Source organism: Oryctolagus cuniculus, chromosome 4 (assembly GCF_051225735.1).
Source record: "Oryctolagus cuniculus isolate XC-2025 breed Fujian yellow rabbit chromosome 4, ASM5122573v1, whole genome shotgun sequence".
Taxonomy (NCBI): Eukaryota; Metazoa; Chordata; class Mammalia; order Lagomorpha; family Leporidae; genus Oryctolagus; species Oryctolagus cuniculus.
Genome location: NC_142870.1, coordinates 42,459,159 through 42,531,247, shown reverse-complemented (window position 1 = coordinate 42,531,247; position 72,089 = coordinate 42,459,159).

The window sequence follows — 72,089 nt, the reverse complement described above, 5'->3', positions numbered from 1 at the left end:
CTCTAGCATATCTTGGCATGAGTGTTTTTCAATCAAAAGTTCACCTTGTGTTCCTTTGTTTTTTTTTTTTTTTTTCAAAAATATTCTGTATATCAATTGTTCACACTGAAGTGTTAAAATCAAGGACAGTTCCCATTTTTTTATTTCTTAATATAATTAGTTTCTGCTATGATTTGAATGTGTCCCCAGAAACTTCATGAATTGGAATATTAATTCCTCAATGCAATGATACTGAGATGTAGTGGTCTCAGTGGAGTGACTTTTGAGAGTAGATAGGTTACTATAATATCAGAATGTTATAAATATAGGCTGCTCCTTGTTTTTTGATTCTCTCTCTCTCTAATTTGATTTTTTAATGTTTTTGGCTTACATTTTTAAAATTTATTTTAAAAAACTTAAAAGTAAAAAAAAAATATGTATTTCACACATAAAGATTCAGGTAGATACCTTAACCTCCCTCCTGCCCATGATCCCACGCTTCCTCCTCCTTCCTCTCTTACTCCCTCTCTTAACTTATTTTTTTTTATTTTTTTTATTTTTTTATTTTTTTTTCTCTTAACTTTTACAATGATCTACTTTCAGTTTAATTTATACTCATAAAATTAACCCTACACTAAGTAAAGAGTTCAGCAAATATTAAGAAGAAAAAAAAATCACTGTTCCTCAACGAGTAGAGACAAGGGTTGTACACAATCATCGAATCTCAAAATGTGAATTTCACTTTTATACATTACATTTTTGGTACTCTATTAGTTACCATAGATAAAGAAAAACACATGGTATCTGTATTTTTGGGAATGACTTATTTTGCTAAATATAATGGTTTATAGTTGCATCCATTTTGTTTCAAAAGACAGAATTTCATTCTTGTTTCCTGATATTAACCTGATATTTATTTATCAAATATTTACTAACTCCACCATTTAGAAAACACAGGATTAGCATAAGAGATGTAGAGAGAAAAATCAATAATATTCCATAGTGTATATATATATATCATAATTTCTTTATTTAGTTATCAGTCAATAAACATCTGGATTGCTTCCATAGCAGTCATTGTGAATTGAGCTGCAATGAATTTGGGGTACAAATAACTCTTTTATATGCTTATTTCATTTTGTTTGGGTATTGATGGATCATATGGTATATCTATTTTCAGCTTTCTGAGGTGTTTCCTTACTCTCTTCCACAATGATTTTACTATGTTATGTTCCCACCAACAGTGGATTATAGTACCTTTTTCTCCACATCCTTACCAGCATTTGTTGTTTGTTGATTTCTATATGAGAGCCATTCTAACTGGGTAAATTGAAACTGCTACCTTATACCTTATAGAAAGATCAACTCAAAATAGATGGAGCATCTAAATCTGTGACCTGATATCATCAAATTACTAGAGGAGAACTTTGGGAACATTTTGCAAGACATTGGCGTAGGCAAAGGCCTCTTGGAAAAGACTCTAGAAGCACAGGCAATCAAAGCTAAGATAGACAAATGGGGTTGGATCAAGCTGAGAAGTTTCTGCACTGCAAAGGAAACACTCAGCAAAGTGAAGAGGCAACTGACAGAATGAGAGAAAAGTTTTGCAAACTATGCAACTGATAAAGGATTAATATCTACAATCAATAAAGAGCTGAATAAACTCAACAACAACAAAAATCCAGTTAAGAAATGGGAAACAGACTTGAAGAGGTTTTTTTTTTTTTATTTTCTCTTTTAAAACAAGATTTATTTATTTTAAAGCCAGTATCAGAGAGATATGGAAAGTATGAGAGAGGTCTACAGCCAGGGATGATGAACCAGTCTGGAGCCAGGAACCAGGAACCAGGGACTCCATCCCATCCTGGACTCCCACAACAGTGGCATTCTTCCATCATCATCCTCTACCTTCCCAGTTGCATCAATATGAAGTTGAAGAGCTGGGACTCAACAAATTGCAGTGTAATCTGCTGTATCACAACAGCAGCCCCTGTCCTTTGATTCTTTTCCAAGTACATACTTGTCTTTCTGCTTTGTATCCTGAGTGGAAGTAATACAGTTCTCCCACCAGAAGCTGAGCAGATGTTGGCACCATGCTCTTGGACTTCCAAACTTCAGAATCGTGAGCCAAAATAAATCTCTTTTCTTCGTAAATATATTGTTTGGGGTATTGTGTTATAGAAACAGAAACTAGCAACCTATCAGAGTTTCCCAAACCTATCAATTTTTCTTTTCTTTTTTTAATTTTTGACAGGCAGAGTGGATAGTGAGAGAGAGAGACAGAGAGAAAGGTCTTCCTTTGCCGTTGGTTCACCCTCCAATGGCCGCAGAGGCCTGCGCCCTGCAGCCGGCGCACCGCGCTGATCCAATAGCAGGAGCCAGGTGCTTTTCCTGGTCTCCCATGGGGTGCAGGGCCCAAGCACCTGGGCCATCCTCCACTACACTCCTGGGCCACAGCAGAGAGCTGGCTTGGAAGAGGGGCAACTGGGACAGAATCTGGCGCCCCGACCGGGACTAGAATCCAGTGTGCTGGCGCCACAGGCGGAGGATTAGCCTAGTGAGCTGCGGCGCCAGCCCTATCAATTTTTCTATTTTGTATCTGGTGCTCACTTACTGTCTCAACAGTTTATACATTATTTAAGGATTGCAACAAATATGGCCACACTAAGACAATTGGAGTATTGCCTTTCCTACTTTACTGCACTGCTATATGTTCTGCAATTCGTGGTAGGTAGTTCTTGAGTGGATTCTGAAATTCTTGCTGGTGCTGCTAAACCTGGGATACCTGTTAAAAATAAATGTTAGGGGTCTTAATATCTACCACTGCCATCAACATGTGATTATGAATTTTTAAAAGCATGGAGGATCAGATTTTTGACTAAACAGTTAACACCACCATTGGGATGGCTAATACTGTATTGAAGTGCCTGGGTTTGATTCACAATCTGTTACCAATTCCAGTTTCCTGCTAGTGTGTACAATTACTTGAGTAACTGGATCCCTACTACCTATATAAACATCGAGATTGAATCTGGGCTCCTAACTTTGGCTAAGCCCAGCCCCAGCTGTTAAAGATATTTGGAGAGTGAACTGGCAGATGGCAGAACTCTCTCTTTCTCTGTGTTTCTCTACCTTTGAAATAAATAAATAAGTAAACAAAAGCTTTACAAATATATAAAAAATGCAAAAATCAAATCATGATGGAAGTGTGAGAATACAGGATACCGTTCTAATTTTTCTCCTAGTTATTAGCATGAATTTTCTTAGAAGCTGCAGAATCCAAATGCTAATACATGAATGTCTACAGCCATACTACCCCAAATGCATCTAATCCCGTCTACCACATGCTTATTATTTGCTTATTGAGTAATTCAACTCATTAATTACTCCATGTTTGTCTCTTTGTAAGAGAACTCTATTTTATGTTCAGGATTTACCCCTTCTCACAAAACTTCTAAAAGCAATATGATCTGTATCATTCAAATGGCCATGAATCAAGAGCTGAAATAAACACACAAAAAATCCCAAAAACCTTTTTCTGCCAAATAATTTATTAGACTGATAATTAAGGGTCTTCAGGGTTGGCGCTGCGGCTCACTAGGCTAACCCTCCACCTAGCGGCGCCGGCACACCGGGTTCTAGTCCCGGTCGGGGCACCGGATTCTGTCCCGGTTGCCCCTCTTCCAGGCCAGCTCTCTGCTGTGGCCCAGGAGTGCAGTGGAGGATGGCCCCGGTGCTTGGGCCCTGCACCCCATGGGAGACCAGGAGAATCACCTGGCTCCTGGCTCCTACCTTCAGATAGGCATGGTGTGCCGGCTGCAGAGCGCCGTCCGCGGCGGCCATTGGAGGGTGAACCAACGAAAGGAAGACCTTTCTCTCTGTCTCTCTCTCTCTCACTGTCCACTCTGCCTGAAAAAAAAAAGGGGGGGGAGTCTTCAGCAACCAATTCCATCCAATGTAATTGATACAATCATATATTATTATTTTTTTTTTATTTTTGACAGGCAGAGTGGACAGTGAGAGAGAGAGACAGAGAGAGAAAGGTCTTCCTTTGCCGTTGGTTCACCCTCCAATGGCCGCCGCTGCAGCCGGCGCACCGCGCTGATCCGATGGCAGGAGCCAGGATCCAGGTGCTTTTCCTGGTCTCCCATGGGGTGCAGGGCCCAAGCACCTGGGCCATCCTCCACTGCACTCCCTGGCCATAGCAGAGAGCTGGCCTGGAAGAGGGTCAACGGGGACAGAATCCGGCGCCCCAACCGGGACTAGAACCCGGTGTGCCGGTGCCGCAAGGTGGAGGATTAGCCTATTGAGCCACGGCGCCGGCTCCATATATTATTTTTAACTTAAACACATTTTGGGAAAATCTAAGTCTTCAAACTACTTTTGAAAATATTAAAGCTACTGCATGTTTATTCACTCATTCACATGTGAGCCATATACATTGACTATTTATATTGGTAGATATTATTTAAGGACCTGGACAATGTTGGTGTAAAAGACATGCAGTTCCTAATCCCTTGGGGTTTGCACAGTTCAGTAGGAGAACTGAAATATTTAAAATGATTATACAGACGTGTAAGTCATTATGAGTTTGTTTTTCAGAATGTGGTGGGATTTTAAATGTGTGGAAGTTACTGTCTTTGGGATTGCTGTCTGTTTCATGAAAGGCTTTTCTGAAGAAGAGACATGAAGTTAAATTCTGAAGAATGAGTAGAATTTAAACAGGTGAGCGGTGAGGAGCATGTGTATGACAGTCTTGAGGTGGGATGAATTTGAGCCTGTTTAATGGAACGAGTGCCAAAGCAGTTAAGTTACAGTGAATGAGCTGAAGTGGCTTAAAAGGACTTGGGGGGAGGTAAGCAGCTACTAGACCACACAGAGTGATCAAGGAGATATAAAGACTACTTTCATTCTAAGTCTATTTATTTATTTATTTATTTGACAGGCAGAGTGGACAGTGAGAGAGAGAGACAGAGAGAAAGGTCTTCCTTTGCCATTGGTTCACCCTCCAATGGCCGCCGCGGCTGGCACAGTGCAGCCGGTGCACCGCGCTGATCCGATGGCAGGAGCCAGGTACTTATCCTGGTCTCCCATGGGGTGCAGGGCCCAAGCACCTGGGCCATCCTCCACTGCACTCCCTGGCCACAGCAGAGAGCTGGCCTGGAAGAGGGGCAACTGGGACAGAATCCAGCGCCCCAACCGGGACTAGAACCCGGTGTGCCGGCGCCGCAGGCGGAGGGTTAGCCTAATGAGCCGCGGCGCCGGCTCATTCTAAGTCTTGATCATACTCTGCTGCCTGGAATGCTCTCTCTGCTCCTCCCTCTGAACTAATTCTTCCCATCTTCCAAGTTCCAACACATGGAAACTAATCATAGTGGTTAATGTATTTAGTGCTTATCATTCACCAACCTTTGTATGAAATGCTTAACATACAGCATCTAACTTATTTTTCACCTCAATTATACTTAGTAGCTTTATTGTTCATTTTCACAAGAAAGTAATAAATAGAGAAATCCAATAAATTATCCAGGATTGTAGGTGGCTAAACCAGGTTGTGAATCCAGGGTATTTTATCAAAAAGAATGTTTAACCACTAGGCAATACCGACTCTTTTAAAAGAAATGCCACTCCATTAACCTCTGCTCCAATTCTTTTTAAAAATTCAACTGAAACAGTGTTATTCTTAGTTTTGCAGACGTTTGTTGATATAAATGACCACTCTACAAGCCACAAACTGGCATTCATTTCTGCTATGGAGACATTATGAAAAGAATATTGAGACAAGGGCCATAGAAGGCATTCCATTAATCTCTTGGGATAAATGTCTCACTGACCACATTTCAGATTAATCTGTAGTTCAGCTTTGTTATAGTCTTTCAGAAGCAGCGTCCCTGCATCATTTCAGACTAGCGAGCCCCATAATAAAGATGGCAAGTAAGTGTTCCCAGTTACTCCAGTACATTGCCTAGTGAAAAAAGAGATACAAGAGTGAGGAAGATTTCAGTTAATACAAATATCTGTGACTGCTCAATTTTAAACCAGTAAGGAAAAGAAGCTTAAGAATCGATAGAACTCGGAATTCTCATAACCTTGATCTCTTTCCAGCATGCCCAAAAGCTTAATAATGATGCCAGTTAATTTTATACATATTTATGCATTAGGGTAATTGTATGTAGGTGAAAGCTTGCTAAAAAAAAAAAAAAATGTAGTTTTGGTCCAATTCTCTATGCCCTAGTACGGATATCAGTATCAAGGGGAAAATCTCTTGTATGTGTAAACCATTACTTAAATAAAAGTGCTCTTGCAAATTTAAAATCATATTTATGAGAGTAATATAAATGATTTAACTATGAGTTAATAATATCTGGAGACTTCTGAATTGAAATTTTGCTTCGATTCTTGAAATGGCTTGCAAGCATGGAAGCTTAATTAACAGAAACACATGGCATAAATTTTCTTGCCTACTATCATTGGTATTCAGTGAACATAAGGAAGAAAATCTATAGTTTGTTCAAAAGCACAATTCTCTGAACTAAGATGGTGATAATTTACATCAGGTGAGGAATAGTTAGGAAAATATATTTTAACTCTGTATTCCAAGAACATGTCAAGGGAAAGAGAATATTGTACTGTGATCTGACTTCTTGAACTGACACATAATGATGTAAAAATCGCTTTATTTTTCCTATGTGTATTCATGGACATATAACACATCATTTGAATTTCTTTCACCTTTTTATTAGTGTTTGCTTATATTTCCACTTACAATTCCCACAGTATAGAGTCTTTTGATTTAAATATTAGAGTAATGGTATCATAGCCTTCTTTAGTGAAAAAAAATTTGAAAATAAAACAAATATTCAGAATTTGTTATTGTTCAATTAGTAACATCCCTGAAATCTATTTTCCTGGAAGGTATTAGGGTCAAAGTATCTTAAGTTGTCAGTTCTCAATTACCTCTGTATTTGTACAGTAGGATGGACCTTACCTGGGGTTTTTTTTGGCTTGACTCTGGGAATGCCTATGGTATGGTCATTGTATCATCCATTCTTTCTTGAAAAGTTGCCTTCTAAATTTAGCTTGGCTTGGTTAATTTTCCTTCTGTCCTTTTTGTGTTGTACTCTTTTCCCCTCTACACTGAAAAACAAGGTCAAGGCATGTTCTCCACGCCTGTTCATTAACAGCTCTGCAGGCGATGCTCCTGGAGAGGTCTGGTGTGTTGTGTGAAGTTCTCACACAAACTATGCTAATTTTTGATCAGTGATTATGAGTTTTAATTGTGTTTAGGTAGCTGGAGGTTTGTTAAATAGACCTCACTTTGAAATGCTAAATTGAGACAGTGAATCTTAAAACCAAGGAATTCCCCAACATATTGAGCTTTACTTTTTGCATATTAATTCTTGAAGAGGAAAAATTGGTGGTTTGATGAAGTGTTTCCCCAAGGTTGCTAAGATGAATGTGACCATGACCTTGTGATTTAATTTTATTGTCCTGATATTTGCTGTCATCTATACACATAAATCATCAAATGTAATATATACATTTTCTTGTATATGTATGTAACTACACATATATATGTATATATGTATAGGAATATACATAAAATATATAATATGCACAATAAATATGTATGTAAGGTGCACATATATAATTATACATATACAAAATTATGTATATAATCTTGGAAATTCAACACTTAATAAAGAGTCCCATGGGATATGGAGAGGCATTTACTTAGCTAATAGGAAGAAGAACCTGCATAACAAAGAGCCTGATAACAAAGTATGACTGCTGTTAAAACTGAGTCTTCTCTTTGACATAAACACAGGTCATTGCCGTAGAAATAAATGTATACTTCTATTTCCTAACAAATATTCTCATTTGGTTTTCAACACTGAGGCTTTTCTACATTGCAGTTCTTAGTAGCTGCATGTCATTCTTTGCATAATATATATTGGGTTTTGTTTTGTTTTATATACCTTTTTTTAAAAAAAAGATTTATTTATTTTATTTGAGAGGTAGAATTACAGACAGTGAGAGGGAAAGACAGAGAGATTTTCCTTCCATTGTTTCACTCCCCAGATGGCCGCAACGGTCAGAGCTGTGCAATCCAAAACCAGGAGCCAAGATCTTCTTCTGGGTCTCCCATGTGGGTGTAGGGGCCCAAGGACTTGGGCCATCTTCTACTGCTTTCCCAGGCCACAGCAGAGAGCTGGATTGGAAGAGGAGCAGCCGGGACTAGAACCGGGGCCCATATGGGATGCAGGCGCCACAGGCAGAGGATTAACCTACTGTGCCACTGTGCCGGCCCCTGTATGCCTTCTTCTGTTTCTTTCATTGGTAATGAAATCCCTCAGGCTGTGCAATCAGACTACTCACAACAAAGCACCAGTGTGCCTCTTCCATACCTGTTACTGCAGAGGCTGCTTCTACATACTTTTGGAATAAGTGATAGAGACACTGATTTTTCTTGTGCTAAAATGATGTTGTCTTTCTTCATTTCTCCCTTACTCCATCCTATTACCTTTCTTAGGAAGAATTGCTCAGTCCAACGACATGCAATTGTCAGTCAACTCTTTAACCTCTGTTGCTATTTAAAATGGTTTAAGCATAATATCTTAATTTAGCCAAGAAAAATCTTTAGTAGCACCGTTCTATTATTTCTCTATACTTAAGCTGATGTTATTGCTAATTCTAAATTTATCTCTGAACACTTAAATACTTTAATGTTTTATTTGGTGTTTTTAAATTATGGTGTGCATTCCTAAGGTACAACTATCAAAGTTATAATAGGATATATAGTGAAAACTAAGTGACCTTCCAATACCTGTCTCACAGTGAACCATGTTTTCATAATAATCACCCTTAAAAATGTTTCTTCTTTCCACAAACAGGAATAGATACTGCTTTTGTGACAAACGTGCCTCCAAATAGATTATAGTTTGATCAGAATAAAATTCCATCAGATCTCAGGCAAACTCCTTTGGAAGATCACTTTTCTTTAAATTCAAATACACTGAAATTGTCAAACAGTAATGGTTAAGTTTAATCATTTGAACCAATGTTTCACTTTCTTTGAGGTAATCTGTACTGAGATATTAGGGCTTATTTCTAATTTCAGAATTGTTCTCAGCAGGAAATAACTAAATTAGTATAAAGGACTGATGGATGTTAGGAGGTCAGGATCAGACAAGGTGTTAATTTGTCCACAGATTTTTATCAGCCAGGTTGCTAATATTCAAGTCTGTTAGGCAGGTCTGGCACCACAAGGGACTCTGTGGGGCCACAATGTGAAACAGCTGAGTATTAGAAAGGACAAGGTTTTAGAAACCTTTCCTTCTAATCTCATGTGCTCCTAGGAATTTAATAGATTTAAGAGGAATGAGGTAGTGGGGCTGACACAGTAGGTTAATCCTCCGCCCACAGGGCTGGCATCCCATATGGGCAACAGTTCGAGTCCTGGCTGCTCCTCTTCCTATCTAGCTCCCTGCTGTGGCCTGAGGAAAGCAGTAGAAGATGGTCCAAGTGCTTGGACCCCTGCACTCGAGTAGGAGACCCAGAGATCCTGGCTCCTGGCTTTAGATCAGCTCAGCTCTGTCATTTGCAGCCATTTGAGGAGTGAACCAGCGGATGGAAGACCTTTCTGTCTCTTCCCCCTCTGTAACCCTGTCTTTCAAATAAATAAATCAATCTTTTTTTTAAAAAAGAGGAATGATTTGGTCAAAAAATGATATCACATTACAAGTAGGGCATAAAGTCTCTTACTACATTACACTTGTGTAATATCAATTGGAGAACCTCCTAAAAATTTACAATATGCAGAGAGAGCATAATTCAAGAATTACCTTCCCTCTAAAGGGCAAAATTTGTTATGCTCAATATTCATTCTATCTGTGTTGTTCCCTAAGCCTAATATATTCTCATCACAGCAGATTTTTTATCTTAGTGCAAGATGAGGAGGGACCTTACGGAACTGCCCCAGTTTCATAAACCAATTCTGGTTTTTGTTTCTGTAGGCTTTTAAAATGACTCCTTGAGAAAGTTGTGACTTCACATGTGATGATCGGGCACTGTTCAGAATGCCTGAAATTAGAAATTCAGGCAGAAGTTCACAGACACTGTGAAAACTAAACAACAATAAAAGAGCCTTAAGGAAAATGAGATGCAAGCTTGTGCAAACATTTTTTTGTCAATATTTCTATGCATAGCTGTTCTGAAAATAAGCTCAAGTCAGCATTTATTAATGTCCTTGCATTCACAAAGCATACAGCTAGATATCGAAGACATAAGAAAGAAGTCAGTTGCCAGTGTTGTGGTGTGGTGGCTTAAGTCTCCACTTAGAATGTTGGTTATCTCAGATTGGAGCACTGTTTCCAGTACCACCAGCTCAACTTCCAGTCCAATTCCCTGTTATTTCTCCTGGGATAGTAACAGAAAATTGCCCAACTGCTTGGACCCTGCTATCTGCATGAGAGACCAGGATGGAATTCCTGACACCTGACTTTAGCCTGGCCAAGCCCTGGCCCTTGTAGCCACTTGGGGAATGATCCACCAGATGTAAGATCTCTGTATCTCTCAATTTCAAATCAATCATTCAATCAATTAGTCTTTAAAAAAATGGCAGGTTTTTTTGTACCCAGGTTTTCAAGAAGTGGAGCTTTTCTTGTTCTGGATAATTTATTAATTGTATTTTAATGGTAAATTTATTATTCTGTTCAAGAAAGTACAAAAAATGAAGAAAGGGAAGGAAAGAAGGAGAAACGAAGAAAGAAATGAAAGATTAAATAAATATGTCTTCTGCAGATTGAAAGTTGTCTATGGCTGTAGAAAAAAACAGTTGATATGTTCTACCCCAGGTCACATCAGTTTAATTTTTAGTATATAATAAAAAGAACATGGGGCCAGCGCTGTGGTGCAGTGGGTTAAAGCCCTGGCCTGAAGAGCCAACATCCCATATGGCCACAGGTTTGAAACCCAGCCGCTCCACTTCTGATCCAGCTCTCTGCTATGGCCTAGGAAAGCAGTAGAAGATGACCCAAGTCCCTGAGCCCTTGTACCTGCTTGGGGACCTGGAAGAAGCTTCTGGCTCCTGGCTTTGGATCAGCACAGCTCCAGCTGTTGCGGCCATAGGGGAGTGAACCACTGCATGGGAGACCTCTCTCTCTCTTTGCCTCTCCTCTCTCTGTGAAACTCATTCTTTCTTTTTTTATTGTGTAACATTGTTGCTTTATTACTTTTTTATTTGTTTATTTTATTTCTTTATTTTTTAATTTTTTTATTTAGTAAATATAAATTTCCAAAGTACAGTTTATGGATTACAATGGCTTCCCCCCCTCCGATAATTTCCCTCCCACTCACAGCCCTCCCATCTCCTGCTCTCTCTCCCATTCCCTTCACATCAAGATTCATTTTCAATTATCTTTATATACAGAAGATCAATTTAGTATATATTAAGTAAAGCTTTCAACAGTTTGCACCCACACAGAAACACAAAGTGTAAAATACTGTTTCAGTACTAGTTATAGCATTACTTCACATCGGATAACACATTAAGGACAGATCCCACATGAGAAGTAAGTACACAGTGACTCCTGTTGTTGACTTAACAATTTGACACTCTTGTTTATGGCATCAGTAATCTCCCTAGGCTCTTGTCATGAGTTGCCAAGGCTATGGAAGCCTTTTGAGTTCGCCGACTTCAAACTTATTCCAACAGGGTCATAGTCAAAGTGGAAGTTCTCTCCTCCCTTCAGAGAAAGGTACCTCCTTCTTTGATGACCCGTTCTTTACACTGGGATCTCACTCGCAGAGATCTTTCATTTAGGTTTTTTTTTTTTTTTTCCATGCCTAAAATACTCTAATTAAATTCTCCATGCCTAAAATACTCTCTTGGGCTTTTCAGCAATATCCGAATGCTTTAAGGGCCGATTCTGAGGCCAGAGTGCTATTTAGGACATCTGCCATTCTATGAGTCTGCTCTGTGTCCCACTTCCCATGTTGGATCGTTCTCTCACTTTTTGATTCTATCAGTTAGTGTTAGCAGGCACTAGTCTTGTTTGTGTGATCCCTTTGACTCTTAGACCTATGAGTGTGATCAATTGTGAACTGAAATAGATCACTTGGACTAGTGAGATGGCACTGGTACATGCCACCTTGATGGGATTGTATTGGAATCCCCTGGCACGTTTCTAACTCCACCATTTGGGGCAAGTCCGATTGAGCATGTCCCAAATTGCACATCTCCTCCCTCTCTTATTTCCACTGTTATATTTAACAGGGATCACTTTTCAGTTAAAATTTAAACACCTAAGAATAATTGTGTATTAATTACAGAGTTCAACCAATAGTACTAGAACAAAACAAAGAAAAAATACTAAAATGGATAAAGTATTACAATGTACATCAACAGTCACGACAAGAGCTGATCAAGTCACTGTTTCTCATAGTGTCCCTTTCACTTCAACAGGTTTCCCCTTTGGTGCTCAGTTACTTGTCACCAATCAGGGAGAACATACGATATTTGTCCCTTTGGGACTGGCTTAATTCACTCAGCATAATGTTTTCCAGATTCCTCCATCTTGTTGCAAATTACCAGATTTCATTGTTGTATAGTATTCTATACTATACAACATATATGTCTGCTGTATAGTATTCTATAGAGTACATGTCCCAAAGCTTATTTTGTCAAAGCACATTCCCCAGAATCCCTGTCAAGTTTAGTCCTGTTCAGATAGTAACTGTTTTGGCAAAATACATTTTAATAATGTAGGAGAGTAATTAGTAATTTAGAGAAGTAGCAACTGACATTAAAATCTGCTTTAATAGAATTATTATGCTTGAAATATGATAGATCACCATCTCCACTAGTATTATCTTAAGTAAGAATTATATACAACCGAAATACCAGTGAAACTAATTCTCTGAGACCATAGGAAAAGCAAGTCAATATCCCCATAGCTGCATCGTATTGATCATTCATTTGATTTAGGGAGAAAGAAGACAAATATGTTAGTGAAAGAGAGACAAATGGGTAGTGTGCCTGGCCAAATCCTGACTCATTTACAGAGGAAGTTAATGCAACTCTCTTACTCATTTTATGGGAAATATGATAGATCTGGTTATATAATTTATGTGTCCTTATAGACTTCCTGCACCTGCTAATTGTTTTGTCCTTTCTCTTTTCTACATTTTGCTCTGGTATTTGGCAGTTCTTGTGCTCTTTGGAAGGTTTTAAGGCTGTTACTATCAATCTTTCACCTAAATCTGAAAAGTAAACGTATGAAGGAGATTCCATTTATAGCGTTAATATTTGCAAATTACTCGAGAGGTAATATGAGGGCAAAAATTAAGCATTCACCCACATATGTCACTGCAGCTTTAACATTTTACTTAAAATTGCATAATCGAAGTCTATCACTATATTTTGCTGCAGTCTTAAAAATAGCAAATCAATTGCTTTAAATGGATTTTCCTTTATCTTGGAGCTTTGGCGCAAGAAATTAGGTAATGTGAATTTTGACTGGAATTTTAGATCATAGTTTTATAAGTTAAATACTTTTTAAAACTTTAGTTTTAAATTTTAAGATCCATGGGTAACAATCCGAAATTTCTGCTATCATTGAAGGCAACACATACAGTGCTCTTGAAATGGAACAGACATCAAAGTGTTCTTTAAAAAATTTAAGTGTATTTTAGTTCAAAATATATGGACTAAATTCCTTTGAAATATATTTGTGTTTAAAATTTAATGTGAATAATGCTTAGTTTGAGTGTGCCTTGGGTTTTTCTCAGTACAAATATTTGCATTATCTTATTGGACTGAACTCAATGTTCTTAACTGGGAGCAAGTATCCTAAACCCATTGAAATAAATTGCACAGTTAACACATATTTCTAAGAAACTCAAATGCAATATCATTGATTTGTATTCTGAAATTTTAAAAAAGGTATTTGTAGCTGGGCCAGGCCAAAACCAGGAGCTTAGGAACTTAGTTCAAATCTGTCAGTGGCTGGGGAAAGACTCAAGTCCTTGAGCCATCATCTGTTACCACACAGGGCGCACATTAGCAAAAAGCTAGATTGAAAGCAGAATTGGACCTTGAATTTGGCAATGTGAATTGGATGCAGTTATTCCAGGTGGCAGGGTAACTACTAGACAACACACTCACCAAAATACAGTACAATTTATATAGTTGATGAAGGCAGTCTAGAATAAGGTTTCTCAAAGTTTGTTGAAAGCCTATGAATTGTTTGGGTATCTTTATGAAAGTTCAATCTAAATAAAGTGTGTGCGTGATAGGAACTGACTCTGCACTTTTTTTTTTTTAAGATTTATTTATTTATTTGAAAGTCAGAGTTACATAGAGAGAAGGAGGGCCAGAAAGAGAAAGAGAGAGAGAGAGAAAGAGAGAGAGAGAGAGAAGTTTTCATCTGCTGGTTTATTCCTCAGATGGCCACAATGGCCAGAGCTGTGCTGATGCTGAGCCCGGAGTCCGGAGCTTCTTCCAGGTCTGCCACACGGGTGCAGGGGCCCAAGGACTTGGGCCATCTTCTACTGCTTCCCCAGGCCATAGCAGAGAGCTGGATCAGAAGTGGAGCAGCTGGGACTCGAACCGGTGCCCAGATGAGATGCCGGTGCTTCAGACCAGTGTGTTAACCTGCTGGGCTGTAACGCCAGCCCCACTCTGCATTTCTAAAAGCTTCCAGGTGATGTTGTCCCTGATGCTCCGTGAATTGTGCTTTAACTAAAAAAGAATCTAGTTCACAGACCATGTGGGAAAGGTATATTTGATTCGCAGGCTTGGAAAGTCCGCAAATATTCTTCTTTTGAAGAATTTAATATACAGATCACACATTTAAAATATCCCCTTCACGCTCCCACTCAGACATCTTTAGAGGTGGCTCCCTGAGGGATTAGATCAACATTCACACCTGGAAATACCTAATGAGTCTCTGCCTCTAGTTACTGACCTTGTTTTGTGTATTGAAAAATATACGGTCAATCTTATGTTGGGTTTTGAACTTCAAAGGCAGTTAACTAATACAACTGAGTTACTCTTCACTATGAACACAAACTTCAACTTCAACTAACTATACTAAGCAAGTGTAAACATTGGGAGTCACGATAGTGGTCCCAGCCAAATTAGAAATAGAGTTTAACAGTTACTATCTGAACAGGACTAAACTTGACAGGGATTCTGGGGAATGTGCTTTGACAAAACAAGCTTTGGAACTTTATGTTTGTGGTTTATCAGATTCATAATTATTTTTACACCACACAAAGAAAGTCATTTTAATAAGTATGCTCAGTATGAATTTATAATTACCATGTAGGTGTTTTGCATCCCTTCCCTGGTCATGTGATTTCCTAAAGAGATAAAACACACAGAAATCTTCAAAAAACAGATTTCTTGGTAAGAATAGTGACAATTTCCCTCTATGAAATCAAACAAAAAGAAAATGTGTTCAGGAGATTTCATTTAGCTATTGTGATAGGCTTTCATTTGTTGTGTAGTCCAACTAATCAAAGCACATGTGAGCTGTTTGTAGTAATTCATGAACCTGCACTATGAATTACAGAGTGCAGAACCAATTTGCTCAATTTGACAGTTAAAGTGATTGATTTTATTCCAATATGACAGAATTCAAATAAGGATAATAAATATAACTGCTAATAACTAGCAAATAACTACTAAATAAGGACTAATAAAAGGAAGTTTTGGGGGTGAGAGATATTTTGTATATGAAATATAATTATGGTTACCTGGGGACTAGTAAAAGATCCTCTCCCCAAAAAAGAACTTGGACACAAGTGAATTATAGCATAATTTTGAGAAAGAGGCTAAAATTATCACAGCATAGAAGTGAAGAATTATTCAGGCCATTAGAAAGAGCAAAATATAGCTGAGACACGTGTGATTTCATTGTTACTAGGGTAAGTGGATCAACATACTGGAGAAAGGAAGGAAGGCTCATGAGGGAAATTGGTCAGATGTAAAAATCTTGAAGAAGAGTAACTGGGGTACACATTGACAGCATCAATCCTGGCACATTTGTTGGGTAGAATTAACAAATAATATGAACAGCCTGCACACATAAGTTCTTTCTCCCAGTGCTAATCCTGATGCCCTTACACTCTTTACCTTTTGGTCTGTAAGGCACTATTCAAAATGAGTTGGATGATGACAGGCTCTCTTAGCTTGATGTATACTAAACATTTGATACCCCCAATATTTTGTTATTTCTTGTTCTGAATTCTTGAAAAACAAGTAAAATTTTATCCAGCTTTACCATGTAGGCCTCATTAAAACAGAAATTCCCATGGGAATTTCGGGCTAATTCAGGACTTCTGATTAATTTTTATTATGAAGTAACAAATCGCCATTACAATGTAATGTATGGAAAGCTTAGATTAGGCACTAGACTTTCACTACATGGGTAAGACTGAGCAAATGAAGTGATTTCCTTCTTTGAATTGGGCAATGTATGAGTAATGTAATTAAAGCTACTCTTGGAAGCCAGTGCTGTGACACAGTAGGTTAAGCTGCTGGCTACAATGCCAGCATCCCATATGGGTGCTCGTTTGAGTCCTGGCTGATGCACTTCTGATCCAGCTCCCTGCTAATGTGCCTGGGAAGGCAGTGGGGGTTGGACCAAGTCTTTCAGTGCCTGCACCCATGTAGGAGACCTAGAAGATATTGTTGGCTCTTGCCTTCAACCTGGCCTAGCCCCGACCATTGCAGCCATTTGGGGAGTGAACAAGAGGATGGAAGATCTCTCTCTCTTTCTCCTTCCCTCTCTCAGAAACTCTACCTTTTAAACAAATAAGTAAAATATTAAAAGGAAACCATTCTTTTTCATAAAATGTTATTATGTTTCCTCCTTTTTAAATGTTTTCAATACTTTATAAAATTAATGGAAAACATTAGATAGCTCTTGATCAGGTGCAAATTGCCATTGTTGGGTTAGTTTAAACCCAGAAATGGCAATTGACGAAGAAGTAAGACAAGTTTACAGATCCCATATTTAAACTTTCAGTTCTCAAGGATCAGCATGATTTTCTCTTTTCTGATTCTCGATTTCAAGTCTTAGAATAAATGGGACAGATGGGCCAGACGTAAAGATTTTTTGCTTCAACACACACTTTTAATTTGTTATTTGTTTTATCTTTCCCTGATCAGAGATGGAGCAACAAATGCATAGAAGATCAGAACAATGTTTTTTGTACAAAGTCAGAGTGGGAGGAGCCCAGTATTGGGCCTATTCTTTGGCACGTTGTTTTTTCCTCTCATTTACTTAGAACTGAATGTGTTTTTTAGGTGTAGAATTAAAATTAAAAAACAATCAAAAGTAATTATAATTAATGACACAAAACCCCTATGTTTATTGCATGTATTATAAAGTTTTTATATACTCAACTAATACTAAAGTGTGCATGTGTGGTACAGTGATAGTTACCAGTGACTTACAGTTAAATTTGCCAATTTTTGCTTTCATGGAGTTTATAGTTTAGTGAGGTACAAATGCATATACAGGGGTCGTAGCTATATGTAATATATATTAATAGATATGACAAGGTGTATTGCACAATAGAAGTGAATAGATGTGAGGACTAATGTACTAACTTATTGAAATTGAGGAAGATTTCTTAAATGATCATTGAGTAGAGATCTGAAGAATGCATTAGCAGGACTAGTCATAAAGGAAGGGAGCAGACATTATGTAAGCAAGTGATCATGTAGAGTGTGAAATGGTTTAAAAGTAATCATCATAAAGCCCATATCACTGGAGGCAAATGTGCAAAAGTGAAAGATGTATGATATCTAAAGAAGCAAACTTGGAATTGACTTTTCAAAGCATGTTTAATCCTATTAAGAGCCTTATTCATTGTCCTAACTAAATGGAAATACATTGAAGGGAAGAGGCAGGTTGGATAATTAAGAAGATTGCTCTCCATAGCTGAGAGCCTGGGATTCATAGTTTCATCATCTGTAAGATATTCAAATGATGGTATCTAAATTAGGAGAAATAGTAAATTTTTCTTTAAAAAATTTTTGTGTGACTTTTTTTGAAATCTTTGCTGGTAATGGAGTTATCCTTGTATTGATTTGTGACTTTTAGTATCTGAATTAACTGTTTCTCTTTTCCCATTGTCTAAAGCTATGCCACACATTTGCCCATAGAAAAGCTGGTGTGAATTACTGTAGTCATAGATGAAAATTTTTCAGTCAATCCCTTTGTTTTTTCAGATATCATGGGAAATGGAGTTTGGATATCAGGGCTCATAGTGGAAATATCTATTATTAAGCCTCTGATCTCCTGACTCTTATCAGAGTAATTGATGGTTAGTGAGCCCTCTAAAAAGTCCATTTGGGGTCAAGTTCAGGAATGTGGCAAGACAGTTATTTGGAAAATATTTTGCTCAATGACACAAGAAAGCAGAGGTCATATGTTCTTTGGAGAGGATAGATTCAGTGAAGATTTAGACATCATTAAACTTTCAGAAGTGGTACAATTTTAAGGGAGCTGTTTGCTTTATTTCTCTGCCTTTCAAATTTCTATTTGTGTTACTTTTGTATATGTATTTTAATTTAGAAGGTTAGTTTCCTTTCTAAGAAATTGGTCATATGGAAAAGAATCTATAGAGAAAATCTGCTAACAAACTCTGAAAGCATTCAAACTAGACATGGGTAATAAAGTTGGGGGTTATCTGATTCCATTTGCTATTTCGTAACAGCAAGTACACTGGTATGAAAGAAATTGCAGTTGTAGTAAGACAGGGCCATTTGATTAAAGGTGGAAAACAAACAACAAAGAGTAATAGCCAAAAGGAGGGTTAAGAACCCATTGCACTCTATCCACAGAACAATTGACTTTCTGCTTTTATACATCAGTCACGTGAGCTTAGTCAATATCTTGTCCTGAGAGATGGATACTCTGTGTATGTGCTGACAAAATCAGGTTTATGTATCCGCAGTACTGAAGGGCAGACATTTGACCACAGCAAATTTGCTAAAGTAATGAATGCCACTCTGCAGGTCTTCTGGTGGCATCCTGCTAACTTAACATGGGAAACAACCTCTATGCAATAGTGCATTATTTTAATTCCTACTGAAAATGTAGATATTTGATTTTGGAAGGTGCTGTTGACCTGAAAAGAGATTATATTTACTTATGGATGACACTGAATATTACTAAATGCAGATGAAGCAAATTAAGAGATAGAAATTGACTTATTTCACTCAACATAATGTTTTCCAAATTCCTAACAGGGATCACTTTTCAGTTAAAATTTAAACACCTAAGAATAATTGTGTGTTAATTACAGAGTCCAACCAATGGTACTAGAACAAAAAAAAAATACTAAAATGGATAAAGTATTGCATTGTACATCAACCGTCAGGACAAGAGCTGATCAAGTCACTGTTTCTCACAGTGTCCATTTCACTTCAACAAGTTTCCCCTTTGGTGCTCAGTTAGTTGTCGCCAATCAGGGAGAACATATGATATTTGTCCCTTTGGGACTGGCTCAATTCACTCAGCATGATGTTTTCCAAATTCCTCCATCTTGTTGCAAATGACTGGGTTTCGTTGTTTTTGACTGCTGTATAGTATTCGATAGAGTACATGTCCCATAATTTCTTTATCCAGTCTACTGTTGATGGGCATTTGGGTTGGTTCCAGGTCTTAGCTATTGTGAATTGAGCTGCAATAAACATTAATGTGCAGACTGCTTTTTTGTTTGCCAATTTAATTTCCTTTGGGTAAATTCCAAGGAGTGCAATGGCTGGGTTGAATGGTAGGGTTATCTTCAGGTTTCTGAGGAATCTCCTGACTGACTCCTGACTGCATTCCCACCAACAGTGGGTTAGTGTCCCTTTTTCCCCACATCCTCGCCAGCATCTGTTGTTGGTAGATTTCTGAATGTGAGCCATTCTAACTGGGGTGAGGTGAAACCTCATTGTGGTTTTGATTTGCATTTCCCTGATTGCTAGTGATCTGGAACATTTTTTCATGTGTCTGTTGGCCATTTGGATTTCCTCTTTTGAAAAAGGTCTATTGAGGTCCTTGGCCCATCTCTTAAGGGGGTTGTTTGTTTTGATCTTGTGCAGTTTCTTGATTTCTTTGTAGATTTTGGTTATCAACCATTTATCAGTTGCATAGTTTACAAATATATTTTCCCATTCTGTCGGTTGTCTCTTCACTCTCCTGACTGTTTCTTTTGCAGTACAGAAACTTCTCAATTTGATGCAATTTGGAATTTGGAAAACATTATGTTGAGTGAAATAAGCCAATCCCAAAGGGACAAATACCACTTGTTCTCCTTGATAGGTGACAACTAACTGAGCACCAAAAAGGAAACCTGCTAAAGTGAAATGAACACTATGAGAAACGGTGACTTGATCAGCCCTCACCCTGACTGTTGATGAGCAGCTTAATATGTTATCCCTCTTAGTATTTTTTTTTGTTCTACTTAACTCTTTTGGTTGAATACTGTAATCAATACACAATTCTTCTTAAGTGCTGAAACTTAACTGAAAAGTGATTGCTGTTAAATATAAGAGTGGGAATAAGAGAGGGAAGAGATGTGCAATTCGGGACATGCTCAAGCTGACTTACCTCAAACAGTAGAGTTAGAAACATACCAGGGGATTCGAATTCAATCCCATCGAGGTGGCATGTACCAATGCCATCTCACTAGTCCCAGTGATCAATTTCTGTTCACAACTGATCGTAATGATAGGACTAAGAACCAAAGGGATCACATAAACAAGAATAGTGTCTGCAAATACTAGCTGATAGAATAAAAAAGGGAGACAATGGTCCAACATGGGAAGTGAGATACACAGCAGACCCATAGAGTGGCAGATGTCCTCAACAGCACTCTGGCCTCATAATCAGCCCTTAAGGCATGCGGATCCGGCTGAAATGCCCATGAGAGTATTTCAGGCATGGAAAGCCAAGACACTCTGGGGGAAAAAAAAACAAAAAAAAAACAAAACCTAAATGAAAGATCTCCACGAGTGAGATCCCAGTGGAAAGAACGGGTCATCAAAGAAGGAGGTACTTTTCTCTGAAGGGAGGAGAGAACTTCCACTTTGACCATGGCCTTGTCTAAAAATGATCAGAGTCGGTGAACTCAGGGGGCTTCCATAGCCTTGGCAGCTCATGACAAGAGCCTAGGGTGATTACTGAGGCCATACACAAGAGTGTCAATTTGTTAAGTCAACAACAGGAGTCACAGTGCATTTACTCCTCACGTAGGATCTTTGTCCTTAGTGTGCTGTACATTGAGATCTAATGCTATAACTAGTACTCAAACAGTATTTTTCACTTTATGTTTCTGTGTGGGAGCAAACTGTTGAAATCTTTACTTAATGTATGCTAAATTGATCTTCTGTATATAAAGAGAATCGAAAATGAATCTTGACATGAATGGAAGGGGAGAGGGAGTGGATAAGGGGAGGGTTGCAGGTTGGAGGGACGTTATGGGGGGGAAGTCATTGTAATCAATATTCTGTACTTTGGAAATTTATATTCATTAAATAAAAGTTAAAAAATAAAAAAAAGAAATAGAAATTGATTTACAGGTGAAGCATTTTAAATATTGAAACAAATTGATAACTCATATTTGAAAGAATGCAGTGACTTTCAAAACCTATGAGGGCATTTGTGAGTGTTTACTTTGTGGAATTAGGGGAGTTGCAGTAATGATAAGTGTAATTAATAGGACCATGATATAAGGTAGATGAATGAGAATATGTTGAAAAAGAAAATAGAATTTGAGAATGGATAAACAAAAATAAAAATAACCTAGGGTTTTACAATGTGTATATTTTGTGTAAGTAGGCACACATTGATCATGAAGTCACAATTTTCTGAATTACATTATTGGGAAAAATTAAAAAAACTAAATTAGAGAAACTAATACTACTGTTATTTATGTTATATATAAATTTATTCAAGAATAAAGCCTCCAACAATGGTTTTAAACACAGTTAATGATGACAAGTGAAAGTTTTTGATAGTAAATATTTCAAATTAAAAATGAAAGATCATAATTATACTCATGTTTTGGTTTCATTTGCTAATTTCTGATTTTCATTGAAAACTCATATTTTGAAGAAAATCATAAGACTCAAATTTTCAGTAGGGAAGCAAAACATAATTATCATCTTTCCACATTTCAATGCTCTATGTCAGCAAAATCTGGATATTTCCTTTTAAACTCTGATCTCTGGGAAAATATTATTTCTCAATTTTACTGAGAAATAGCAACACTATCTGAAAACCAGTGCTTTTCAGAAAACATAATGCAGTATAGATCATATATTCAGCCTTGCCCAAATTAAATTAGCGGCCACTTAGATTCAAGTCTTGTAACATATACTATTTACTTATTTATTTATTTATTTATTTGAAGGTCAGAGTTGGGGGAGAGAGAGAGAGAAAGAAAGATCTTCTATATGCTGTTTCATCATCCAGAGAGCTACAATGGTCAGAGCTGGGCTAGATGGAAGCCAGGAGCCAGTAGCTTCATCTGGTCTCCCATGTGGATGGCAAGAGCCTCAACATGGGCCATTTTCTGCTGCTTCTTTTCAGGCCATTAACAGGGAGGTGGATCAGCAGTGGAACATCCAGGACATGGACTCGCACTCATAGGATATGCTAGTGTTTCAGGAGACAACTTAACCTGCTAAGCCACAATGTTGGCTCCTGTACTTTCTTTTTTATCTTCTCAGTTTTATTGAAGTCTAATTGATAAAATTTTTATGCATTTATAGTGTAGGATGGGATATTTTATATATGCATGCATTATTAAATAGTTACCCAAATTAAGCTGAATGACATATATCCATCACCTCACATAGTTATATTTTCATAGTGAAAAAAATGTAGGATCTACTGACAAATTTTTTGCATGCAAAATGTTACTATCAGCTACAGTAATGTTGCTATATGTTTTATCTCTGGAACTTATACAGCCTGAATAATTGAAACTTTATGGCTTTTGATCCACATTTCCCCTCTCATTTTTTTATACCCTTGCAACAATAATTCTACTATCTTATAAGTCCAATTTTCATAAATTCTTCATAAAAGTGACATCATAAAGTGTTGGTCTTTTTGTAGTTGGCTTATTTCGTTTGGCATAGTGTTATACAAGTTGATCCTTGTCATAAATGACAGAATGTTCATGTTTTCTGAAGCTGGATAATATTCTATTGTGTCTATATGTATATTTATTTCACTTTTCAAAATACATTTATGTATTAATGAACACTGCTGTTGATTCCACATCTAATATTGCCATACAAATCAGAATTCAAGGGCAGGCTTTTGGTTAGTAGCTAGGACACTAGTTAAGTTGCTTGTATACCATGTCAGGGCATCTGAGTTTGATGCCTACCTCTGGCTTCTTTTTTTTTTAACTTTTATTTAATGAATATAAATTTCCAAAGTACGATTTATGGATTACAATGGCTTCCCCCCCATACCATCCCTCCCACCCACAACCCTCCCCTTTCCCACTCCCTCTCCCCTTCCATTCACATCAAGATTCATTTTCGATTATCTTAATATACAGAAGATCAGCTTAGTGTACATTAAGTAAGGATTTCAGCAGTTTGCTCCCACACAGAAACATAAAGTGAAAAATAATAGATGATTTTTTAAATGATGATGAAATCAGATCAGGCCTATTGTCATGTTTAATCCCAGTGAGAGTCAAGTTGGGAGTTGATAATTTCTTTCTTTTTTTTTTTTTTTTTTTTTTTTTACAGAGGATCAGTTTAGTATGCATTAAGTAAGGATTTCAACAGTTTGCACCCACATAGAAACACAAAGTGAAATATATTGTTTGAGTACTCGTTATAGCATTAAATCTCAATGCACAGCACATTAAGGACAGAGATCCTACATGAGGAGTAAGTGCACAGTGACTCCTGTGGTTGACTTTACCAATTGACACTCCTGTCTATGCCATCAGTAATCTCCCTATGCTCCAGTCATGAGTTTCCAAGGCTATGGAAGCCCTCTGAGTTCTCCGATTCTTATCTTGTTTAGACAAGGTCATAGTCAAAGTGGAAGTTCTCTCCTCCCTTCAGAGAAAGGTACCTCCTTCTTTGAAGACTTGTTCTTTCCACTGGGATCTCACTCACAGAGATCTTTTGCCAGAGTGTCTTGGCTTTCCATGCCTGAAATACTCTCATGGGCTTTTCAGCCAGATCCGAATGCCTTTAGGGCTGATTCTGAGGCCAGAGTGCTATTTAGGACATCTGCCATTCTATGAGTCTGCTGAGTATCTCACTTCCCATGTTGGATCACTCTCCCCTTTATTCATTCTATTGGTTAGTTTTAGCAGGTACTAGACTTGTTTATGTGCTTCCCTTTGACTCTTAGTCCTTTCATTATGATCAATTGTGAACTGAAATTGATCACTTGGAATAGTGAGATGGCATTGGTACATGCCACCTTGATGGGATTGAATTGGAATCCCCTGGTATTTTTCTAACTCTACCATTTGGGGCAAGTCAGCTTGAGCATGTCCCAAATTGCACATCTCTTCCCTCTCTTATTCCCAATCTTATGTTTAACAGGGATCACATTTCAGTTAAATTTCAACACTTAAGAATAACTGTGTATTAATTACAGAATTAAACTAGTCATATTAAGTAGAACAGACAACAAAACTACTAAAAGGGATAATGTATTAAGTTGTCCATTAGCAGTCAGGGCTATGCTGATCAAGTCACCGTTTCTCATAGTGTCCATTTCACTTTCAACTGGTTTCCTTTTTGGTGTTCAGTCAGTTGTCACCGATCAGGGAGAACATATGGTATTTGTCCCTTTGGGACTGGCTTATTTCACTCAGCATGATGTGTTCCAGATTCCTCCATTTTGTTGCAAATGACTGGATTTCGTTGTTTCTTACTGCGGTATAGTATTCTAAAGAGTACATATCCCATAATTTCTTTATCCATCAGATGTCTACTGTTGCAGTATTTCGGAGGCAGGAGTGATGGCTTAAGTAGTTGGTTCTTTGCTACCCACATCGGAGACTTGGATTATGTCCTGGGTGTTTTGGGTACTTGGGAGTGAACCAGTGGATAGGAGTGCAGCCTGTCTCTTTTCTCTCTTTCTTCCTCCCTCTCACCCTCCTTCCCTTCCTCCCTCCCTATCTTTGTACGTCTATCTCTCTTTCAAATAGGACCTTATTATTTTTCAAGATTGAAAATGTCTCTTCAAAATACTGATTTTACTTCCTTTGTATGTATACTTAAAAATGGGATTGCTATATGGTAGTTGTTTTTTAATTTTTTGAGGAAACTTGCAACTCTTCTAGAAGAGAAATAAGCAGGGTCTGGATTTGAACAGAGTAGCTGGGACATGAGGAACATTTTGAGGTTCTTTATGTGAGATGTACTTTTTTTCTAAGTGAGGTGTTTGTTGCCATAAACTTCTCTCTTAGCACTGCTCTCACATCATGTTGTAGGTTTTGATATGTTACATTACTGTTTTCATTTGTTTCAGTATATATTTTATTTACTTTTAAATTTTTGGACACATTTACTAATATGTGCCTTTATAATTTCAACAAAATTGAAAATCTACCAATTTTTCTCCGCTTACTGATTTGTATTTTCAGATCGTTGTGATCCAAAATTCAACTAGATGAATTTTGATACTTAAACTTTCTAAAACTTGTTTTGTGGTCTATAATGGAGAAGAAAAAAAATGTGCATTCTATCAATGGTGGATAGAATGTTCCAAAGACATCTGTTAGGATGATTTGGTCAAAATTTCAATTGAAATCTAGTATTTCGTATTTTTCTGCCTATTTGATCTACCATTGATAAAAAAGAGATAATGAGGTTTTTCTAACATTATTATACTGCTGTTTTTCCCTTGGTGTCCTTTAATATTTGCTTTATACATGTAGATGTTCCTTTGTAATTGTTATGTTCTTGATTAATTGATCCCTTTATCATTAAATTATGGCATTCTTTGTCTACTGTGAATATTTACACTTAAAGTCATTTGAATGAAATATTCATGTCCATCCTTTCTTTTCAACCTATGTGCATCCAGAAAGTTAAGTCCAGTTTCATAAATGGAACACTTAATTGAGTCCTGTGCTTGTTTTCTTTTTAGGCTCTGTATTTCCTTTAATTGGACAATTTAATTAATTTACGTTTAATGTGATTATTGATGGTTGAAGAGGTAGTGTTGCCATTTCGCTAATTGTCTTCTGGTTGCTATGTAGATTCTATCTTCCTTTCTTGATGCCTTTCTTTGTCATTAGGTAGTTTACTACAGTGATACACTTTGATTTCTTATGTTTTTTCCTTTTGTGTGTCTACTATAGGTTTTCTCTGTGTGATTACCATGAGATTTACATAAGATCTTTTACCATTATAACAGGCTATCTTAAGCTGATAACAATTTAATTTTGTCATATTAAAAATAAAATCATTTTACTCCTTCCATTTTATGCTTCTTTTTCCATAATTTACATTTTATATGGTGTACCCTTTAAGAAATTATTTTAATTTTGTTATTTGAATAGCTTTTTCTTTAAATATTTATATTAAAGACGGAAGTGACTTACACATCACCATAGAGATTATCATGAATTTTTCTGTGTGCTTGATTTTATAAATGGGTTTGATACTTTCATATGATTTTATTTTACTAATTAGCATTCTTTTCTTTCTGTTTGAACAAATCCCGTAGCATTGTAAGATGAGTCTGATAGTGATGAATTCAATCAGCATTTGTTTATCTGGAAAAGCATCTCTCCTTAATTTCTGAACAACTTCATTGTATAAAGTATTTCTGTTTGGCAAATATTTTATTTTTTCCTTCAGCACTTCGTGTATACTGGCCCACTCTTCCTCTGCATGTGGGGTTTCTGCTGAGGAATCCACTAGAAGCATTGAAGTCCATTTCACTCAGCATAATGTTGAAGGCAGAAGAAAGAATATCAGAGCTAGAAGACAGTATTTGGAAATATCTTAGACAAAGAAATGAAGAACAAATTAGAAAAAATTAAAAACAATGTTCGATACTTATTGGATTCTATCAATGACCCAAGATACAGGTCTTGGAGTTCCTGAAGGTGAGGAAAGAAAGAATGGATTAGAAGACTTATTCAGTGAAATAATTAAAGAAGCTTTCCTAATTTGGAAATGGAAAGGGATGTTCAAGTACAAAAAGCATGTAGAACTCCTAGTAGACATGGCAGACAAGATCTTCAACACAAAACATTATAGAGAAACTTATAACTAAAATATAAAACAAAGATTCTAAAATGTGCATGGGAAAAATGCCAGGTTGCTTTCAGAGAATCTTCATTTAGATTCACAATGATTTCTCATCAGAAACCACGAAGGATAAAAAAGAATGAAGAGATACAGTCCAAGTCTTAAAAGAAAAAAAAAAGTCAACCCAGAATAGTGTACACTACAAAGCACTCATTTATCAATGTGTGAAGGTGAAATAAACATAACATACAGAAATTGAAGAAATAACAAACAGAAATTGAAGGAATTTCTCAAAAACTCGTCCAGCCTTACAAAAGATGCTTATGGTGTGAAAACATAGAAAGATAGTCATTATATGAAAAAGAGAAACACACACACACACACACACACACACAGAGAGAAAGAATCTTCCAGCCACAAGTTTACCTGTCAGAATACCACAACAGCATGGGCTGAGCTAAGCTGAGGCCAGGAATCAGACACTCCACTCCTGATCACTTGAGCCATGACCACTTCTTCCCAAGGTTTGCATTGTCATGAATTAGGATCCGGAAATGGTGCTGGGTTTTAAATCCAGGCACTCTGGTAGGGAAAATCATTTTTAATCTACATCTTAGCTGCTGGCCATATACCCACTCCACCAATTCATTCTTCAGCAGTCAACTTTTTATTATGTTTTCATTTTTAGTGTTATCTTCTATGCATGAGAATTGTGGTATTTATAAGTGCCAGGAAATTACAAAAACAGTTCTTAAGCCCTTTCAAAGCTACTGGTTTACTATGCAAGTCTGTAATAAGACAAAGATTTCAGAAGTAATACCCTCAGAGATAGTAGAGTTAATGAATTAAAAACTGGCAAAGCCATGAACAAACATCATTATCCATGCTTCTAGAAAATAAAAAAAAAATATTAAGTAAGTGTGGAAAGAGATAAAGTGTGGTAACAGCTTGGAGAAGGCATATTAAAATGAATTCCTGTAGTGAAGACACACCAATTTGAAAACCTTATTTGGAAATTAGGAAAAAATAAATTTAATCTTCACGGTAGTCATGTTATAAACAGAAATATATTTCCTACTTAATTTGAATAACAATAACTAAATAATTATAAATAAGAAAAATTTTGCTCTAAGAAAATCTCCAACGTTCATCATTTTTCAATATTTGTCATATAGCAACATCATATAAAGTAATTAACAAGAAAAAAGACAGAAAGTGAGGCTAGTGGTTAAACCACCTATATCTAATATTGGAGTACTTGGGTTTGATTCCTGATTCTGGCTCCAGACTCCAGCTTCCTGCTGCTGCAGACACTGGGCAGCAGTGGTGATGACTCAGTTGGGTTCCTGCCATCTACATGGAAGAGTTAATAGCATGCTCAGCTTCTTGCTTTGGCCTGGCCCAGACTCAGCTTGTGGACATTTGGGGAGTCAACAAATCGATGCAAGATTTCTTTTTTTGTCTGAAAATCTCTGTCTCTGTCTCTCTGTCCCCCTCCCTCTCACTATTTCCTTCTCAAATGGGTAAATAAAAAAAAAAAAAAGAAAACAGATTAGATAGGGATGGAAATTATTGCACAAAAATAAAAATTATGAAATATTAGAGAGAAGCTAGCTACATATTACATACCTTTAAAATATTATCACATTTGAATAAGACCCTTAGTTTCTACTTGGATGTAGAACATTAGTTTTAGAGAAATGAAATGATGTAGACACCAGAGACTAAATTATGTGGACCAGAGGTACAGAAGGACAAAATTAGAGTCTCATTGGGATTTAAAACAGAAGATAGATGCTTGTAACCCATCACTTATTTTCCCCAACAAAAGAATTTGACATTGCAAACTGCTTAGTGTTTATGGAGGTCAAATGTATAAAATGGTAGTAAATTCTGAAGAAAAAAAGGAATGCTTGTGAACTTGTGCTTGTTATAGTAAAAGCAACTTTACATTTTTGTCAATTTTACCATCTCCAAATATTCAAACCATCAAACTAACCTTTTATGCTTAAATTTAGGTAAACAGCATTTCCAGTATGTAATTGACAGTCAAATGGCTTCCCCGTACAGCATAACCTGTGTTCCATGAACTTAGTGAATTACCACAAATGTAGAGCGCTCCATATTGCATTCTGTAATTTGAGTCTTGAAAAACAATAATATTGATGCTACCATTCCCATGTTTGTTTACTACCTCCTGCATGACACAACCAGTTTGGAAAAGATACTACCACAAAGAAGATTTAACAAAACCTACATTATAATGTTCTTCTGTGAGATTTTACCTGCATATTAAGTCAACTTGCTCTAAAATATAAATACATATGTTTGTCTTTTAAGGTTGTTGCTAAGAGATATCAACTTGACCAGTATTAATTTTTGTCAGCTTTCTATTCTAATTTTTTCTATACTTAGAATAATAGAGCTATTTAAGTAAGTCAGATTTAGAAAGTATACTTCAAATTCTTCATAGATTGTAGCAAAAAGAATATTTCTAAAAAGAATCCTTAAATTAAGACTTAAGTAGGCTTATGAAAGAATAAATCATAAAATAAGTAAACATCAGAAATAACACATCCCATCATCGTCCTGTTTCAGTTATATGTATATGTATATCACATATATATTAAGTTTTGCAAAGTTCTGTGAAAAAATTTGGAGACTTTCTGATTATTGGTCTTAAATGATAAAGAAGAGAGGAAAACTTCACTAAGTTATTCTTCCAATTTGAAAAGATTATACATTATGGCATGAATGTGCATAAATAATTGTCTAATAGCTGAAAAACAGATACAAGCTTTCACCTAGATATAAGAGGACTAAAAAATGTAGTCATTTTGCTTGCCCAAATGAAAAATATATATATTTTTAAAACATGTCATGAGATGGATGCGTGTTCACACCTGGGGTTGCTTTGCTCAGAAATACTGTGTTAGCCACTAAGAAAAAAATGGCTTGGGTAGGAAGTTACTTAAATAGTTGTATCCAAGAAATCTAGGTAAAGTGTTGGTTTGTGCTTTCTATTCTGACTCTCATTACTGATGGAGTCACCTTAACTGACAGCCATCTCCCCAAGATGTTTGTCCCCGAGGTTAGCCGTGCAACCAGGAGTTGGGAACAGAAAAGGGCTGGGCCTTTGGTCCTAGTACTTCTTTGCTCTACTATGACTGTGCAGTTTGTCACTGAATGAGAGTGTGAGGTCACAGTATTTCAAAGCATATTACTTTAAATCAGTATCATTTTATGAGGATTGAAGAAAAAGCCTTCAGGAACAACTTCCCTGCTTAGCCCAACTGATGTTGATTCTGGGATGAGCCTGATGAATGTAATGCCTGCCAGTTTGTAGATAACTAAATCAAGGAAGGGTAGTGATTGCACAGAAAACAGAGCAGGATTCCTAGAGCTCTTAGCATGGCTGAACCAATGGAGAGATCAAACAAGATGAAATTTAACAAATGGGCCAGTTCTTCATCTAAGAATGTCCAAGTACAGAGCCTTTACCCAGGGAGATGACTGAGTTTGCCTTGAAAGACTGTCTAAAAAACATTTAAGAGGAGGTTAGTCAATGTGTAGAAGTGGTCTCATTGTGGTGGTGCCATGAGCTTTATGAACTGATGTAAATACAGAATGAAATGTGGAGAAGATGAGAGTAGTAGTGATAGTTCTACCTGATTCTGCAGTGCTTAAGCTTCTTCCAAAGTGTGGAGAAAGAAGTTTAAACATTGCAAATGAGCCATTGAGAGATTGGAAATGTTTTCCTGAAGAAAGGAAGATACAGAAAATGTGAAGTGCCTTAATATATTTGAATAATTATTATACAAAGAGTAATAGGCTTGTTCTGCAGAGGCTAAAGGAAGAAAAATTTTTGGCTAACCTGAAGGTAGTGCTTTTAAACTCTGATCTAATGTGAAGAATTTTCTAGTTCTAGATGTCATAGTCTTCTGATAATTAAATATTCAAGCAGAATGTGGTATCTATTAGGCATAGGATATTAGAATGAGAAATCAAGCATCCAAAGGGGCATGGGACACAGTAAGTTTCCTTTTATTTTTGTGATATAATCTCAAACTTTTAATTTTCTTGTAGTTTAAAGACTTGCTTAAAGCAGACTTCTTATTTGCTTCATCTTACATTTTTTAAATTTATCTATTTGCTTACTAATGAACTTTTTTTTTTACTTTTTAAAATTTATGTAAAGGGAACAACATTCCTGTATTTCATATTTACAGTTAAAAGAGCATAATAATACTTCCACCATACTCACTCACTCTCATCCTCTGTCCTTCATCTTTTTTTATTTTTCTTTTAGTTTTTGAAAAGATATACTTTTAATTTTCTTTATAATCATGATAAGTTTTGGGACTCCTTTAGATACGACAGTCTGATTCATTGATTCAGATATAACTACTGCATTGCCCATTTTAGTAAGATTTATTTTACTGCCCCACTAGTTAGGTGAAAGGAGTAATTCAGTTCAATAAACTTTTAGTGAAATACCCTTTGTATGACAGACTCAATCCCTAATCTTTAAGAGTTAAACTTGAGGAAACTAAAAACAGACACATCACTGTATACTCGGATAAGCCATATGATAGAGGAGAGTGAGGAGGGTCGAAGAGAGAAAAACAAAGTCTAATTTGGAAAGGTGTATTTGGGTGGTCTTTTGTGGTGAGAGACAAAATAAGAAGAAAGTAAGCTTTTATTAGCACTGGGAGATTTAATTTGGGGCTATGGACTGGACTCAGTGACATTTAGCACCTCTTCCAGATCTGAAGTTTGTTCTCCATAGTATTGGTATGACTATGAGACCCAATACAATCAGCAAACAATGTACTGAGGAGCCATCCAGCATATTCCTTCTCCTCTAAAGCAAAAGCAGACTCCAGTGTATTAGAAAACAGCATTGGGGCCGGATGAAGCCACTGCCGGCAGTCCTGGCATCCCATACAGGCACCAGTTCGGGTCCTGTCTGCTCCACTTCCGATCCAGCTGTCTGTGATGGCCTGAGAAAGCAATGGAAGGTGACCCAAGACCTTGGGTCCCTGCACCCATGTGGGAGACCCAGAAGAAACTCCTGATTCCTGGCGTTGGATTGGCGCAGCTCCAGCCATTGCGGCTAACTGGGGAGTGAACCAGCAGATGGAAGACCTCTCTCTCTCTCTGCCTTTTCTTTTTTCTCTGTTTAACTCTGACTTTCAAATAAATACATAAATCTTTTTTTTAAAAAAGTATTTTTTTCTGCTATTTTTTTAAGAAAATATATCATCTGCACTTTGTTCCCATGCTTCAGAATTAGAATTGTTGACTAGTAGATGACAAAGGTTATAATATCTTTGTCTTGGAGAAAGTTTTCGTTTCCAGGTACCTAAATCTTCCTAAAGATGAGTATTTCTTATCTGTTACTCTATTTTCCTGGTTGAAAGCCTAGGCCTAGGTTTGGTGGCCAAGTCTTTGCTTAGCTCGTGAAATGATAATTTCTTTTTTTATGACTTTCTCACTCTCACTCCTTGCTCAGATTTCATTGAAATCACCTGTAGTTTTAGTCCAAAATAAACAGACTCTTTCTTTCCTTTGTGTATTTAAGAACAATGATTTATGGCTAGCTTCTTATGCCACTGTGTTGATGCTATATTCCAAAGCACAGAGGCAATCATTTAGGCACAGAAGATACTGCAATTAAAAAAAGAAAATTATTACTGCCTTTGAACAGCTTGGCTACTAGAGGGTGAGATGTACCCTAAGAAAATTATTTCTAGTTGTAGCAGGTTCTAGAAAACAGATCATGAGAAAGGATATAATCAGATATTGGGGGTGGGGGTGTGCTGTCATAATTAGAGTTCTCAGAGAGTCTCTGATTAAGTGATATTTGAGCACAGACCCAGAACTAGTAAAAACTCAAGTCCTGTGGTCTCTTGGTGATGAACGCTCTAACAGAAACAACTGTAAGTTTTAAGACAGAATGAGGAATGGCAATGGTAGCCAGTGAGATGGGAGTGGTGTGAGACATGGAATAGTGGTCAGAGAGTAGGACTGATGGATGTAAGTGTATGGGAGGAAGAATATGATTAGAGCTATAGGACTTTGTAAACCATGCTAGAAGCTCTCCATTTTTAATTGTGTGGGAAGTCATCAGAGTATTTTTTAACAGATGGATTATGACTTAAGCTGTGTGGAAAATAGCCTATTAAGAGGTACCATTGGATCAGATATATCAGTTAAAATGTGATTTCAGTATCCCAGGAAAGATGAAAGCTATTCCTTATATGAGGCTATAGATGACTAGAAATGGTTAGGTCTTGGATATGTTCTGAGTTTCAGTAACAAGATTTTGCAAATAGATTAAATTTTGAGTGTGAATAATTGTGAGGAGTCATGGGCAACTCAAAGAGTGGTTTGAGTAATTGGATGAGTTAGGTACATTGATGTGGATGATATTTTAGAAGAACTGTGACGGTGGTTCAAGTTTGGCTAAGTTTGATTTACTAATTAGTTTCATAAAGGAATTCTTGAGTAGGGAGTTGAAAATTTAAGCCTTTAAGTAAGAACATGGGTTATTTTTACAGACATTTTAGAGAGTTAGTCTAAGATCACGGGACTAAATATTATTGGGGAACTATTATAGTTAGGAAAAATGTCTTAGGCCAAAGTATCAAGATAATTCAATATTCAGATTTTAGGTATATTAGTAGGATTCAGAAAGGGACATGAGTAGGAATGTCAGTGAGTCTGAGAACCAGCCAAATGCTTGTGAAGGCAAAGTCAAGACAATGATTCATAAATATAAGAGGCATCACAGTGTCAAATTGCTGAAGGGTTGACAGAGATGAAGACTTAGGAATGGCCAGGGTATTAGAAAGCATGACAATCATTTGTAATTTGATAGTTAATTCAGGGGAAGTCTATGAAAGAAATTCTGACTAGAGAGAATAGGAACTGAGAAAGTTCAGACAGCAAGAAAATACAAATATTTGAACAATTTTGTTTAAAAAGAAACAGAAAAAATACATATAGTGGCTCAAGGGGTATGTGGGTTAAAGAGGCTATAGGATATGAAATGTGTATAGCATAGAATACTTCTGCTCTGATGAGAAGAATTGGGGGATGGGGAGAGAGAGATTGATGACTCAGGAGAAATAGAGAGATTATCAAGCTTGTCATGTTACCACCTACAATAGCAAGGTCACACTTCCTATTATTCCTGTAAAGGTGGGATCTTTTGACATTTTTCACATTTTATATCTCTAACATTCAAAGCACAGAAGCAGAGGCCCAGAGCTTGAATGCAGTTATATCAATCAAGAATTCCCTGTGAGATAAAGGGCTATAGCAGCATCAAGACCCTTGGTGATCTGTTTCTTTCTTTCAAATATAACTGTTATCCACTTCAGTTCTTTCTTTTATCTAAAGGTAATTCCTTTGTTTTGTGGATCTTTTCAAAATCAGCTAATTGAATTGTTTTCTAGTATTTTCAATCCAAAAGCCATTTATAAGACAATTTTACAGTAGAGGAATGAATGAATCTAAGCCAATTTCTCCCAATCTACTGTGTGTGAATTTCTCATAATACTATTATGTAACAGCATAGACCACAACACACACATTCACACATATTTCTTTATCATCTGGACCTGAATTTGTCAGAAATCTGAATTGAAAACTACAACTAAACTACTGAGATTATCTTCATCAGATAAGGAATAATTTGTCAAAATAAATAATTTTTTGGAGTAACTAACTTTATTTGATGCAAGGGAGCAAAGATAAAAAAAAAAAAGTCCACCAAAAAATGGCTCCTAATAATGCTGCTACTGGAAATACTGCCACCAGATACTTGATATTTGTTTCCATGTCACTGTATTCAGTCATTCCAAATTCGTATCATGGAGCCCACTTGCTACTGGGCCATGGGAAAATCTAAATGGTCAACAGAGCATAGATCATATGATTGTTCTCTAGTGGGCAGGAAATGGGAAGAGGGTTATTTTTGTTTAACTTTTGTTTAAAAACACGTGATAGCACTTGCACTTAACACATGATAGAAAATAAAACATGACTTACAACTGATTTGAGATCTTTAATGGGGTAGAGACCAATGGCCAAATAAGAAGAACTTTTAATATCCAGGGAAATCAGTTTACTCCAGCTGAAGTTGTCTCTGTCAGTGTTTTTGTTTCTTTACAGAGCCCATCATGAAATACGTTGCCAAGTTTACTTTTTGGCAGATATCCTCCAAAGCATAATTATCAACCAGTGCATGTTTCTTTGGGAGTGTGACAGAAAATAGCAATAAGCAATGTCTACAATTTTTAAAAATTGGTTATCAGACATGATTGCTATTTATATTTTATTCATTTTATATATAGATAATATATATATTATATATATATATATATATATCTTGCTGGTTATCTGTTCCTGAACTGAAACACTTTTCTATTTGTTTCAAATCAGCACTATATATACTAAAACCTGTGTATCGTCAAAGTCCTTTTGAAAACCCAAATCTTTAAAACTGGCTTTTTCAGGACTTCCTCTGGCATTATGTAGCTGTTGGGAGATGGCCAAATTATAATTCTCTGTGTCTTCAGCCATAAAATTGTTACAAGAACACCTCAAATCCTACATCAATGTCCATATTAAACATGAAATATATAAATACAAGTAATTAATTTTGGACGTTGTGAAAAGCTGTAAAATAAAATACATTATTTGCTACTGTATTCAGAAAGACATGTTTAATTCCTCATCAGACTAGTTTTAGAAACATCAGATTAAAAGAAAAATAGAATAGAGTTCCTCTTATAAATAAGAGATCAAGACATAATATAACTGTTTAAGATATATATGTGCTAAAATAAATAAATTCTTCATTATCTGCTGCTATTTTTTTCCTTAACAATCTCCTATTCCCATTAGATCCAATGTAAATTAAGACTGAAAATAATCATTATCTGATGGTCACTGATTTATGTGAAATCATCCTAGCAGAGAAAAGTGCGCTCTCCTCAGTAGGAGCTAACACAGTGCCATTGAACGCTATGGGAGCTTCATGAATAGTTTATAACAATTCAAGAGGCCATATGTCCAAATCCACAGTCATTGATACCTTTTGGCATGGATTTCAAAGTGTGGCAATATTGGCAGCTTTGGATACTGAACTGAAGCTGGGGATTGTTCATTTTAATTAAGGGTTGGAGTATCTTGGCATGGAGTGCATCAAGCAACCTAATGAGCACTTGAGTAAGGAATTAGAAAATCTGGATTGTAGATCTAGGATTCTTTCGTTATTAAGTAGTAAATGTATGTATTTCTCTCTCTTCATATACTGAGATTTAGGAAATGCAAAAATGTGTTAAAATATAATCCAAAGATATATGTTAGGCTAAGAATACATCATCATCATTTAACCCAATCACTTTAATGTTCTCAATTTTTTAAATGTGTAAATGCCAAGAAATTGGGAGAATCAAATAAGATAATAAGTGGGTAAACTCTGTGAGAACTGCACTCTGCAATGAAAGTTAAAATGCTTATGGTTATAACTATAGGAGTGTACTTCAAACAAATCATTAAAAGTGAGATTGAAAGATAAGTTTATCTTGATGAAAGCATTTTGAAATTAATTCATACCAGGAGTCTTCAAAAGGTTCATGGAAATGCAAATTATGGAAAAAACAGTGCAAGTATTTCAAATTTTCTTTTGTACAAAAATTAAACATATCTTTTAATTCCACTTCTCACATACTTTTTGAAATGTCCTTTCATTGGTATCATTTCAGCAGTAGCTATGTTAGGGGAGAACGTATACTCGAAAAGCATTAAACTCATTTTTGCATTGATGAACCTTTACATCAGTGATAATTATTTAAGAACTCTCTCCTGTGTGGTGCATAGACAGGCGATACAGAAAAGTCACAGGCATTTACTCTCTGCCATGATCCAATATTAGACTAGTGGCTGAGGGTTAATTCAGAGATAACCTGCAATTTATAAAGTCCATTCAAAAGTCTGTGATCCAAATCAATGGCATTGCTTACCACTACCACCTGAAAATAGCAATTGCTAGAAAAAACCCCAGAGGGGACATTTGGCTTTATACTAGAGAGATAATACAACTTATGTAGGTGTCAGCCATTCTGATACAATGTACTGCATCCTTCCAGAAGAAAAGATGAAATCCCTGTTCAGTCCCTAAGAGATACAACATAAGCCCCCAGGGGACTTACACTCAGCCCATGGAATGGATGTTGTCTCCACAGACTTTTTTTTTTTTATCTTTTATTTAATGAATATAAATTTCCAAAGTACGACTCATGGGTTACAATGGCTTCCCCCCCATACCGTCCCTCCCACCCACAACCCTCCCCTTTCCCACTCCCTCTCCCCTTCCATTCACATCAAGATTCATTTTCGATTATCTTAATATACAGAAGATCAGCTTAGTATACCTTAAGTAAGGATTTCAACAGTTTGCTCCCACACAGAAACATAAAGTGAAAAATAATAGATGATTTTTTTAAATGATGATGAATTCAGATCAGACCTATTGTCATGTTTAATCCCAGTGAGAGTCAAGTTGGGAATTGATAATTTCTTTTTTTTTTTTAACATAAACAAGTCTAGTATCTGCTAACACTAACCGATAGAATAAATAAAGGGGAGAGTGATCCAACATGGGAAGTGAGATACTCAGCAGACTCATAGAATGGCGGATGTCCTAAATAACACTCTGGCCTCAGAATCAGCCCTAAAGGCACTCGGATCTGGCTGAAAAGCCCATGAGAGTATTTCAGGCATGGAAAGCCAAGACACTCTGGCAAAAAGATCTCTGTGAGTGAGATCCCAGTGGAAAGAACAGGTCTTCAAAGAAGGAGGTACCTTTCTCTGAAGGGAGGAGAGAACCTCCACTTTGACTATGACCTTGTCTAAACAAGATAAGAGTCGGAGAACTCAAGGGGCTTCCATAGCCTTGGAAACTCATGACTGGTGCATAGGGAGATTACTGATGCCATAAACAGGAGTGTCAATTTGTAAAGTCAACAACAGGAGTCACTGTGCACTTACTCCTCATGTAGGATCTCTGTCCTTAATGTGCTGTACACTGAGGCTTAATGCTATAGCGAGTACTCAAACAGTATATTTCACTTTGTGTTTCTATGGGGGTGCAAACAATTGAAATCTTTACTTAATGTACACTAAACTGATCTTCTGTAAAAAAAAAAGAAATTATCAATTCCACAGACTTTTTTAAATAGTTATCTTGAGAGGGTTGTTTCAAATGAAACAACGTCCTTTTAGTGGTGACAATACAGGGACATAAAAGAATTGCCTCACAAAATAGTATCTCCTTTCTTTCTTATTTATATTAATTTGAAATAAGATTTTTATTCTAGCAGGAACAACACTTTCAGATTTATCTGTGGGTGTTGGTGCTGTGGTCCAGCAGGTTAAGCCACCTCTTGCAGTGCTGACATCTCACATGGGTGAGTCCCAGCTGCTCCATTTCAGTTCCAGCACCCTGCTAATGCACCTGAGAAAGCAGCGACACATAGCCCAAATGCCTGGGTCCCTGCACCCACATGAGGCACCTGGATGAAGTTCCTGCCTCCCATCTTCAGCCTGGGCCAGACCCAGCCCCTGCAGCCATTTGCAAAGTGAGACAGTGGATGGAAGATGTCTCTCCCTCTCTCTGTAGCTCTGTTTCAAATACATAAAATAAACCTTAAAAAAATCTTACTTGTGATTAAAAACTTAGTTTAAGTGGGTCATTAGAGAATTCCATTTGAAAATTGCTGGCAATGAGGTTTTTCTACTGGATTGGTTGAAAATCAACATTCAGAACACAACCTGGGAAGAGAAGAGAGAGAACACAAGGCCTTGAAACACCACAGATTTAAGAGGAGCGGAGATAAATGAATATTATAAGTTGGTGATGGATCAAAGAAAAAACCAAATATCGAATGAGTGAAACAGGTTGAATTGGGGGAAAAACCCTTCAGGACTGCAAATGCAAATGGGCATAAGAGAAATAGCTGTGGTGTTTTGGTTATCACCCAGAAAAATCTGATTTATAGTTGTTCTACTCCATGCTTTAGTTCTGATAAACTTTGTCCTTGATATTTGATATTTTCCAAGCAGGCATGATGCCATTCAGCTGAGGCCAAGTTGGGCTAATCAAACAGATATGAAGGCATTGGCAAGAGCACCTTAGTTTTTTTTTTATTAGCTAGTCCCTACATTTCCTTTCAACAATTTTGGTACTTCGGTCTCTAGAAATGTCAATGTTCTATTCTGATGCTGGAAGAAATGCTTTGTGATAATGCCATGAAATGAACATTTGACACAGGAAAATCTGCAAATCAACTTTTCACATTAGTTACTGTTACAATGACTCACTCCAGGGGTGCCATTTCTAGGCCAAAACATACATAACTATTATTCAGTAGCAAAGCATAAGAGAAGTAAATGCTGAGTCTGGAAAATGAAAGTGTGTTTTGTGAATTCAGGAGCGGAAGTGTGGTAGAGGAGAGAATCTTAAACAGTTTTTCTCCATAGGAGAGCTACTAGCTGCCAGGCGCTGCGTATCCCAGACACGTACATACTGATACGGTCTGGGGTGAAAATCAGCAGTTATGTAAGAGCCCTAAATGCGCCTTCCACAGCCACAAGTGCTATATTCTGCCTTTGTCCCTGATTTGAAGCAGTAGGTCTTCCCTTAGCATCGTTCTTTTTTTTTTCTTTGTTTTCATTTTTCTCTTTTAAAGTTTCATTTTGCTCCCAATAAATTCTGTGGGGATAGGAACTGACAGAAAGCAGCAAAGACACAGTGAGAAAAAAAGAAGCTGTGTGCTACTTTAATTGTGTGCCTCAAAGTCATATTCTAATATTATCATCAGTTCGGTCACAGTCCATCCTGCATTTCAAATGAAATCTAAGAGGATAAACAATTTAAAATAAGTTTTATGTGCTGCTTTTGGAGAGCAGACAGATCATTGCATCCATCAAATCTCTGTTTACATCAATAGAGGCTGGCATGATCTTAAACTAGCAAAAACTGTTGCTGGTTTGTTGCTGTTAATATTCTCAGCTGCTTCACAGTCCAAGGCCTGCAGCAAGCGATCACTTAGGCATCCATCACCATAGTGGTTTTTACAGAATCTAATCCGCAACTCACGTGAGCACAAAGAAGTGTCTTTCATTCTAAAGAGGAGAAACTGGTAAAGAGAACACAATGCGGTTATTGACAGCACAGCTGATAAATTCTTGATAATGTGGTAGAAGGCTCAGGGTGTTATCATTTTTCAATTAGAATTCCTCAAAAGTTATATATGTTTTGACTGTTTTAGCTGTTCAGGTTCAGACAGATTGTTACTGGACAGGGTGCCAACCAGTGACAAAAGGACAAAATTAAAATTTTGAAATGTGTAGTTGCAAATGGGTTGGAATGCAGAACTTAGGGAGTGCAGAGATGACCGCTCTCCTAGTTGCTTATTGAATGTACAGAATCACATCCACATACATACAGTATAATAGTACTTGACTTACACGTTTGCTGTATGTATGTCCAATTTCAGTGCTATCTTTGCAGATAAAAATATAACCCTAGTTTATGCAATTTGAGAGACCTACAAGACATGGGGTGGGTTGTTGGCCTAGCAGTTAAGATGCCAGCGTCCCACAGTGAAGTACCTAGGATTGATACTTGGCTCATAGCCTGACTCCATATTCCTGCTCAAGAGGACCCTGTGAGATAGAATTGATAGCTCAAGTAATTGAATTTCTGCCTTCATGTGAGGGATATGGACTGGGTTCCTGGCTCCTGAGCTTTCACAACTGACCCAGCCTTGGTCGGTGTGGGCATTTGGGGAATAAAAAGTGGGTGGGAGCTCTTGATCTGCCTCTATCTCTCACTCTCTCTCTCCCTCCAACTCTTAAATGAATAAGTAATAGTTTCAAAATGAAAAAAGAAATGACTTCATTCTTCAATGATTTTTATCATCTACTACATGAGAGATGTTATTTATTCATGCCATCATATGAATTGGTTGCTTAATTTTGTGTAACAGCTATCTTATGATGATAAAAATATAGTGTCTAACAATGAAAAATTCAAGGTATGAAGTATGTTTCGTCACTTTTCCTAAAGTGGTAATAAAAATGAATTTAATTTCTACTGTTAAAATATTACTATCTTTTAAAAAGTTTATTTAAAGTATAAAAATCATTTTATCATCAATTGTTACTAAATCCTATCTTTTAAGTATGGTTAGTCTGAGACTGCTCACATTTCTTCATACGCCCTTTTCATCCACCTTATTAGCAAAACAGAAATCTATTTTCTGCCTGTGCTAAAGTTAAAAGCAAGTCATTAAAATCACTGTATTTGCAGCCATAATTTAAGGTGTTTATAATTAAACATTTCTAGAAGAGACATAATTACTGGAAACTTATTCTCTAATATAGATTTATATAGGTTTGTGCAGTACTCCTAGTATTTATTTTTTTAATTTTTATTTATTTATTTTAACTTTATCTGAAAGACAAAGAGACAGAAAGACAGAGACAATAGATCTCTCATCTACTGATTGACCCTCCAAAGGCTTGCAACAGCTAGGGCTGGGTCATGTTGTAATCAGGAGCCTGGAAGTCAACATGGGTAAGGGTCCAAAAACTTGAACCATCACCTGCTGCTTTCCAGAGTGTGCATTATCAAGAAGCTGGAATTGGAAGCAGGGCCAGGATTGAACCCAGGCACTCAAATATGGGATGCAACCATCACAAGCAACATGCTTACCACAGCAAAATGTATGCCTCTGCTAATCATTAATAATCAAAGTTAAGAGAAATAATAGTTATAAAAACCATGGACAAAATTAGTATAAAATACTAGGCTAATATTTCTTAAATGAATTTGCTTCAGAGAGACTGCATTATCTGTTACTAATTTTGCTGGGGAAATGGTTTAGATTTGTCTTTAAAATAAATTACACATTTACGTCTTATTAATGTCAAATCATAGTCTTCAATGGAACATGAAATAGGAAACAAATTCAACCCTTTTTAAAAGATTTATTCATTTTGAAAGAGTTAGAGAGAGTGTGTATGTGTGTTTGAGAGAGAGAGAGAGAGATCTTTCATCCACTGCTTCACTCCTCAGATGGCCACAATGGCCAGGGCTATGCCAAGACCATTTTCAGGTGCCAGGAGCTTCATCCAGGTCTCTCATATGGGTGGCAGGCTCCAAAACAATTGGGCCGTCCTCGGCTGCTTTTCCTAATCATTGGCAGAGAGCTGGATAGGAAGCAGAGCATCTGGGACTCAAACTGGTATCAATATAAATGTTAGCATAGCAGGTGGGGGTTTTACCTTCTATGTCAAAACTCCAGCTCCACAAATCCCACTTTTTTAAAAAATGATTTGTGTATTTACTTGAAAGTATGAATTGGGGGAGAGGGGAGAGATGGAGAGATCATCCATCCACTGATTCACTCCCCAGATGGCCACAACAGCCAGAGGTGGGCCAGGCCAAAGCCAGGATCCAGGAGCTTCACCCAGGTCTCCCACTTGGGTGACAGTAGCCCAAGTACCTGAGCCATCTTTTGCTGCTTTTCCCAGGCCATTAGCACAGAGCTGGATGGGAAGTGTAGCAGCCGGGACACAAACCAGCATTCTTGTTGGTTGCCAGCATTGCAAGTCACAGCTTTACCAAATGTGCCACAAATATCTGCCCTAAATTCAACTCTTCAGAGAATTTTTGCATTATCATTTGAAATCTTTGCTTAGATCTTTAATCACTAGCTAATATGTAGCACCAGATATCTTTTTCTTCCCTCTAATTATGAGAAGAGAGGCAAGCAGAATGCTACTTTGATTATATAGTAATATTTTATTTTTTAACACTTAAGGAATTTTGGCAATGCAAAATACATATACAAGAATAGAAAAATAATGGGGGTCTACATTGTGGTGTAGTAGGTTAGGCTTCCACCTGCAACATATTTTAAATAAACACGCTGAATCATTTTTCCTGTCATTTACTGTTTCATCTTATATTTGATCAGGTGCATCTTCAATAAAGCAAATAAAAGTTCTTCCATCCACATAGGTTAACTCATCAGCATGGTTTTACATTATATGATAATCTATAGAATATGGTTGTCCATATCACATTGATTTAGATATCTCTGAGACACACACAAACACACAAAGTGTTGTCCATGCTTATTGGTTAATAATGTTGATAATCTATGTCCATTAGAAAACAGAGTAAATGGAGTTAATTTAATTTCTTGTTTTCCATATGCTGCCTAAATATTTTAGGATATACAATTTATCTCAAATATTTCTGAGAAAGCATTAAAGCCCCTTGGGGATTTGGTCATGGCATTAAAGGTGCTTTGGGAATACAATTTACTTTTCTTGGAAGTCCCTGTGATTGTTGTGCTGATTTCACGGAAAAAATACCATAAAAATGTTTTGAAAGTTAATAAATGCATGTGGGAAAAAAGACAAAGTTCATGGAGCTCATTATTTATGCTGAGGTTATTAACATAAAATAGAATTTTATTATGTTATGCTTCCTTTTGTCTTCTCTGAGTAATGTCCCCAAAGATGTAAGATAGTATTTATCTCTTCTTAGAGTAGAAAAGAATAATTTTTTAAAAATCTACAAAACCTGGGTTTTTTACACTAATTTTACCCCAAGTACACAGCTATCAAATTGAACAATCCTCATTTCTCAAATCATGCTGTTTTCTAAGTGAAGTAAGTCATCCACTTAGGAATTTATATGAAAACTGACAAGAGAAGATATACAAAAGAAAAATAAAGGGATATCATATATATCATATATACATATATTCATATGCACATGTATCAGAAGTAAAAGACAAAGTCTAGAGATGACTTAGAATATGAGTGCCAGGGTCCGACGCTGTGGTGCAACGGGTTAACAGCCTGGCCAGAAGCGCTGGCATCCCATATGGGCGCCAGTTCTAGTCCCGGCTGCTCCTCTTCCAATCCAGCTCTCTGCTATGGCCTGTGAAAGCAGTAGAAGATGGCCCAAGTCCTTTGGCCCTTGCACCTGCGTAGGAGACCTGGGGGAAGCTCCTGGCTCCTGGCTTCAGACTGGCGCAGCTCCGGCCATTGCGGCCATCTTGGGAGTGAACCATCAGATGGAAGACCTCTCTCTCTGCCTCCCCTCTCTGTGTAACTCTGACTTTCAAATAAATAAATAAATCTTAAAAAAAAAATATGAGTACCAGAGTGATGGATGAAGGAAAAGGGGACAGCAATATTGCATGAGTTAGCATCAAGTAAGTGGATGCCATGGAGCCTAAATGCAAAAAAAAAAAAAAAAAAAATAGGGACGTACAATGGAAAAATATTTTAAAAATCCAGGAGGATAAGAGGCATGGGAATTACTATGAAAAAAATAAATTCTAAAGCATCTTTGAAGTCACGTGTGCTTATTTACATTGGATTTCTTGCCCATAGCCATGGGCTATTCCAGCAATAGTAGCGAATAGGGTAAACTTTCTTTTTTTTTTTAACTTTCATTTAGTAAATATAAATTTCCAAAGTACAGTTTATGGATTACAATGGCTCCCCCCCCCCCATAACTTCCCTCCCACTCGCACCCCTCCCATCTCACGCTCCCTTTCCCATTCCATTCACATCAAGATTCATTTTCAATTATCTTTATATACAGAAGATCGATTCAGTATATATTAAGTAAAGGTTTCATCAGTTTGCACCCACACAGAAACACAAAGTGTAAAATACTGTTTCAGTACTAGTTATAGCATTACTTCACATTGAACAACACATTAAGGACAGATCCCACATGAAGAGTAAGTGCACAGTGACTCCTGTTGTTGACTTAACAATTTGAAACTCTGGTTTATGGCGTTGGTAATCTACCTAGGCTCTACTCATGAGTTGCCAAGGCTATGGAAGCCTTTTGAGTTCGCTGACTTCGATCTTATTCAGACAGGGTCTTAGTCAAAGTGGAAGTTCTCTCCTCCCCGTTCTCTCCACTGGGATCTCACTCGTAGAGATCCTTAATTTAGGTCCTTTTTTTTTTTTTCCCAGAGTGTCTTGGCTTTCCATGCCTAAAATACTCTCATGGGCTCTTCAGCCAGATCCGAGTGCCTTAAGGGCTGATTCTGAGGCCAGAGTGCTATTTAGGACATCTGTCATTCTATGAGTCTGCTGTGTATCCCACTTCCCATGTTGGATCGTTCTCTCCTTTTTTGATTCTATCAGTTAGTGTTAGCAGACACTAGTCTTGTTTGTGTGATCCCTTTGGCTCTTAGTCCTATCAGTGTGAATAATTGTGAACTGAAGTTGATCACTTGGACTAGTGAGATGGCACTGGTGCATGCCACCTTGATGGGATTGTATTGGAATCCCCTGGCATGTTTCTAACTCCACCATTTGGGGCAAGTCCGATTGAGCATGTCCCAAATTGTACATCTCCTCCCTCTCTTATTCCCACTGTTATATTTAATAGATCACTTTTCAGTTAATATTTAAACACCTAAGAATAATTGTGTGTTAATTACAGAGTTCAACCAATAGTACTAGAAAAAAAATACTAAAATGGATAAAGTACTACATTGTATATCAACAGTCAAGACAAGAGCTGATCAAGTCACTGTTTCTCACAGTGTCCATTTCACTTCAACAGGTTTCCCCTTTGGTGCTCAGTTAGTTGTCACCAATCAGGGAGAACATATGATATTTGTCCCTTTGGGACTGGCTTAGTTCACTCAGCATAATATTTTTCAGATTCCTCTATCTTGTTGCAAATGACCGGGTTCCGTTGTTTTTGACTGCTGTATAGTATTCTATAGAGTACATGTCCCATAATTTCTTTATCCAGTCTACTGTTGATGGGCATTTGGGTTGGTTCCAGGTCTTAGCTATTGTGAATTGAGCTGCAATAAACATTAATGTGCAGACAGCTTGTTTGTTTGCCAATTTCATTTCCTTTGGGTAAACTCCAAGGAGTGGGATGGCTGGGTTGTATGGTAGGTTTATATTCAGGTTAATAATTTCTAAATGAACTCTATAGTAGCATCTTGAAAGATTCCCATCTATTTTATTTTCATGCTAAAATAGTACCCTTGTCAAAGTGTCTGGGTTCTAAAATGATAGCTACTATATAAATTTTTAAACAGGTAATAAATATTAATCAACATGATGCATTTTTATAGAACTATCATCTGGGCTTTTCAAAATATGTTGCAAGCAGTTCTGACAAAACCCTTTGATTAATATTGGTGCCAGGGATGATCAGACTAAACATTTATTGAGAAACATCAGCGTGAAACATTTCATAGACATTGATTTGATCTAATAAAGCTGCCAAGGCAATAAACATGTGGAAATAGGTGACTTACCCAGGAGGAACTTATCTGGCATTCATTGCACTTTATATTATAGCTTATGTACTCCTCCAAGAACCTGGAGTTCTGTAGAGAGAAGTCCACATGATTAGTTAAAAGTGAATGTCAAGTGTAGATCTTAAGGAAGAAATTGTTGTGCCTGAACATTTAGCAGTAGGCTTTGAAGAGTAAAAGGAATTGCATCAAGTCAAACCTTAGGGAAACATTTAGAAATGATCCAGATCTTTCTAGAGGACACTAAAGATTACAACAGAATGAATACTTTAATAATGTCTTCTTTTCTTCATTTTCAAGCTCTTCAGATTTTTACATCTTAATGAAGCATCTTGTCTCAGACTTCAACCTCAGCTATTACTTGATATATACATATAAAAACTTAAATAAATGGTTGCTTCTTCTTCTCTGGATGTTCAATTTGAGTTTACTGTCATTAAGTCCTTCAGTGGAGAGGTGACTATATCACGAGCATTATCTGTGAAAGAGGTACTCCAAGAAATGGAAAGAAAAATGAAGGCTATCCTTAGTAGTTGCTGCTCTACTCTGAAATGTTGTATAGTTTTTAGTCTGTTCTTACCATTTTGAAAATGTTTAGTTACATATTCAGTTATGTTTTACATTTTATTTTGTAGTTTTGCCCAGATCTGTTTCTTATATTATGAAAATCTGGGAGGATCATATTCTATGCAGTACTAAACTCACTAAAGACCTGTCTGTCAATATTCCTGATGGAAGTCAATTGTTTGAAACTCATAAAGAAAGTATTTTTGCTGAAGACATTATCTTATGAATATTATCTCTTTTTAGAGAATGATACACAAGAAGTCCCTTAAAATTACAATGGCACTGAAAGAGGAAAGTTGCCATATAAAATTTGTCACAATTTAAGTGCCAGTTTCCATAAAAACTCATTCCTGATTCTATTCAACTAGCGACGGTCTTAGTTGTAGTAATTCCCTTTCTCTTCCTTATATTTCTTGAGTATTACCCCCAGAACAGAAGAGTGCCCACATAACAAGTGATACATGGAGTTTGTGATCCACTCCCAGAAATTCTGGAAAAAGAAATTTTAGGAATGTACATGTGGAACGTCCACTTGAAGTGACTATTTATAAAGCTTATTTATAAATAGTGTATTTGTGACCTTAATGTAGATTTATTTATATTCTATTTAACAATCTGATGTGTTGCTTGAAATAATGCGAAGCTAGGCTAATCCTCCGCCTTGCGGCACCGGCACACAGGGTTCTAGTCCCGATCGGGGCGCCAGATTCTGTCCCGGTTGCCCCTCTTCCAGGCCAGCTCTCTGCTGTGGCCAGGGAGTGCAATGGAGGATGGCCCAAGTACTTGGGCCCTGCACCCCATGGGAGACCAGGAGAAGTACCTGGCTCCTGCCATCGGATCAGCGCTGTGTGCTGGCCACAGCGTGCCAGCCGCGGCGGCCATTGGAGGGTGAACCAACGGCAAAGAAAGACCTTTATCTCTGTCTCTCTCTCTCTTACTGTCCACTCTGCCTGTCAAAAATAAATAAATAAATAAATAAAATAAATAATGTGAAGAAGATCCACCTGTATTTATCTATTTTTTATTTAAGAAATCATATATTTTCATTTCTTATATTGTTTTGATGTGATCTTGGTATAATATAAATCAACAATGATTTAGTGAGCTCTTGTTGAGATCATTAGAAATCATTGGGTAATTTGGAAAGTTAAAGAAACCGAGAACTAATTAGATATATAATTAGACTTATTTCCTGTCTGAAAGGAAGACACTAAATGTGTTTATCAACATCACTTGTACCTTTATTATTATCAGTAAACTCATATTGACAAGTTGTTTCAAAAAATCATTTATTTTTTTGAAAGAGAGAGAGAGAGCGAGAGAGAGAGAGAGAATCTTCTATTCGCTGGTTCATGCCCCAAAATGGCTGCAATGTCCAGGGCTGGACCAGACAGAATCTAGGAGCCAGGAGCTTCATCCAGTTAACCCGTGTGGGTGCAAAGGCCCACAGACTTGGACTATTTTCCACTGCTTTCCCAGGCACAATAGTAGGGAGCTGGATGGGAAGTAGAGCAGCCGGGACTTAAACTGGGACCCATATGTGATGCTGGTGCTGCGGACGTCAGTTTGTCCTGCTGCACAACAGTTCCAGCCTTGGTTGACAATGTTTATTGGTCAAAGTCCATAACTGACATTAGGATCCACTCTTGATGTATACTATAGAGTCTACAGGTTTTCACAAATATATAATGGTGTATATTCACCATTACAATGTAATAAGTATAGTTTAATGACACTGAATATCCTTTTGCTTTGCCTATTTGCCTTTCTATGCCAGGCTTATTTCATTAACATAATGTCATTTATGTTGCTGTGGTGACAGGATTTCCTTCTTTCCGTGGTTGGGTTTAAATAACATATTTTCTTTATCCATTGATGGATACTTAGATTGATCCCATGTCTTGACGATTGTGAATAATGCTGCAATGAACACGTGAGTGGTTATTGCTTTGGCACACTGATTTCATTATATAGTTTGAATATGTATCCAGTACTATGAATGTAGTAGTTCTATTTTGATTTTGTTGAGGAATCTCCAAATTGTCATCCAAAATAATGACACCAGTTTACATTTCCACCCACAGTATACAACAGATCCCTTTTCTCCACAATCTCACCAGTACTTATTATTTTTTTTTATTCTAAAAATTCTTATTGGTATGAGGTAATAGCTCATTGGGGTTTTTATTTGCATTTTTGTGGCAATGGTTATCATTTTTTCATTCAATTGTTGGTAATTTGTGTGTCTTATTTTAAGAAAGGTCTATTCTGGTTCTTTATTTTACTTGGTTATTTGTTTTTGTACTATTAAGCTGTTCCTTTTGTATTTAGGTTATTAATTCCTCATCAGACACATGGTTTGTAAATGTATTCTTCCTTTCTTTAGGTTGTCTCTTCCTTCTGCTGAGTTTGTACTTTGCTATACAGAAGCTGGTTAGTTTGATAGAATTTCATTTTGTCAACATTTGCTTTTATTGCCTGTGCTGTGGTGGGGATCATATCAAAAAACTCTTACCCAACCAATGTTATAGAGATTTTCCTTTATATTTTCTTTTAGTAGTTTTATAATTTCAGGACTTCTGATACAAATATTTAGTCCATTTTGAGGCTTTTTTGTATATTGTGAGAGAAAGGAGTTTAAAACCATACTTGTTTATGTTACTATTCAGTTTTCTCATTACAGTTTATTAAAGAGGCTAACTTTTTGCAATTGCATATTCTTGGCAATTTGTTGAAAGTATGTTGACTATACAAGTGTAGATTTATTTCTGGGTTCTATATTCTTTTACATTTGTCTATGTATCTATTTTTATGTTAGTGCAATATTTTATTGATATAGTTTAGATGAATAGCATAGTGGATGTTGAAGCCAGAAAGTGTGATATCCCAGCTTTGTTCTTTTCATTGAAGATTAATTTTGTTATTCAGGTTATTTGTGGCTTCATATGATTTTTAATATTGGTCTTTTCTGTTAAAAATGATATGAGAATTTTGATGGAAGTTGGCTTTGAATCAGCACATTACTTTGGATTATATTGTCATTTAAAAAACGATTTGTTTATTCATTTATTTGACAGAGTGTCAGAGAGAGAGAGAGAGAGAGAGAGGAAGGGTTCTGTATACCGCTTCATTCTAGATGGTTGCAAAATTCAGGTCTTTTTTTTTTTTTGCTTCAAGTTTCTAGCTAGGACTTCTGCTACTATAGTAGTGGGGAGAGTGGGCTTTCTTGCCCTGTTCCTGAACAGAGAGAACGGCTTTTAAGTTTTCACAATTGAGTAAGATGTTAGTTATGGACTTATTGTATATTGCATTTGAAGTGTTGATGTATATGTCTATCTTTTTTTTATTTTTTGACAGGCAGAGTGGACAGTGAGAGAGGCAGAGAGAAAGGTCTTCCTTTCTGTTGGTTCACCCCTCAATGGCCGCTGTGGCCAGTGCACTGTGGCTGGCGCACTGCACGGATCCAAAGCCAGGAGCCAGGTGCTTCTCCTTGTCTCCTATGTGGATGCAGGGCCCAAGGAGTTGGGCCATCCTCCACTGCACTCCCGGGCCACAGCAGAGAGCTGGACAGGAAGAGGAGCAACCGGGACAGAATCTGGCTACCCGACCAGGACTAGAACCCGGTGTGTTGGAGCCGCAGGCGAAGGATTAGCCTATTGAGCTGCGGCAATGGCCAGATGTTTATGTCTTTCACACATAATTTGTTGAGAGATTTTTTTAAACCTTGAAAAGATGTCAGATATTGATGAACGTCTTCTCTGTCTTTATTGAAATGAATATTTTCTCTTTTGTGTTTCATTCAATTAACAAAGTATAAGGCAGTCTGTAATAGTCTTTATTTAATGAGTTATTTGTTATATCTGAAAGTAACAGTTACAGTGAGAGAGGGAGAGAGAGGGAGAAGGAAAGAGAGAGAGAAAAAGAGGAGAGATCTTCCCCCTGCTGATTCACTACCCAAATGCCAGCAATGACCAGAGCCAGGCCAAAGCAGGATCCAGGAGTTTCATCCAGGTCTCCCATGTTGGAGCAGGGGCCCAAGCACTTGAGTCATCCTCTGCTGCTCTATCAGGTACATCACAGGGGAGCTGGACCAGAAGTGCAGCAGCTGGGATCGAACAGGTGCTCATATAGGATGATAGTGCTGCAGATAGCGGCTTAACCTGTTGCAGCACAGCTCCAATCTCTGTAATCTGCTTTCAATTTATGTATGTTGATCAATTCATGTATCCCAGGGGTACATCTCACTTTAACATGGGAAATTAGATTTTCAATATGATATTGAGATCAGTTTGTAATCATTCTGTTGAATTTTCATCTAGACTCATAAGAGTTATTGATTTGTGTATTTCTTTTCTTGTGTTCTTCCCTGATTTTGGAATCAAAGCAATATCATCTTCATAGCATAAATTTGACAACATCCCTTCCTTGTCAATATGGTATAAGTGTTTTGAATTTGTATACTTACTTTTATCATTTAAGTTTTACACTTTTTATTTTCATGTTACTAAGTTTTCTCGTCTTTTAGTTTGAACAAATGCTTTAGCATTTCTTGTAAGAGAGATTGAATGTTCAAGAATACTCACAGCTTTGATTGTTTTGGAAGTACTTATGTATCCCAGATTTTTTAAAAATTATTTTATTTATTTGAAGCCAGAGCAACAGAAAGAAAGGGAGAGACAGAGAAATATTTTTTCCATCCATTCCCCAAAAAGCAGAAGCCAGGAGCCCTGAACTCCAACTGGGAGTCTCATGTGGGTGGTAGTATCCCAAGTACTTGGGCCTTCCTCCACTGCTTCCCTAAGTGCTGTAGTAGGGAGCTGAATTAGAAGCAGAGCAGCCTGGACTTGAATTGTATTCTGACAAGATGCTGGTGTCACAGGAAGTGATTTAACCTGCTGCACCACACTTCCAGCTTCTATCCTTGATTTCTGAAGTAGAGTGAAATGTTCCTAGTAGGCAAATATTCTTTCAACATGATGATTATAGTTATTTAGGTTTCTATTGAGAAATGTTCTGTTAGCCTTAATAGGACTCCTTTATATGTGATTTTTCTTTTCTCCTGATGGTTTTAAGATCCTCAATTTGTCTTTGACATTTTGCTTATAATGCATGTCATTATATTGTCATTATAATGTATGTCAATATAAAATCTTTTTTGGATTGATCTAATTGGTCACCATTAGTCTTTCTGTACCTAGATATTGTTAACTTTCTCCTGGATTTTGAAATTTTTTTTCTCCTTTGTTTTTCTTCAATCAGGCTTTCTCCTTGTCATCTCTATATTTTTCTTGACTCAAATCAAATATTTTATATGTTTTTAAAATGATTTTATTTATTTATTTGAGTGATAGAGTTACAGAGAGGGAGAGCCAGAGAGAAAGGTCTTCCATCAACTTGTTCGGTCCCCAAGTGGCATGAATAGCCAGACCTGGGCCAATTTGAATGTAGGAGACAGGAATTTCTTCCAAGTCTCTCACATGAGGGCAGGGGCCCAAGCATTTAGGTCATCCTCCACTGCTTTCCCAGGCCATAGCAGAGAGCCGGATCAGAAGAGGAGCAGGGGCAATAACTGGTGCCCATGTGGGATGCTGCCACTGCAGTTGGACACTTAGCCTGCTACGCCACAGCACCTGCTACTAGTTTCTCTTTTGACACTTTACCATACATCGTGTAAGTTTTCTTAATTTTTTTCTCATTGTTTTCCTTTTTCTCCTCTGGCTGTATATTTTCAAATAATCTCTCTTTAAGTTCACAGCATCTTTGTTCTTACCGATCCAGTGTATAACTTACTCCATTTGTATTTTTAATTTCATTAATGGTATTTTTCAACTCCAAGAATTTTTTTGGCCCATACACACACATACACATACACACATTATAATTCAATTACACATTTTTGTCATTATGTTTTTTTTCATTGAATGTTTCATTGTATTTTACTGAAGTTCACTCATCCTCTGCAATTATTCTGAATTATTTGTCAGGCATTTCATATATCTCCATTTTGGGGGGCTTAGCTCCTGAGAACCTGTTGTTTGCTTTGAATGGAGATATTTCTCCTTGGTTTTCCACATTTCTTATTTTATGCTGATATGTGCTCATTTGGTAGAGCAGTCACTTCTTCCAGATTTTTAAAGGCTACTTTCATGGTAAAATGATCTTCTCCTAAGGGGTGTGTGTGTGTGTGTGTATGGGGGCTACACAGGGAAGCCTTCAGAGGCTGAGGCACTTGCCGAGAGAAGCCATACAACGTCTTTGAATTCTGTTGTGTGAAGTCAGTGTTACAATCACAGGAATGCTAAGGCCAATGCCGTGATATCCATGGTGACAGTGAAGTTAGCTTGAGTCTTCCCAGATGATTGCTGCTTAGGTTCTCTCAATCCTTCTTTCTTATGCTGGGTGTATCATGGGCCATGAAATCTATCTGGACACTGTATTCATCTTTTAGACACACTTGTGGTGTGATAAAACTAATATCTCATGTTTGGCACCTGTGGAGCAGTCACAGAACTGAGATCCAAAGCATATGCATACATGTAGGTATTATGGCTGTGAGGCAAAGGGTGGCAAATGTCAGAGGGGAATAGGATGCAGGCAATCCAACTGCCATATTGGTAACAGTTTATGTAGCACCAATGCTTGTGAAGTACTCAGGAAACAAAAATTAGAAAATAGGTAAGCATAGAGCTTTGGAGACTCTTCAGTCAAGGTAATATCTAGCTCTCTGTGGAATCAGAGCTGGTACAAGGAGTACAGGCACTTTCAACAAGAACTTAAGTCTGATTTCTGGAGTATAACTACCTTGTTGTGGTGATGGATCTGTATCTGAGATGTAGGCAAGTCTAAAGGAGCCATATACGTTAGATACGGAGTGTAAGCACTTCCAGAATGGACTATATCTTGGAGTTAGGTCATTTGTCACTTTTTTCAAAAACAGTTCAATATTGGCAGCTGCTTGGGTGGGAGAGAGTTATGCATTTACTTTTCCTGCCCTGAGATTCCCCTGTGAGAATGACTGTTGGTTACCTTATTGGAAAGAGATTCTGGAATCCTCTGTGAATTTTGAATGGAAGAACATGCTATTTTTCACCTTGAGACTGATATCAACAACCAGTTTCCATAGCAAGTTTTTAGCTTTACCCTTAGAGTAAGTCCAAGGGAATGTGTGCTGAACTGTATCTCCTCCCTCTCTTATTCCCATTCTTATTTTTAACAGGGATCAATTTTCAATTGTTAAACACCTAAGAATAATTCTGTTTTAAGTAAAGAGTTCAACTAATGATATTAAGTAGAAAAAGAAAATAGTTAAATGAATAAAATAGTAAGCTGTTCCTTGACAGTCTGTACAAGGGCTGATCAAGTCATTGCTTCTCATAGTGTTGACTTCACTTCTACAGGTTTCCTTTTAGGTGCTCAGTTAGTAGTCACAGATCAGGGAGAACCTATGATATTTTTCCCTTGGGGACTGGCTTATTTCATTCAACATGACGTTTTCCAGATTCCTCCATTCTGTTGCAAATTACTGGATTTCATTTTTTTTTTTACCTCTGTGTAGTTAAAATATTTACTTTCATTTGAAAGGCAGAATGACATAGAAAGAGATACACTGAGAGAGAAAGAGAGAGAGAGAGAGAGAGAGAGAGAGATCCATCCATTGCAGATTCACTTGCCAAATGCTCACAACAGATAGGGCTAGGCTGGGTCAAAGTCAGGAGACCCACATTTCTTCTAGGTTTCTCACAGGAGTGGCAGGAATTCAAGTGCTTTCGCCATCAGAGTTGCCTCCCGGAGTGCACATTAGCAGGAACCTGGATTGTAAGAAGGAGTGGGACTCAAATCCAGTCACTCTAATGTGGAATTTGGGTATCCTAGGAGGCAGCTTAACCACTGCAACACAATGCACTCCTCTGGCTTTCTTATTCTATGGATAAGGTCTTGAAGAATCAACTGGTCTTGGAGAAGCTATTCAAAAGACCATTCTCTGAAATTTACTACAATAATTTAATTGTAAGTTATACAGAGTCAATAGGATATGGTTTCTGTTTTATCCAATGATGATATCTTTCAGATAAATAAGAATACTCTAAGCAGTCTGCAAAAGGTTCATGGACAATGTGTGTTATGGAAAGACTATTCATGGTTGTCAATTTTTTGCATGGAAATAAAATTGCTTTTCAGTCCGTTTTTTCCAAACATTCCCCTCATATTCTTAGTATGTTTCAGATTTTTTGCTACTGCTCCAAAACTGTAAAGAACCAAGATATCCTTCTAATTTATTAGTTATGAACTAGGTTCTTTTATAAAACTTACCTGAAAACACAAGTTGAAAAACTTGGAATCTCAGTGGAAAAAATAAATACATATGTATGTATCAAACTCACAGAGAAACTACAACATACATGCTTTAATTAAACTTGTTATTTATTTAAATCACAAGCAGTTTCCTTCAAGTAAAAACTACTTTATTCCAGGAAGAATTAAAAATGACTCACAAATTTGGCTCCAGTATTTAAAACTTTATCTGCCTTCAACTTTAACATGAAGTCAGGTTCTTTTTACAACCTATATCATAAACATGAGCCCCCAGTCTACCTTTTCTAAGGGTGTAGATTTTTTGAAAATTAAAATTGTTACTGAGATAATTATAGGTTCATATATAGCTGTTTCCAAATGACATTTTGAAAAATTATAATACAGGATCACAGTTGATCCAATCTAATTTTATTCATAATTTTCCAGTTTTGTTTTCACTGTGTGTAAATATGTTTTTGTCTGAATTTTGCACAATTTTGTTACTCTGTATAGTTTGTATGTCAATCATCACAGTCTAGATAACTGAGTATTGCCTGCAACCTAACACCCTTTCACAACATTCCACATTCCCTCTAATCCCTTGATTGTTACTTGCTAACCCTTGGCAACCATTAATCTGTGTTTTAAAAATGATGTGTTTTAATAATGTTATATAAATGGAATCACACTATAAATATATTAGAAAATCAGTATTTTTATGGTGCATAGTTCTCTGAGAACTCATTCAATTTCCTGGGGCCTCTGTTGAAGCACAGTGTTAAGCCACCACCTGTGACATCTGCATCCCATATCACTGCCAGCCTGAGTCCTGGCTTCTCTGAGCACTTGAGCCCCTGCCACTCATGTATAAAATCCAAATGGAATTCCAAACTCCTAGCTTTGGCCTGTCCCAGCCCTGGCCATTTCAGCCATCTGGGAAGTAAACCAGTAGATGGAAGATATCACCTCGTTCTTCCACAACTCAGCCTTTCAAATAAATTTTAAAAAAATCCTTTCTAAAAATAATTTGTTCCTATTTATTTATCTACTGCTGAGTAGTCTTCTCTAGCATGGATGATTACATATTTTCCTATTATTCCACTGAAGGACATCTGTGTTGATTCCAGTTTGGAGCTATTGCAAGTAAACATATTATAAAACTTTGTGTACAAGTTTTTGGAGAAATATATAATTTAATTTTTCTATAAATAATGCCCAAGAGTACAATTACTGGTTGCTTCTGGAATTCATAAGATTCTGAAATAGTGTATCAGAATGACTCTATCATTTTGCATTATCACCAGTAATCTATGAGTAATCTGGTTTATCTGCATCCTTGACAGAATTTTGCCTCTTCAATACTTTTTAAAGATTTATTTTATTTATTTGAAATTCAGAGTCATAGAAGGAGAAAAAGAAATAGGGAGATCTTCCATGCACTGATTCACACCCCAAATGGCTGCAACAGCTGGGGTTGCGACAAGTGGAAGCCAGGAGCCAAGAGCTTCTTCCAGGTCTCCCAAATGGGTGCAGGAGCCCAAGCACTTAGGCCTTCTTCTGCTGTTTTCCCAGGCGCATTAGCAGGGAGCTGGTTCAGAAGGAGAGCAGACAGGATTCATACCATAGTCCATAAGATATGTAAGTCTTGTAGGTGGTGGCTTACTCTCTATGCCACAACACCAGCCACAATCATCAACATGTTTTTTATTAAAGTATTTTCTTTCTTTTTTTGAGCCTTGAATTTTTCACATTTTTGTTTGTATGCATTTCATATATACAACATTAGGAACCTAGTAATTTTTCTCACTGTATTTGCCCTTCCACCCACTCCCCCACCTCCCCTTCCCTCTCATGTTCCCTGATTTTTTTTTAAATTTTTTTTTAGTAAATATAAATTTCCAAAGTACAGTTAATGGATTACAATGGCTCCCCCCATAATTTCCCTCCCACTTGCACCCATCCCATCTCCCTCTCCCTCTCCCATTCCATTCACATCAAGATTCATTTTCAATTATCTATATATACAGAAGATCAGTTTAGTACATATTAAGTAAAGACTTCATCAGTTTGCACCCACACTGAAACACAAAGTGTAAAATACTGTTTATGGCGTCAGTAATCTCCCTAGGCTCTTGTCATGAGTTGCCAAGGCTATGGAAGCCTTTTCAGTTCACCAACTTCGATCTTATTCTGACAGGGTCATAGTCAAAGTTAAAGTTCTCTCCTCCCTTCAGAGAAAGGTACCTCCTTCTTTGATGGCTCCGTTCTTTCCACTGGGATACCAAAAAATGGAAAAATCTTCCATGCTCATGGATTGGAAGAATCAATATCATCAAATTGTCCATTCTCCCAAAAGCAATTTATAGATTCAATGCAATACCAATCAAAATACTGGAGACATTCTTCTCACATCTGGAAAAAAAATGATGCTGAAATTCATATGGAGACACAGGAAACCTCAAATAGCTAAAGCAATCTTGTACAACAAAAACAAAGCCAGAGGCATCACAATACCAGATTTCAGGACATACTACAGGGCAGTTGTTATCAAAACAGCATGGTACTGGTACAGAAACAGATGGATAGACCAATGGAACAGAATAGAAACACCAGAAATCAATCCAAATCTACAGCCAGCTTATATTTTATCAAGGATCCAAAACCAATTCCTGGAGTAAGGACAGTCTATTCAATAAATGGTGCTGGGAAAACTGGATTTCCACGTGCAGAAGCATGAAGCAAGACCCCTACCTTTCACCTCACACAAAAATTCACTCAACATGGATTAAAGACATAAATCTACAACCCGACACCATCAAAATATTAGAGAACATTGGAGAAACCCTTCAAGATATAGGCATCAGCAAAGACTTCTTGGAAAAGACCCCAGAAGCACAGGCAGTCAAAGCCAAAATTAACTATGGGGATTGCATCAAACTGAGAAGTTTCTGTACTGCAAAAGAAATAGGAAAGTGAAGAGGCAACCAACAAAATGGGAAAAATATTTTCAAATGATTCAACAGATAAAGGGTTGATAACCAGATTCTACAAAGAAATCAAGAAACTCCACAACATCAAAACAAATAACCCACTTAAGAGATGGGCCAAGGACCTCAATAGACATTTTTCAAAAGAGGAAATCCAAATGGAAAACAGACACAAGAAAAAAGGTTCAAGATCACTAGCAATCAGGGAAATGCAAATCAAAACCACAATGAGGTTTCACCTCACCCCGGTTAGAATGGCTCACATTCAGAAATCTACCAACAATAGATGCTGGAGAGGATGTGGGGAAAAAGGGACACTAACCCACTGTTGGTGGGAATGCAAACTGGTTAAGCCACTATGGAAGTCAGTCTGGAGATTCCTCAGAATCCTGAAGATAACCCTACCGTTCGACCCAGCCATCCCACTCCTTGGAATTTACCCAAAGGAGTTTAAATTGATAAAGAAAAAAGCGGTCTGCACCCTAATGTTTATTGCAGCTCAATTCACAATAGCTAAGACCTGGACCCAACCCAAATGCCCATCAACAGTAGACTGGATAAAGAAATGATGGGACATGTACTCTATAGAATACTATACAGCAGTCAAAAACAACGAAACCCGGTCATTTGCAACAAGATGGAGGAATCTGAAAAATATTATGCTGAGTGAATTAAGCCAGTCCCAAAGGGACAAATATCATATGTTCTCCCTGATTGGTGACAACTAACTGAGCACCAAAGGGGAAACCTGTTGAAGTGAAATGGACACTGTGAGAAACAGTGACTTGATCAGCTCTTGTCCTGACTGTTGATATACAATGTAGTACTTTATCCATTTTAGTATTTTTTTTTTGTTCTAGTACGATAGATTGAACTCTGTAATTAACACACAATTATTCTTAGGTGTTTAAATTTTAACTGAAAAGTGATCTCTGTTAAACATAAGAGTGGGAATAAGAGAGGGAAGAGATGTACAATTTGGGACATGCTCAATCGGACTTGCCCCAAATGGTGGAGTTAGAAACCTGCCAGGGGATTCCAATACAATCCCATCAAAGTGGCATGTACCAATGCCATCTCACTAGTCCAAGTGATCAATTTCAGTTCACAATTGATCACACTGATAGGTCTAAGAGTCAAAGGGATCACACAAACAAGACTAGTGTCTGCTAACACTAACTGATAGAATCAAAAAGTGAGAGAACGATCCAACATGGGAAGTGGGATACACAGCAGACTCATAGAATGGAAGATGTCCTAAATAGCACTCTGGCCTCAGAATCAGCCCTTAAGGCATTCAAATCTGGCTGAAGAGCCCATGAGAGTATTTTAGGCATGGAAAGCCAAGACACTCTGGCAAAATAAATAAATAAATAAATAAAAAACCTAAATGACAGATCCCTGATTTGTTTTTTACCAAGATCTATTTTCATTTAACTTTATATACAGAGAATTATGTCTATTCTAGGTCAAGAGTTTACTGTTTTGTGTGAGAGAGAAAAAGGAAAAGAAGAGAAAAGAAAAAAGGAGAGAAAAACTGTTCCTCAACAGTCTAGTCAAGGGCTACTCAAAGTTATTTCATCTTTAAGGTAATTTTGCATTTTTTTAGATATTTTTGTTTATTTATTTGATAGGTGTAGTTACAGACAGTGAGAAAGAGAGGCAGAGAGAAAGGTCTTCCATCTGCTGGTTCATTCCCCAAATTGCTGCAAATCCTGGAGCTGGGCCAATCTAAAGCCAGGAGCCAGTAGCTTTCTTGTTGTCCCCCACGTGACAGGAGGGTCCCAAGCACTTGGGTCATCATCTATTGTTTTTCCAGGCCATTGCAGAGAGCTGAATCAGAAGAGGAGCAGCCAGGATATGAACTGGAGCCAGTATGGGATGTTGATGCCACAGGCAGAGGATTAACTCATTGCGCCAGAGCACCAACTCCAATTTTGCTTTTTTTTTCTTTTTCTTTTTTTATTCCTTCTCTCCCCCTCTTTCCTTTTAGAAACTTAATTATCTTTAAAGAAGAAGCCAAGAATTATACATCTTTTATGAGCTCTTAGATACAATTTTAACCACTGAGACATAAGAATATCCTCCGCTTAATACTCAAAAAGGAAATAATTCTTGGGCAAAACTTTTTACTATTAAGTCTCATAATACAACTCTTTGAGGAATGATGTCCTGCTTGGGAAGTTAGTGCACAGTGACTTCTGTTGTTTATTTAACAATTAACAGTCTTATGTATGATGGCAATGACAACCCGAGGCTCTTAACATGAGCTGCCTAGGCTATGGAAACCTTATGGGTCCACAAAGTGGAAGTTCTCTCCTCCCTTCAGAGAAAAGTACATCCTTCTTTAGTGGCCACTTCTTTTCACTGGGGTCTCACTCACAGAGATCCTTCGTGTAGAACATTTTTTGCCACAGTGTCCTGGCTTATTTTTTTTAAAGAATTATTTATTTACTTATTTGAAAATCAGTTACAGAAGGAGAGGGAGAGAGAGAGAATGAGAGAGAATAAAGAATCTTCCATTGGTGTTTCACTCCCAAAATGGCTGTAATGGCCAGTGTTGGGCCATGCAGAAGCCAGGGGTTTTTTTTATTCTTTTTTTTTTTTAATTTTAGTGACAGGCAGAGTGGACAGTGAGAGAGAGAGACAGAGAGAAAGGTCTTCCTTTACCATTGGTTCACCCTCCAATGACTGCTGCAGCCAGCAGGCTGCAGCCAGCACACCACACTAATCCAAAGCCAGGAGCCAGGTGCTTCCTCCTGGTCTCCCATGCGGGTACAGAGCCCAAGAACTTGAGCCATCCTCCACTGCACTCCCGGGCCACAGCAGAGAGATGGACTGGGAGAGGAGCAATCTGGACAGAATCCGGCGCCCCAACCGGGACTAGAACCCGGTGTGCCGGTGCCGCAGGCAGAGGATTAGCGTATTGAGCCACGCCGCCGGCCTCCAGGGTTTCTCATATGGGTGGCTAGGGCCCAAGAACTTGGGCCATCTTCTGCTGCTTTTTCGGTTCCATAGGAAGGGAACTGGATCAGGAGTGGAGAATCTGGAACTTAAACTTGTGGCCATAGCGCATCCTGGCATCATAGGAAGTTACACAATATGCCACACCCATGGCAGGTTTTTTAAGTGTAGGAATTTCATTTTACTAGGTACTTTTAATTAAACTGTGATAAAGGAGTAAACATTTTTGCAATCTCAAGACAATATTATCTGTAGTGGTAGTCTGACTTTTTTACCTTAGTGCAACATCGCAGCCTGTGTGAGCTCATTCTTAATGTCTTGATTACTGGAAATTTTTGTATTTCTCATTATATTTATAATTCCACTGCATTTATGCTTATGTCCTGGAGCTCTCTCATTTTAATATGTAAAAGAGACAACTGCTCTACATGTTATAGAATTTTAGAAACCATTTGCATAACTTAAAAACAATTGATAATGGAGTTTACTTTAATTTCTGTTAGATATAAATTTTTGAAAGCCACTCTCAATAACTTTAGAAGGCTTCATACTGAGTTCTTCTCTGTCCAACCTTCCATTTTTTAATAGATCAGCTTCTGTCAAAGGGAGGCCTCCAAAAGCACTCCAGCAGCAGGTCCACTTTTTGTGCCTAGCATCTTGTTACCAGGACTAAGCACAGGGTATCCACATTTTACCTGGCTCTTTGGCTCATATTGTCCCCATGAGGAACACTGGCACCAAGTTAAAATATTAATACCAATAAACATTTTCCAATGAGAATAAAAACATTAAATCTACAATTAAAAACAAACAAAAAACTTTTCCTAGAAAAATGTCTACAAAACCCTGCTGAAACTGGTATGAACATTTAGAAACAGAACACCCCATTTTATGCTCTATATTATTTATTTAAAGTTGCTTCAAAGTTTTTTTTTTCCTAATAATGGGTTTATATCAGGACTCCCAAATCAAAATCTTACATGCCTGTGTTATTGGAAATTGCATGTGCAAATTCTTTCCAAGTATAGGTAAATCCAAAGGACTCCAACAAAGTATTCATGGCTATTTATCTATTTTCACAATTTTCCAAAAAGAAAAAAACAATGAGTCTCTGTGATTAATCAAATTCTTTATCTTTGCAAAAATTGAAATGCTCTCAATTTTAAAGACTTCATTCCGCATATTCTACCTGTTCCACCAAGGTTCCAAAACTTTTATCATGGCTGTGTATGTAAGGTTCATACTCAGAACACTGCATTTATCCCTTTCATTCTTATCACCTCTACAAAAGGAAGATTTTTTTTCACACATACAGGTTAAGGAGGGAAGTATAGTACTGAGGTGAATTTAAAGGAAGTTCCCATTGAATTCTCCAAGGATTGTCATGAGAGAATGGTAATTTTCCTTATTTGTATTATCATTCACAATAATGATTCATGAAACCAAACATATTCTATAGTCTGTTAAAAGAAAGATGTTATTTAATGAAAGACACTAAATTTATGGGAAAGTCTGGAAGAAAGTGGTGGCTGCAGATTGGGATACAGACACTCTATGACTCAACTACTACTAGGTTGCCTTAACGCTGAAGTTCATTTTAATTTGTGTTGATTTATTTGGAAAAAAGAGAAAGAGAAAGAGAGAGAGACAGAGAGAGAATCTTCTGTGCGCTGGTTCACTCCTCAAATGCCCTCAACAGTTGGGGCTGATCTTGGCCAAAGCTAGGAGCCTAGAATTCATTTCAGGTCTCTCACAGAGGTGGCTGGGACCAAGCACTTGAATCACCCTCTGTTGCTTCCCGTGTGTGCATTAGCAGAAAGCTGGATCAGAAGCAAAGACAGTACTTGAATTCAAGTACTCTGGTATGCGGTGCGGGTGCCCCAGCTTTCATCTTAACTGTTGCACCAAGTGCTCACTCTTGAAACTGAACTTAGACATTGAAGCATTTTGGGAGACCCCCAAATTCCAATTTCTGTGACCTTCTTGGGTGACAATAACTACAACAGGAAGATGACCTCTGTCTCAAATTCCAGTACTAGAACAAGTGCTTCTCAAATATAGCTTGAATCCAAAGTTCTAGCTGCATGACTACAGGACTGTAATATGTTGCCCTCCCAGATCTTGTAGTTTGGAAAATATATAGACTGTGGTAGGAGTGGATGCTGTGTGCCAATCAAATATAATATATCATCTAATTATACACATGTAGATATGTATGTATATATATAAAACACATGCTTGCATAAATAAAAAATAGTAAATATGTCATTTTGTGTAAGATTTCAGGATATATAATAGTTTTTATTTTATTTATACTTATAAAATGAAATCTGCAGTCAAGACTATTTGCTCTACACTATGTAGCAAATAGTATTTTTTAAAACTCCTCTATCCAGTATTGCTGCTTCTATGAGTATACTTAAGAAAGAAAATGGCATAATGATGCTGGGCTTCAATTTATGGCACTGTAATTGAGATTGGACTGAATCACAGCAATTTTTGAATCAGTACTTTTAAAAAATCAGTAGGATTTCCTTGTTGGAAGCAATCTATATATTCTATTCCTCAAGTATTTCCTTTTTCAGGCTATACAAGAAGGAACAGTGATTATTTCTCAAGTTTTTTTTTATTTTTGTTCTCCTGGGAGAAATATGTTCTCTTGATGGGCTTCATCAACATTTTCCCCTTGTCTTCATTGTTTTAAATAGACCTGAGCAGAAAAGGAATGAGGCTATTTTGAAATTGGTGGGCTGGCTAGCACTTTCCCCTCATACAAAGAGGTATTCTTGACAGGATGCATACTATTTATATCTGCTTTTGCAGCCAATCCGTAAGATTAAGTTTAGAAAGAAGAAGAAAAACGTATTGTTATTTGGTCAAAGAATCAGAGGTTTCATTAATGTACAGCAATCAATGTCTTCACTGGCAAGCTGGGGTTAAAATTATTTAAAAGGTTTCAACCTGGTTATTCAAGCTGTCTTATTTCCTGTCTAATTCAATGTGACAGTTGAGGGAAACCTGTTCTGAAGCTCAGGTATTTGACATTGATATTTAATTTTTATATACTTATTTATGTCAGTGGAACTATATTGCTAAATATTTAAATAAATATGTATGAAATTTTATATTTTTAAAATAATTCTTATCTATCCATTGAACTCATAGATAAGAATTATTTTTTAAAAAAGTGTTTTATTTGGAATACTCAAGAAGATGATTTTTGTTAGAACACAATTTCTGGGTAGGTGAGTTGAATAGTGTGGGGAGCAACTCGGACTAGACTGTTACTGGAATTAAGACTTATTCTATGCATCTGCTCTCCCACAATATGGCGCTGGGAGAGGAGTAAACAGCTTCTACCCAGCTGCCTCTCACCAACTTGACAAGCTGCAGGAGCTGCTCCTGATTGGAGGAGAGCGGCGTGCTCGGCGTGTGGGCAGCCGAGTTGGGATTGGCGGAGGAGGACTATATAGGAGGAGAGAGACGGCATGGTGGTGTGGGTTGGTTGGAGAGTGCGTTGGAGAGTTCGCGGGGAAGTTCGTTACTTCGTTCTTTCTCATTTCTCTCTACTCATTCTTGCTTTGGGAGTTTTGCTGTTTACTTATTCTTACTTTACTATAGAAAGGACTTGTAAAAAAAAGGGAACAACAAGCGCCCGGTCCGGTGCGGCTCCTCCGCGTGCGGAGGAGCAGCAAATAGGAGCATAGAGAGAAAGAACCAGTGAAAATCCCAGGAAAAGTTACAGAATTCCTAAATGCATGTGAATTGGTTATTTGATGTCATTAAATTAATCCCTTTTAAAACTTATAAGGCAGAAAATTTTCTAATGAAACAGTAATTGCTTTAATAAAATACATGAATTTTTGACCATTTTTGATATTTCATTTTAATCACCAGTCTGTTAATAATTGTATGCTTTTTTGACACCTGAAGAAGAAATCTATATGGTGAGTGATATGCAAGTGTCTTGAAACCAGTCAGAATTAGCTATTCTGAGATTTAATGTCTTTTAATGTAATAATATTTTTACTTTATGTGATATCTTTCCAAATATGTCAAATGATTTAAAGGTTATTAAATTATTTATTTTGATCATATATGGAATCTGTTGTAGTGTATAACCTGAGGTTACTTCCTCTTGGAATAAAGAGAAATTTAGATTCTATTTCATGGTCTTAGTTGTTGTGTTTCGGTAAAAGTCAAGGACTATAAATAGCAAGAAAATAAATGAAAAGGAACTTTACACACAAAGGACAGGAAAATTCCCGAATCCCTCTAATTAACTATGAGACAAAATTTTCTGGTTTAAAGATATCAAAAAGAATTTTTAACCTGGGGAGAATATTCCTAAGTTAAGCAAAATAATCTTTTATACCTTTTTTTTACATTTTATTTTAATGTAATTTCTTCCTTTCTATCATTACTAAGCTTTTAGCTCCACTCTAACAGTGTTACAGACATGGAAAAGTCAATATGGGTGACAGCGGTGGGATATCATTAGAGATCGGTGGCCTAAAGGAGAATTTCATAAAATATTTATCATAGACTAGCTTTTGGTACTTTGAATAATAGAACTCATATTGGTGAACAGGCTTTACAACAATTCAAGTCCGTGTTTAAATTATCATTCTCTGTTTTTCTCCAAATAGCTCCTATTACTGATTAGACAAATGTGCCTTTTATTATTTATTGATCAATCCAAGAAATAATTTGAAAAATTTTAATTTTAACCCTTTATACATTTGGAATTCATTGAATCATTTCCTCTGCAATGGTCATCTTATGGTTTGACATAATTGAGTTAATATTTCATTCATATTTTTAAAATTCTTGACTTTTATTTTTTCTCAAAAGAAGTGATTTGAGATATATTCTATGGAATTTCATAAATCCAGAGTTTTCCTATATTTTATTCATAACTTTCTGCAATCATTGTTATCCAAACCTTGATGGTTAAGTATAAAGGGGAAAAAACGTTCAATAATTTATACAGAATTTCATACCTCATCATTTTCTTCTTACCATAAGAAATTCAGATTCTACATGTCTAACTAAGAAACAGTTCTAGTGTACATTATAGTTAGTTTATATAGCCTAGTGATTATAAAAAATATATATTTCTGTATTTGCCCATCTGTCTAAGAAATTACCTGTGATTCCATTTATCAAAATGCATTATTAAATGTTTTGTGAGAATTCATTCTCAGCATCAATCTTAGGCATATTTTATCAAATCTGGGTGATTATATAATATATTCAATTTTAAGACTTTTTTCTTTTAGTGAACAATAAATTATAAGTGTTTCCCAAATCATTAAGTATCCAAGAAATTTTCCTAGCAATGGAGTAATAATAATTATTTTTAGAAAACTTTTATTTAATAAATACAAATTTCATAGGCACAGCTTTAAGAATATAGCAGTTATTCCCCTCGTACCCACCCTCCAACCCCACTCCTGTCCCACCTCCTACTCCCTCTCCTATCCCATTCTTCATTAAGTTTCATTTTTTAATTATTATTATATACAGAAGGCCAACTCTATACCAAGCAAAGATTTCAACATTTTGTACTCACACAGGCACACAAAGTATAAAGTACTGTTTAGTACTGTTTCTGATCAATTACCTGTTGAATGTCGGTATATTCCCTATGTTGTGATATTTCTGAGTCTGTCATTTATTGGTAAGATTCTTGGATAGGGTGAGTGTCAACAGACTCAATATTGACTATTTCTAAACTAATGAATTCCATATACCCACATCTAAATAATAGTCATGGATGCCTACATAAAAAAAATTTAAAAAAAAAAAAACCCTTTGTTGGGCAAACTATACCAAATTCTAAAGTTTGCTAGAGAGACATCTGTGTTACTTAGGGATTTGTTCTTGTGATAATCGGCTAACATTTTTTTCTCTTCTTTCTCTCTTTTCTTCTGTCATCACATTAATTCATATTCTCAAGCAGCCACTCACTCATCCAATCATTTTATTTTATACAATCAAAAAAACTCTACTTTTTGCTAATTTCCCAGAAATTGAGCTACATTCTAGAACTAAAGGGGTGAGCAAAAATAGAAATATATTTGGCCTTGCTGATCTTACTCTTAATGATGAGTGAGGAGGCAGAAATAATTGCTGTGGTAGATATATAATACACGAGCAAAAGTGAATGAGAAATATCACTTAAAAGTCACTTGAGGAAAGTGAGCATGCACACTCATCACATGAATGCTTCTCTGGCAATATTGTAAACAATGCCTCTTTACTCTCAAAAGAAGCTAATTTTAGGTAACAGATAGTATACCCAACTTATATCTCAGGAAATTACAAAGGATCGCCCTCCTTCCTCGAACTTTGCCTTACAAATGCAGAAAATGAGAAGACTGACTTGATGACTTTTCTATTTTAAAATAGCTAATAAATGGTAAAAATACAGTACCTCATGGGACAGGTAAATCTGGCCTTTTTTTTTTTTTTTTTTTTTTTTTTTTTTTTTTTTTTTTTTTAACATAGCCAATCACTTCCAACTGATCTTGGAAACTATCCTACCTCTCCCAAGTCTCATAGTCATAATCATGTGATCTCCAATATCCTTGCTAAAGAATGTTGTCAAATTGAAAAGTATTCACAGTCTTAAAGGTTTAGAACAATACAGTTGAGGTGGATGTTTGGTATGGTGAAGAAGTTACCATTTGGGGATCCCACCTCAGTGTCTGGTTAAATTACTGGTTACACTGCTTTTCATCCAGCTTCCTGATAATTTGTACCCTAGGAGGAACAGATGATGGTTTATGAACTTGGGTCTCTGTCACTCACATAATACATCTGGATGGAGTTACAGACTCCTGGCTTCAGCCTGGCCAAGCCATGACTTTTTGCAGATATTTGGGGGAGTGAACCAGCAGATGGAAAATTGTATGTGTGTGTGTGTGTGTGTCTTTAAAATAAAATAAAAATAAATATTTTTTAAATTCAAAATATTTCCCAGTCATATTAATCCTTACAATTCTGAGTAGAGTTACAGACCCATCATCTGGGATAAGTACCATCTCCCCGAAGACAGCATAGTAAGGGTCATTCTCTGTAAGCCACTTCTTATCAAGAATTACTCAATGTAAAGAATAGATTTCTCCAGTGATTTTTTTCTTTTCGACAAAGAATGTCAGGCATCTTGCTGACTTAAAGAACCCACAGCAAATAGACTGATATATTGAGCAGTTGCCATCTGATAGCTCGTCTCTGCAAAATGAGAAGGGAGCTGATACCAAGATGCAGACTCATGAAAGATATTCTAGTGAAAATCGATATGGAACAAAAAAGTGGGTGTAGAACAGACATGAGGTAAAAGTCTTATACCCCAAATAGGACCAGTGCCTCTTGTCACAGTCCCATGTATGTATCTTACAGAGTCCTCACCAGAAACATCCTAGAGACATCATCGCAGGAAAGCCTAAAGCTATGATCTTTTATCAAGTATTTTACTTTTCCTAGTCCAAATGAAATCTACTAACAGTGGCTATTTTTACTATTATTGTTCTTCAACAACATGCAGTAAATAACATATTAGTTAACCAGCAGAACAGAGTTAGAAAATTAAACCTAAACCCAAACTCATGAGTGAGAATGTGTTTTGTTCATCTATTAACCCAACATCTTAGAGTAACACAATTAGTGAAATTAAGCTAATCTCTAGTAATAATTTTCACTTTGGCGGTTGCTTGAATACAATAAACCACTATTTCACTGAACTCAGTTCAATTGTTCAGGTTGTAACATTGCCCCATGCATGTGTGAAAACACAGAACTGTATGTTTCTGAACAAATCATGACATACCTTAAATATCACTTGCTTTTGTTGAGATTCCATTCTCCTTTTTGTTTCTCTCCTCACATTACTCATGGTTTCTGCAGATTCTTCACTGTGCCACACACACTATGTGTTTTTATCCTGTCATGTCCCTTATTCTGGAATATCCTTTCTAACTCCCAACAATTCTTTCCTTCTATGATTAGATGTATTATGAATTTCCTCATCCGGGGAGAAAAATCAAGAAATTTTTATCATAGGAAATTTAAGTAATATATCCAGCTTTTAAAGGATATTACTTTGGTCATACATTCTATTTAAAAATCTTAATGCCATTTAGTCATATTATGTGGTCCCTTTTTATGATATTGACTCTCAATTAAAATGTTTTATTTTTCTTTTGGCATTTTTCATGGTGATACAAAATCTTTTTTATTCTTTCATTATATTTATATACAATATATATGTAGTTTTAATATTTAAAATCTGAGTTTCTTCTTTTATTCTTTCCTTCATGTACTTGAACTTTTTACCACTGCCCTAGACCACAATTTCAAACAAAATGTGACCATGTAAACATATGTACATACTTAGAAAGACCATATCCAAAGGCAAAAACACATTCAACTTTGATCTTGATCTTGTGAAAATATAGCTTTCTTAGATCCGTGACTTCTAAGAAATTTTGTGAACCTTGTTCTTCTGAATCTTTGAAGAGTGCCTGGATAAGGCACACACATACGTACACATGGATACACACTTCTGTAGAGAACACAATGCAGAGTATATTTGAAAGGACTCACTAAGACATCACAGAGCACAAATACATATCATTTTGAAAAAACAAAAATAAAAAAGGAATAAGATACTTTAAAAGTAGAAGAAAGATGAGGAGAAAGAGAGTTTATGAAAAAATTAGAGTTCCATGGGATGGTGTTGTGTGTTCCAGCATTCCATATGGATACCAGTTCATGTCTCTGCCGCTCCACTTCTAATCCAGCTCCCTGCTGGTGTGCCTGGGAGGTCAGCATATGATGTTTGGTCACCCAGATGTTTGGGTGCCTGTGCCCACATAGGTGGCCCAAGGGAAGTCCCTGGTTCCTGGCATTAGCCTGGCACATCTGGGGAGTGGACAAGAGGATGGAGGACCTCTCTCTCTGTCTCTTCCCTCTCTCTCTCTCTAACTCTACCATACAGAAGGACAAAATGAATCTTAAAAAAATAGAGGCCCAGGGCCAGTGTTATGGTGCAGAGGGTTATGCTGCCTCTTGTGAAGGTGGCATCCCATACTGGAATGCTGCTTCAAAAAATAATAAATAAAATAAAATAAAAAAATAGAGGCCCAAAAGACTTCCAGTAGCACAAGGATGTGATTCATCTCTAGACTGAATTGCAAATTTGAAAAATGAGAAATATTTCCATGAGCGCTACCTGAAAACTTCCTGGGGAATCCTCATGACCCACTGATTACCTATATCAGGATCCTTACAAGTTATTCACAGAAGCCATCAATGAAACCAACTGGCCCTGGGCACAGCAAAAGTTTCAAATTTGAAATAGCACCCAGTAAATCATTACTAGCACAATATCCTTATCTTGGCTGAGTCAGTGCCAAATTTCTAGAGACTCCTGAAGAATAACACAAAGCTGTCCGAATACAATTGAAGCTAAAAATAACTATCTTAAATGGAATGAGCTATTATATAAAAATTCATTAGGATAAAATACTACAAATTCAAATTTATGATTATTTTCAGAAATATTATGCATGTAGAATAACAGCTTTTCCTATGTGAAAAATCATACCAAAAGTAAAAAGTCTTGAATTACTGTAAGGGCTAGTATTGTGCACAATAAGTTAAGCCACTGCTTGCAATATTGGCATCCCATATCCCTATGCCAGTTGAAGTCCCAGATGCTCTGCTTCTTATCCAACTCCCTTTAATGCACCTGGGAAGACAATGGATGATGACCCAAGTGCTTTGTCCTGTGCCATTTAGAGATCTGGAAAGTGTTCTGGGCTCCTGGTTTAGGCCTGGTCCAGCCTCAGCTGTTGAGGCCATTTCGATGTAAACCAGGTTACAGAACATCTGTCTCTGTTTCTGTTTCTGTCTGTCTGTGTCTCTAAGTTTGTCTCTGTTGCCCTACCTTTCAAATAAATAATTAACTAACTAAAGAAATAACTAAATAATCTCAAGTTGATAAAAAGAAGAACCACTGTTTATCAAGAACCACTGTTTGCTTAGTTCCTGATTCTGCTATTTGGCAATTTGGGTACAGCTTACCTTGACGGTATGTTCTGTGCCTACAACCAATTGTTTGGTCAATTGGCTGCTAGTTGTTTTGGATGGTCTCTGTTGGGATGATTCATTTCTGTTCCACTTCCTATCTCATTTTACAGCAAGTTATCCTGACATGGTTCATATAGTGTCTTGGTAGGAATCTCAGAGTTGGGGTTGGGGGAAGGAGGAATGTGAAAGATATTTTACAGTTGGTAGAATACACATTATGACACATTTTAAGAACAAAACAATATCTTAGACTGTGTTCTCCAGAAACAGATATTCACAATATTATATTTATTAGGGATTAACACCTATAAAATATAAAGAGAGGAAACAAGGTGGGGCACAGAAAATATTAACTCTGTAATGCAAGTTCAAAAGTCTTAGGCAATCTAGTAAAAAGTTCTGGAGTAAGCCTATCAGAGTGTCTTCCACTGGACAGGAATAATTTGGCCTTTATTCTTCTTTCTTACCCATGCACTGAAGTCAGCCTAATCAGGGACAGTTATGGCCTTAGCTGGGTGATGTTGTTCTCTA